Source organism: Convolutriloba macropyga, chromosome 3 (assembly GCF_964194025.1).
Source record: "Convolutriloba macropyga chromosome 3, txConMacr16.3, whole genome shotgun sequence".
Lineage (NCBI taxonomy): Eukaryota > Metazoa > Xenacoelomorpha > Acoela > Convolutidae > Convolutriloba > Convolutriloba macropyga.
The window spans coordinates 78,957,933-79,030,021 of record NC_134470.1 but is presented as its reverse complement, the minus strand read 5'-3'; the positions used below and the strand labels follow the sequence as shown (position 1 = coordinate 79,030,021).

Here is a 72,089-nt window from a genome sequence, read left to right as displayed (position 1 = left end):
CACAGGCTTCACACGATAGTTGTCAACAACAAATCATTGTCGGGCTATGATGATAAAGGATTCATATTAAGTGACCAAGTATCAACGTTGCCCTATGGACACAACTCATTGAGAGAGGACATGTTTTACAAAGCAATACTAGATGAGCCGGATTGGGGTTCGCTTGATGCAAGCCAAAACGAGCAGGAAAGCACGCAGCAGGTGCAGGATAGCACGCAGCAGGCGCAGGGTAGCACGCAGCAGGCGCAGGGTAGCTCGCAGCAGGCGCAGGATAGCACGCAGCAGGCGCAGGGTAGCACGCAGCAGGCGCAGGTTAGCTCGCAGCAGGTGTAGGATAGCACGCAGCAGGCGCAGGGTAGCACGCAGCAGGCGCAGGGTAGCACGCAGCAGGCGCAGGGTAGCACGCAGCATGCACAGCAAAGGCACAAACAGAACCAGCAGCAGAAAAATAAGCAGCCAAAGCAACAACCAACAACAACCATTCCACAAACAAGCACCATTCACAACTCAAGTTTCAACTCCCCAGACCCAGGTTTTTATCAACGTGATTATAGTGAAGATGAATTAGAAGAAAACTTGGTAGATTTTGACAAAATGTCAGAGTTATCGGACAGTGGGTCTTCTACAGACCCAGCTTGCGATGGTTTTATTTTGGACCAAGCAATTGAATCGGATAACGCAAGTATTTCAAGTGAGAATCAAGTCACTTTGCCAGCACCGAAAAGCAAAAAGAGAAAGCAGAACGCAAAAAAAGGAGCGGCGAAAAAACCAAGAGCTCGCATTATAGACTATTCATCAACTGATGAAGATTGAACTCAGTGATTTGTGTATGCATGTTCACAGACTAACTAAGTTTTTTACCATTAAAAAACCCGCGAACAGAACTATACAAAAGTAAGCACCAATTGAGATAAAATTTTTAGAGTTTTTGTTGAAGTGCTGAACGTCCGGTCCCTCTTGTATTGCACAAATTGTAATTCAAACCTGTAGCTAGTAACAACTCTCGCAGTAAAAAGTTCCTCTCAAGAATCCAGTAGCAGTTATTTCAAGTCTCAATCAAAAATCCTCCACCCCAAAACAAAACTCCCTCAACGTGCGCCGCGAACCACTAGCTCGATTGCTAGAAGCTGCTTGATCTCCACTTCAATATATTGCAAAGCCGATCTCAAAAGTTCGCGACCAGAACTTCTACGGCGAGCTCAACCTCCAGAGTTCACAGTCTTTCATTAGAATTTTGGATTTTTGATTTTGACTTGAAACAAACTGCCAACAGATTACCCCAAAAGGTACTTTGGCCTTTTCTCAGCTCATTTCAAAAGTTTGCATAGAGATTAATTTCAATTAAATAGAAAGGCTACAATTCAGTACAAACAAGACACATCGAAAATAAAAGATTTGTACATTGTTTAATGAAACGTATAAACCAAAAAAAGTTCGCGGGCTTGGCTTAATTGTTTATTTACTTTGTAATTTTTGTCGTTAAACTTTTTTGAGAAACCAGAAAAAGTTGTGTATGTGATTTACTGATCCTTTCAACAATGTTTGAGTCAAATAAACTGACTGATTCCGTTGTAATTTCTATTCAAAAGTTGGTTTAAAAATACACAGGACCCGAATTTTTTTCAAAAGCTCATACCCTTTATCCGGTTCATTGATATGATAAGTTAAAAAGCAGAAAAACAACCGGATAGAGCAGATAGTTCCTTCCCGTAATCAGGTCCTACAAAAAAAATTCTTACTTAGTTGTTGCGAAGGTAGATGAGAAGCTCTCCGTTATTGAACTGAATTACAACCCTGCCCTCTACCTGGAACTTTTCGGGAACTTCACACTTCCCACAGTGACATAGGTTGAGATCAGTAAAGCCTTTGTTCAGGCACTCTTTGATTGGTCGGAGAACAAATTCTAAATAAGTTGTAAAATTTTTTTTTCAGGTTAAACAGTCATTTTAGACAAGTTTCTTTTTTCTATGATTTGTATAGCAGGCGCGTAAAAGTCACTCAAAAAGTCAAAAACGGTCAAGCGAAAGATTTGCATAAAAAAGACATACACACATTCACAAAAATTCGACCGGCAACTTAATACAACAGATCCATTCTGTTATTGCCCCCCCCCCCCCCCCCACACTAAGCATGATGCGCATCCACTAAGCGGCGGGCACAAACAGAATTTCAAGATATTCTACTATGCATTTTTAACCTTTCTCTAGCAAAGTTATTGATTAAAACATTTTATACAACCAATATAGCCCCCCCCCCCAATTACAGAGCAAATTTAGAAAAGATGGATGGACGCTTTTGCTCGTGGAATCAGAAAACAGATGTAAAATCACGTAGATTTGTTGTGAATTAGACAAAACGAAGAAACTTACTTGGCTTGCTAGTTGATTTCACCATTAGAAATTGTTTAAATGTACTTTCTTCGTCTTACCCACTGCTTCGAATACTTAAACCATTCTTAATGGAAATTGCCAATTTTTGAACTATTCCAGCTGGTTAGTTGCGCACAAGGATAAAATTTGTTGAATCAATTTTAAAACTATCAGGCTGATTAGGAGAGTAATAAAGGAACAAATGAGGGCTTTTTGATTTCGGGGTTGAACTAGATAAAAAATAACTTTCATCCCAGACACTTGTTTTTTTAGCCAAAAATGTTTATAAGCTGGTTTCCCTGGGTCCCCCTAAACCCTTTATTGGATTCCCATAATCTTGAATTTTTGATCTGTCGGCAAATTTCTCTAAGATCTTGCCGCAAAAACCTAGTGTGGGGGGGGGGGACAAGAAATCGATAAATCGGAACATTTTTGGCTTAAAATCTGTTTAGGTTTTGCTAAAGTCGGATAAATGCACGCTTAAAATTTACAGCGGCGAACAATAGCGCTTCTAAGTGACTGAATTTACGTAGTAAAACAAGGTCTAGCTAAAGCGAATTTGTCTAGCGCTGCACAATATGGCGGGAAATTAGCAAAGTTTGCAAATCAATATGAACTAATTCAAATAGCCGAAAGAAATTAAGACGAATGAAATAATAAAATAGCACCATAAAATCTTCAAAAAATCTGACTAAAACCTCAAAAATAGGGGGGACATTTTACTGCATTTTAAAAAATCTCAAAATGTCCCACCCCGTTGTAGATGGCCACCTCAAAATGTCCCACCCCGTTGTAGATTGCCACGCTGCAGTAATTGTCCGTCCCCCCCCCCCCCCGTTGAGGTTCTAGTCAGAATTTTATACTACTACGGAGTCATAAAAAAAACGAATTTTAAAATAGAAACGAAATTTAAAATAAACCCATAAAGCCCAATTGTAATTGCCCGCTACATATATATTTCGTTCTTATAAGTCTTAGTTTCCATCTCTAATGGTTAATGGTATTGATTATAGCGCGTTCATCCTCTCATTTAGTAACAAGAGTATCAAATTGGAATTAAAATAGTTCGCAATTTAAAAAAATTTCTTACATCAATCAGTTTTTTTTCCTTTTTTCTCTGCTCTGTCAATCCCAATCGGGTTTATGGTAATCAATGGCGGCTAGTTTCCGGCAATCTGTTGGGTATTTTTTAATATATAAACCTATGTTTGTTTTTATCCAGATATCCCCAAACTCCAAGTGCATCCACACACCCAATTCTGGGTACAATCCGCACTGCTGTGGTTGGTGTCCAATACTACTCGGGTGTCGATGTATTTCCAAGGTCTCGTCTAATGTTTGCTAGAGAGCCTTCCAACAGATTTGACCCAAATGCCGTCAAAGTGACGTACGGAGGTAGGCAAATTGGACATATAAAAAAGGATCTGGCTCAAGTTCTGGCCCCATATATGGACGAAAGAAGGATCGAGCTTCGAGGTGTTGTGGTGTCCACAAATACCTCGTATGCGTATCCAGTTGACATTACGGTGTATGGAAGCATGGCAATTCGTTCCGAGTTGAGCAGAAGGCTTCAGCAGAAGAATTTCCAATGGAAACAAAGTAGTGGTCGACAGCGTGGAGCTAACAATGACAGCAGTCTATCTTACAAACCTATGCAAGTTTCAGCAGAGGAACAAATTGTAAATCAGAAGAAACTGAAAGGAGAATTGGAAAAGGTTTTTGAAGATGTTGCCCAGAAACTGGGAAGCGGTTTCAAGAAAGTAGAAGTCAGTCCGCATGTTATAACTCAATTGTATCCGCATCAAGTGCAAGCCTTATCATGGATGTGTGATCGTGAAAATAACAAGGAGCTTCCGCCTTTTTGGAAGGAGGCTTCGAAAAAGAAGTTCACGAATATTGTGACCGATGTCTCGAGATCAGTGAAGCCAGCGCCTTTGAGAGGTGGCATTTTAGCGGATGAAATGGGTCTGGGCAAAAGTCTGGAGGTCTTGTCGTTGATATTGACAAACAGCGGTGATACTTCGGATCTGGTCACGTTGGAGGTCAAAAGTGAAAATACGAAGAAGGTGACTGGTAGAATTGGGCGGAAAAATTGGAAAAAGAAAGCGAACAAAATAATTGAAGACGAGGACGAAGGAAACGTTTTATCAGACACAGAAAGCTCCATCTCCTGTGTTACCTTGAGTTCTGACGAGTATTCAGATTGTAGTAAAAACTCGGAGAATAAATCCAATACTACGAAATCAAAAGCCAAAACAAAGTCCTTAAGAAGGTCAACGAGGAAGAATTCTGTAAAAGTTTCAAAAACGTTATCGCCAATAGCAGAATCAAAGTGTCCAGGTCAAGTTGCGGACATCATAGACGAACGAAAAGATTTTGAAGATGAAGATGATGATGTACCATTGCGTATGATTAAAAATTCAAGAGCTGCAAAGCGAAAAGCGTTACAGAGATTATCCTCAGATGAAAACGTGAGCAATTGTGAAAACTTTGACGCAGTGAGTTTTGTCCGAAGTATTGACAGTAGCAATGATGAGAATCTGAAAATTGAGGTTGTTGACCTCTGTTCTGACGAAAATTCTGACGTATCTTGGAACAAAAATCACAATGATTCAGATACATGTGAATCGGAGAAGTCTAACGGAAGCAACCGCGAAAATATTAACGAACCGAAAAGAGGTAAAAAGATTAAATATCTAGAACCTATGGAAGACTTGGGAAGCTTACAGCCATGCTCATCAAAAACTGCCGATTTAATGCTATCTCAAACATCCGCCATGAGAAAATCTACCCGATCAAAAGTAAAAATGAAGGACAGTGAAGGACTTAAAACTGGTGTTGACTTGGACGCTAGGAGTAACCAAGAATCGGCTGACGTCTATGCTAGATTTAGAAAGTTTAGATTAGACTTGAAAGAATTTCGATCGTTGGATAAACCTCGTGCCACGTTGCTAGTATGCACTGTTTCTTTGCTTGCCAATTGGCTGGAACAATTTGAAACTCATTTAGACTTAATTAAATCTGGTTTGTCAATATTTTTGTATCATGGGACAGAAAGAAAAGATTTTAATCTGGATTACATAATGAGACACGATATTGTCTTGTCAACTTATAACATCCTGGCTATGGATTTCAAAAACCCGAAGAAGGGTGGGGCTAAAACCAAGAAAGCTGAAAAAGACGCAGGAACTGGGTTGGGCTTGTTAACTCGCAAGTTTCTTCGAATTGTGTTAGACGAGGGTCATTTAATTAGGAATCCAGCGACCAAAATGAGTCAGGCGCTCTTTTCAATTGAGGCGGAAAGACGATGGATTCTGTCTGGAACTCCTATACAGAATTCTCTGTCTGAAATGTGGGCTTTGATGAAGTTCTTGAGATTGGAGCCCTTTGATGACCCCGAGAAAGGGAGGTCTCTGTGGAAGCAACACATTGAAAAACCAGTTTTGAACGGGGATGATTTGATTGTGAAAAGTTTCAAAAGCTTGCTCATGACTTTAATCCTCAGAAGAACGAAAACTATGTGCATTGACGAAAAGCCAATTGTAAAGTTGCCTAAAAAGACTATCAAAATTCTAAAGGTCAAACTGTCAAACGAAGAATTAGAACTTTACAAATCAATGGAAAGTTCAGGAAGGGTTATTGTTGGGTCCTATTTTGAAGAGGGTCGACAAGTTACCCATTATGCTCATATTATTGCTATTATCACTCGATTGCGTCAGCTTGTATGTCACCCATCATTGTGCAAAAAGGCTTTTGATTTGGCCACGGAAGCCATTGGTGCGACTGATGACGAAGAAACTAGAAATAAACTCATCGAAACCTTAAAATTGATAATCAGTTCTGGAACGGATGAGGAATGCTGCGTATGTTTGGACTCCCTGAAAAGTCCAGTTATCACTCAATGTGCGCACGTGTTCTGCAGACCTTGTATTGAAAAGGTTCTTCACTCATCTCATATGGGAGATGTCGGAAATTGCCCGCTTTGCAGATCTCGAGTTGTAAAAGGGGATCTTATTGAAGCGCCTCGGGAAGCTGCCGTTCAAATCAATTCCTATGGCGATGATGAATGGCATTCGAGTGCCAAAGTTGACACTTTAATAAATTGTTTGAACGACATCCGCTCCAAATGTCCGACTACCAAAAGCATTGTCGTGTCACAGTTTACGTCATTTTTAACAGTTATTGAAAAACCTCTCAAAGAATCGGGCTTCAAATTTGTGAGGTTTGACGGTTCGTTGTCAGCAAAGAAACGAGATAATGTTTTGCACAAGTTCAAACATGATTCGGACACCACAGTTTTGTTGATGTCTTTGAGGGCTGGAAATCTTGGCTTGAATCTGACTTGTGCTTCCAATCTTTTCCTGATGGACCCAGCATGGAACCCGTCAGTTGAAGATCAATGTTTTGACAGGTGTCATCGCTTAGGCCAACAAAATGACGTCACAATACACAAACTTGTTTGTGCGGACACAATTGAGGATCAAATTCTTGCCATTCAGGAAAAGAAACGCAAGTTGGTTCAGGATGCGTTCTCATTCACGGATGCTGCCAAGGAGTCCAGAGAAAAGAGAATCGGAGATATCAAAACACTTTTTGGAATCAATAAATAAAATAGAGCAGAAAAAGGAATAACTGAACATAAAAGTCCAGCGGAATTGCAAATTTTGATGGCAATTTCAAATTAAATTTATTTTATTTGCAGATTTTGATGTTCGATGAAAGTGCGGAACAATAACCGCTTTTGGCAATTCATAGAAATTGTAAAAATATTTAATCTTTAATTTTAATTTGTTTCCTTTACATAGTGAGTGTAATGAAATATGTTATTTTGAATTCAGATCGGTGAGAAATTGTGTTTTATGCTGTGTAGTAATTGATGTAATTTTGAGCATTTTTTGTTTTTATTTTCATTATATTTCATGAAATTGGACTGTTGTGATTATTTCTGATGAAGTGACTATGGTACTTGTTTGTTTTAAGATTAATCTGTTTTGCCTAAAATATTAGTTAATATAGAAAAGCTGCTGCTAATATGTAAACGAAGTAATTAATATATTGGAAGTGATCAAGAACGACCATTTTCACGCAATTTTGTGGACAGATAGCTGGACTCATAAATTTAATGTGAGTGAACGTTTTTCAAAAAATTTTTTTAGATTTCCAAAATTTTCAATTAAAATATGGCTTGGTAAGATAATCTTAGTCGACTTTATTAACTCATTGACATGCCATTAGTTATCAGATTAAAGTCATAATCCAAGTTTGGAATCACAGCAACACTCGGATTAATGGCCCCTCGTCACGCTGATGATGACTTATTATGTGAATCGAAACCCACACAGTAATTTTTAAAAATTACTGGACAGAGTTCAAATATGTATTGGAAATGTATAGAAATGAATTGGGCATTACGGTAGCAAGGAATACTGGCATCCGCTGTGCTCCAAACTAGAAGCGATCCAATCCAACAAACAACCATTTTTATCCGGTGGGGGGTATGAGGGCGAGTCTAGGGAAAAAACCCTCGGAAAAAAAACCACATAATTTTAGATAGGAAATAAACCACCACGAAAATAAACCCCCACCGAGTTTTGATTTTGGTCGTAATAATTTGGTCGGTTGTGATAGTTTCATATCAAGTCCCACGGGCCGCTAAAGCATGGCCAAACGCGCTAAATGCGCAGCTCGTTAAAAGCCAAGTGGGGTTTATTTCTTATCTAAATTTAATGGGTGTTTTTTCCGAAACAGATGAGGGCAACGTGTTAGTGGAGAGCAGACAAGAACAGACTGTTTTTTTTTCAAGATCAAAAATCGCTACAAGCAGAACCTTGATTTTGCAAATGGTTGTTGCTTTTTTCGGATTCCAATATCCGACAATGCACAGTTATGAATTTTTTGTCTTCATTTCGATCTAAAACGACCACTTCGAAAAGGCATAAAATCGAAAAAAGGATTGCTTCACCCTTTAAAAAAAGAAACGGAAGATTGCCAAAAAAGCTACCAATGAATCTCATGGCGATGATCAGTACTGTATGAAAGAAAAACAAATTGAATAACGCTTGTATTCAAAAAATTGAATGCTTGCAGGTTATTTTGCTAGACGATTTAATGTTAATTAAATTGGCTGAAGGAACACAAATTAGCCCCCGAGAATACACAGCATTTACGCAAAATTTTGAACAAACGACAATAGAAAATTGTTTCTGACAAACTTAGAAATAAAGTTGCAGCGCAAAAATAAATATCTGTGACATTGGTACGTCTTTTAATAGTGCCAAGGTAGACCAAATTAGTTTTTAATTGCTCTCGAAGAACGTTTGAAGCAATTGTCGTTAAAGTGTTTGTCTTTTTGGATCTATTCTGTTTCGCAAAGCTTTGAGCATGAATCTTTTCTGACCCCCAGGCGCACGTGCTTTTTTCTTACATAGTAATGTGCTATATAACAGAACATAGATTGTAACTGGGGGTCATGAAAAACACTGGGGGGGGGGGCGAAACAGAGTAGATCCGTCTTCTCTTACGCAAAATTTTTGCTTGACCGTTTTGACTTTCCGAGTGACATTTACGCTCTTGACTTTTTCCATTTGCTCGATCTAAATTTCCCTCATTTACATATGTCAGCAGCAGAACTCAGTGGTGGCATTTGACCACTAATGTCAGATGAAAAGCTCCATATAGGTAATTTTTTACAACTTTTTTGTTATAGTGGTATATAATAACTCCGTATAACTTCATTTGAAGCCCCAATTTGTGATCTCAGTCACTTCCCCCACTGCAGAAGGCTGTAATAGATTCGAGCTCCCACTAGTAGTTACAGAGCAATTCTTAAGTTAGCTGGTTATATTTTTAAGTGTCTGTTTTTAAATGAACTTGGTGAAATTAAAAGTATCCAATTTCCCCTATGAATTATGCTATTGGCCATCCATTTCAGGCAGCTTGCTTTTGATTCTCAGATTTTGAGCGTCGCTATGCATTATTTCGTATTAGAACCACATCGGATCTATCCTCAATTTGACACAATAAGAATCTGACGAGGACGCAATAATGTTTTCTCTGATTTACAAACACTCCTCGCAGATAAGAAAAGGGTTTGAAAATACGAGAAAATTTGCTATTACAATTTTGCTTTTTTACACGAAATTTATTGTTTTGGAGTGTAATTCCCGATCTTTTCGTTGAACCTGCGTGATAATCAATCAATGTCTATCAGCTGTTTCCGGAAATGTTTAGCTCTTTACATCTCTTACCTGACGATTAAGTTTGTTATTTCAGCACAAGTGTCCAACAGAAAGCCAAAAATTTAACCAATTTTGCACCTCAGTTTTCCCCTCGAAATGAATTCCCCCCAAGATTTTTCTAGTGGGGGTGTACCCATTTTCTTCATGGCATCAAATTTTCTTAAAAAAACCGAGGAGGCTGGGTAATCGGTAATATGCGATCGCACACAAGGTTCCGACCCAGCTCATCCAAAAATTTGGCATAATTGTCTACCAAAATGAGGAACAGACAGAAAAACCCAAAAATTCAAGCAATTTTCAAAAAAAATTGATGTATGAACAAAAAGATAGCCTCCAAAGCAAATAACTCAGTGGATAAAACATGATGCATTAAATTGATGAGATATGCCAATATTAAGAAAACGAGTCAAGATGAACAACAATATCAAACAACAACAACAAACATTAATTACCTCAAAAACTTTGTCCGTTTTAAAAACAAAAATCATTTAAAAAAGTCGAAATAGCGTCAGATACAACTGAAACTAAACAAAATAACTTGTAAAAGATATGGGACAAGTCAATAATAAGGCTTGGTAACAATTAGACAATAAAAAGCAAAAACAGTAAATTTGAAAAACTCGCTTATTTAAAATTAATTTCCAAGTAATGAAAATCATTGGAAATCAAATAAAATATCGCATAGTTCTATAATTTCCATTGTTTCTATAGAAAGGAATTAAGAACTCGATATTCAATTTTTATGCGGTTTCAAAAAGAAAAAATAGACAACAAACAAAAAATCAGTTAAAACTTGGCAGAAAACGCCTTCGAAGCAAGAAAGCTATACTTTCGCCCTAAATTATGTTTGATTGCACTTTCCTTGAATGCCGATATTTTATTATGTGACCTCTCATTAATGAAACTCGGTAACAAGTAGACAAAAAGAAAAAGGCAAAATTAAGTAAAGCTTGTAGTTTTTTCGAAAAAAATTTTCCAAATAGATGAAAGCCATTAATTACAAAATGAAATTAAATAGGTTTGTTTTATTTTCCAAAGTAGGCCCTTGAGACCTGCAATTATCCAGAAAATGTCTACAAAAAGAACGTCAATTATGACTACAATCAAAAATTAATTTACTTCTGAAAAACCCGTGAAAAACCCGTGTCGAAGCCAGTCAAGTCATAACGAATTCTTTTTAAAATTAGATTTTGTGACACCAGTCACTTGAGACACTTTCCCTTGACACCAATTTTGTCAGGACCTGTAATCATTGATACTAGATAACAATAAAAAGAACAAAATAGACAATAAGAAGAACAAAATTCCGAAGTTAAAGAGTTTTTTTTATAAAACAATTGTTTTCCAAAGCCATGAAAGCCATCAGCTATCTACTAATACACAAATATGGACTCAGTTTTTTCCGTAAAAAGCCAATGAAACCTGCCCTTGTACAGGAAAGTTCTTACGACGACAAAGCAAGAAGCAAAAAGACAAAGCGAAAACGACAGTTAAGTACAAAATTTTAAAAATTCAGGTTAAATTCTTCAAGAAAGTGGTATCGAAGCCACTAAAACCATAATCTTTAAGGATTATAACAGTATTAATTGTGCTATATAATGTAATGTGATATATGAAGTGTCAATAACGTGATAATGTGACAAAACTAAAAAACAGGAATGGGTAAGTACCTAAAAATAAAAGAGAATGTAAAATCTAGTAGTATCAGAGCCAGAAAACCATAATTTAAGGCAATATAAAGATTGAATTTGAATTCAGTAGAAGGAAGAAGCATTCTTTTATTTCTGACGCTCAGCTACAAATTGAACACTTTAAGAGAAAAATGAAGGCAAAGTTCAATAAGCCATTAACTATTTAAAAATCAAATATTTTTAAAAGTCAAAACGACCATAAGCTTTCAAGTAATAAACTAGACACACTGATTTGAAGTTAATTAGGAAGTCAATGGGACTTATCAATAGCGAGCTTTGATTTGAAATGTTCTGTTAATTAATATAAAACAGATCGAACTTTTTTTTATAAAAAGACCGACTGATTACAATCCGAATTATTTTTGAATTGTAGCTGTCCAAAATTCGTCCGAAACTAGCTCCGCAAATGCTGTTCGACCGTAAAGTACACTCAATTATTGGAATGTTATAGATATAGATTTTTTAAGTTAAAAAATCAAAAATAAATGACGCGTTTTGATAATCAACGAGTAAATTTAGCAAAAAAAATGGCAAAGTTTCAAGTACGGAGCACTCGCAACGGATGTTGAATTAGAAATAGCTTGTTTTTAGTCTACAAAGTTTTGCTAGTCGTGTTTTGGTGTGTATTTGCTGCAAGGTTAATCAAAGTGGGCTAAAGGAACTTATTTCGTGCTTTTTTGATGAATTTTGAAATATTTAGCCAGAGTTTTTGACAAAAAAAAATTAAATAAAAACGGAAAATATTTTTTGTCTTTAAAAATAAAAGCAACAACACTTTCATATGAAATTTTAGCAAAATTGGTAAAATTTTTGTCGAAAATAGGGGAAAATTCCGGAAAATGTGAATAAAATCAACGGAATTCACTCTATTTTCTCAAAAGTTTAAACCTCGATAACTCCCTGTAAAAAAAAATCAACAAAATCTTTTTAATTCCATATTCTACGCTGGACAGGCTTTCTAATGATATCAATCTCAACTACCTACAATGAATATATCGATCGGCCAAAATTGTCTAAATAAAAAAAACCATTTGAGTATATAGTTCCTACCCCCTCAAGAGGGGTCGGAACAACCCGGGCCGAGGTGTCAACGCTAAAAATCGCAAAATTATGTAAGATTGGCGTTGAATTTTGGCGTAGATCTTACATATTTAGCGTTGAATTTTAGCGTAGATCTTACATATTTAGCGTTGAATTTAGCGTAGATCTTACATAAATTCAACGCATTCAACGCCAATCTTACATATTTTGCGTTGAAATTTGGCGTAGATCTTACATATTTAGCGTTGAATTTTATCGTAGATCTTACATATTTAGCGTTGAATTTAGCGTAGATCTTGCATAAATTCAACGCATTCAACGCCAATCTTACATAATTTTGCGTTGAATTTTGGCGTAGATCTTACATATTTAGCGTTGAATTTTATCGTAGATCTTACATATTTAGCGTTGAATTTTATCGTAGATCTTACATATTTAGCGTTGAATTTAGCGTAGATCTTGCATAAATTCAACGCATTCAACGCCAATCTTACATAATTTTGCGTTGAATTTTGGCGTAGATCTTACATATTTAGCGTTGAATTTTATCGTAGATCTTACATATTTAGCGTTGAATTTTATCGTAGATCTTACATATTTAGCGTTGAATTTAGCGTAGATCTTGCATAAATTCAACGCATTCAACGCCAATCTTACATAATTTTGCGTTGAATTTTGGCGTAGATCTTACATATTTAGCGTTGAATTTTATCGTAGATCTTACATATTTAGCGTTGAATTTAGCGTAGATCTTACATAAATTCAACGCATTCAACGCCAATCTTACATAATTTTCCGTTGAATTTTGGCGTAGATCTTACAAATTTAGCGTTGATTTTTAGCGTAGATCTTACGCATTTAGCGTTGAATTTAGCGTAGATCTTAAATAAATTCAACGCATTCAACGCCAATCTGACATAAATTCAACCAAGGAACGGTGGCGCAATGGTAGAAGAGGCGACAACTAAACAGGAGGTCAGTGGTTCGAGTCTCATACCCAGAGTTCTACGCGTTGATTTTTTGTAAGATCAACGCTAAATTCAACGCAAAAATATGTAAGATCTACGCTAAATTCAACGCTAAATATGTAAGATCTACGATAAAATTCAACGCAAAATTATGTAAGATTGGCGTTGAATGCGTTGAATTTATGCAAGATCTACGCTAAATTCAACGCTAAATATGTAAGATCTACGATAAAATTCAACGCTAAATATGTAAGATCAGCGGCAACTAGCGTTGACAAGTTGGAAAATTCACTGCCATTTCTTACATAATTTTGCGCTGAATGCGTTGAATTTTTGTCTTTAAATTCAACGCATTCAACGCAAAATTATGTAAGAAAATTGCGGTGAATTTTCCGACTTGTCAACGCTAGTTGCCGCTGATCTTACATAATTTTGGCCAAATTCCTCGGCCCGGGAAATGTTTAATAAAATAAAATACACAAAATGTACATACGAAGTATGCAATTTTGTCAAAATGTAAAAAAAATAAATATTAATCAACAATTTTTCCTGGGAGAAACAAAAATTTTGAAAACATCTCATTAACCGATTCCGCTTAAGAGCTCTTCAATGATACCACCTTTTTAAATTTCTGTGAAGGAGATATCAATTGCCAAAAAACGCCAGAGCAGCAGAATGTTCCTGACCAGCAATTAAATTTTACCTGCGTTGGAACAATGTAGTTAGTTCAACTCTTATGGTTAAAATCTATCAATTCTGTAATTCAATGTTTGTCATTATGTCAGCATAAACAAATACAAAGGTTAACAAAAATAAATATTTTACAATTTAAAAATCTCATTTCAAGCTGCTATGATTTCTTGCTTAACCTGAGTTTTTCGTACCTATCAGAGATCATATTTATTAAATGTCTCAAGAGATATTTAAACATTTTCAGTTATTAGGTTTTAAAAGTATCTACTTACTTTAATTACCTCAAAACGCGATAAATTGAGAAAACTGAAGTTTTTTTTACAAATTTAAACAACCTCAATATCTCCTCGAGCAACCTAAACAATGAACATATCTTTCAAGCAATCGACTAAGTTTCGCAAGAGCTTTCCTGTGATACCAAATTTGTATATTTTCACGGACATCGATCTGCCGAAATTCATCTGCGTAACAAATGTAGGTCTTGTATAATGTTTCAACCATTATTTCATGAAGATTTGGGGAAAAAGTCATTCAGTTTCAAACTACCGCATTGATGATCAATTTCTTTTCTTGGAGTTTTTCAAACGTTAGATGCAGTCAACTTAATGAGACATTCTGCGACAAAAGAAAATCATCTAAAGTGGTAAATTTATCTTTCAAAATGGTAAATAAGGTTTTGCTTACGTTACGTTGTGAACTAGATTCTGTTAAACTATTAAATTAGCTAGCAGAAATAGCTCCACCTTGAAAAGTAAGTATATTTATTTCAACTGAAAGGTGAAAAATGCTTCAAAATATTGCAAGTAGCTAAAAAATTGACAAAGTTTTGTTGCAACACCTCTAGAGGGCCTCGCAGTGATAGTACGAAATAAATATCACCTATCGAAAAAGCTAGTCATATTTTTGTATACTTGACAAAATTGACGTTCGTTGTACGTAGACAGTAATGTTAACTTTCTCGAGATTTCGAAAATTTGATTGTCTCATTACTGCTCACAGGCTGAAAGTATAGAAATCAAGAGAACGCAAGCGTTAGAGTAGTATTTTGGACAAATGAACACACTCAATTGGATAGGCCAAATAATCTGATTGTGTGCGGTTGCTTATGGTGTGCGGTGCCTATGGTGTGCGGTCGTTTTTACAGAAACCATCTTTGTCAAATGCATATTTTCAGAAGATTCAAGTTGATTCCGTTATCGCAATATGATCTTCGATACTGGGTTATCTTTTGATAAGGTTTACGCAAACTTTTTTTGATCAATAATTAATTTCATCACAAAAAAACTTGTCCAAATTAGGTCACTGGACTCCAGGTGCTGGTCAGCAGGCGTCTGGTTCTTAGATCTGATATTCAGTGTCAGCAATTGACTTAAACTATATCTCTTTGAGCAAACTTGATCAAATGGCATTGGCTTAAGACTACTCGACAGTGTAAGCAATTGACGGAATTCCGGTTACTTGGTCGACAAGTCGAAAACGATCAGGTTTTATTGCTTCTAAGTGAGGCTGGTTGGCTTTTACGGGTGTTAACGGACGCGCGTTCTTGGCGTTTTAGACAAGGCGAAAAGTTTGATTCAAAATTTAATAGGTGAGGCGACATGTACCGAGGATGTTACAGTCTGATCTTAAATTTTCGGTGCCAGATTGGTGTGGAGCACTGGCCGGATTGAACTTCCGTTTAATGCTTTTATGCGCAACTTAGGCAGAGATGTTGAGCTTGTTCCAATTTCACTTCACTCACGGAGCTCTTTTTCTGCTACAACAAAGTAACAAAGTTAGTACCGTTATCCCACCCAACAATGCTAGTCATTTTGCGAAGGGATTAACTCCAACTGCCCAAGCCGCATTACACAAGAACATTGCTAATATGGTCTACTGAAGATTTCAATTCATAAGATTGACATCAGATCAGAGCGTTGACATCAGAAAGCAACAAATTACTATCAGAGTTTTCGGAACGACGAAAGATTTAAATAGCAGAGTATTTGTTCAATTTTTATTTTTTGGATATCATTTGCGCGAAAATTGGTTCATATTCCGCCACCGTTACGTTCAGAGAATTTAAAAAAAACGAAATCTAAAACCGCCCTAAACGCTAAATTATCTGTTTATATTTAATTACCATTAGGTTTAACGTTTTTTTCAGCCACTTATACGGCCAAAGTCAATGGAACTTTCAAGTTCGTTACAAAGCTTTAACCAACAATTACCACTTGACCAAAAAAAGATAGACAAGTTTGTATCCGTTTGGATTCGTAAAATTTTGCACAAGCAAAAAAAAGCGTTGAAGCAGAGCTTCATTAGTAATGAAAAACATTGAAATGAACTTGTATTCTGTATAGTAGAACGTATTTTAGAGCAGTTACTTTCTTTAGACATATCGCGCAACTCTTTTACTCCGTATCAGTGGCTAGGCTGAATAGTCCCGTCAATGAAAATTAATACTTTTCGCTTACCCATTGAAGCATTGAACTTTTTTTGAATTTTATCTATTGACGATCTGTAGGGGCTACCATATGACGTGCTGTAGATGCATTCTATTATGAAAAATATATCTTGTAACTCGATAACGATAACCATGTTACAGTCATCTTCAACTACGAGGTGAACTATTGAAAACTGTATTTTAAAGTCACCAAAATTTGTTATTTTTCCGCTTTTTCACGTTTTATATAACCTTTTATTCAGGTTATTAAAATGGTAATTTTATAGAATTACGTGTTTTACCATATTCAAGTTTAGTATTTTGCCATGTTCAGATTCAATATTTTGCCATATTACAAAATTTCTTGCAGATTTTTTAAATGGCTCAAAATTCTTTTAGTACCAGGAATTGTAATCCTACGTTGTGGTTTCTTGTTTTTTCAGTTTTGTGTGGTCAAAATTTTTATATTGGCGATAAAAACGTTGTTAAAAGTTTTCCAATGAAAAACACTTGAAATTTGAAATATTCTTGTTATTGGAAAACTTTGGTTAATTTTTTTTAGTCGAGAGGTATCATCAGAGTATAAGTTTTCAAATTTTTTGACTTCCAGTTCTTATATCATAGCCTTGATTAATAGTGCTATAAATATTCATTCACTATCTAATTTTGAGCGTCAATCGTTTTGTTATAATTTAGAAAAATTCTTATGACAACATTTACTCTACAGCAACACTTAAACGTAAAAGTCAATTGTGACATTTCATGAAGTCAAAAAATAAAAAAAGAAATCCTGTTAACAGCTATTTGCTTTGAGAAAAAGCTTGTTTAGGTCTGATTAAAAAATTTGTGCCAACAAAACCGGAGCTTGATTGGAATTTGATTATAACAAGAACAATCTGGGCATTTATTTTTGGAAATTAATTTGCATCTGAATTAGTTGTAATAAAACCTTGAACACTCTTAAACGTGAATAAATACAAGACAAAATTTTTTTTTTGATATTTTTTCTTGTTTCAGTTAATTGATATTTCAGGCTTGCTTTCCACTGCTATTAGTCGATTCTTGTCAAATCAAAACGCAAAATAGAGTTGTTTCAGTGAGACAGTTTTTAAACTCGAGAAAATTCAGTATCGATCAAATAATCTTTTTTTTAGTCTCATAACTTCAGTTCAAATTTTATCGTTATTCTTTGGGCTATTGGGGCTCAAGAATCTAAGCAAAAAAATTGATGCCTGAACCAAGGTATTCATATTCATTCTTTAATGACAAAATTCACAGACTTGTGTTTCGCTCATTTCCAAAGCTTTTTAAAATGTGATGAGGTGGAATACAAAAACTCACTTTGCTTGAGTTTTTTGAAACATTATTGCTATCTAACCTCCGTTCTTAGAGCTCATTCACCAAAGTTTGTGGCACCGAGAAGTACAAATAGCCTAAAGTATAAAAAGATCAATATTCGCAAATCCAGCCCTGAAAAAGTTGTAGGTAGAAAAAGTGTTCAAAATTTTTAAGAAAATGACATAAATCAAGGAAGGGTTAATTCCTTTTCCGAATGAAAGTTAAAAAAAATAAAAGATTTTACAAAAAAACTCAACAGTCTCAACAGTGGTGGATCTTATCAAAATCAGTAAGCAGTGCTTTTCAAGCAGTATAAGTTTTGAATACTTTTCATTGGAAAAATTGTAGAAATTTTGCAAACGTTTACTTTTCGTGATATAAATCAATATTTTTTCTGCGGACAAAACTAGCCCTTGTTTGGCCGAACACAATTCTCTCAGCTGGTGTCGTACACTAATCCTTAAGTGAACTAATTTGGCACATTAAATTCCCATTACTTTTGATTGGAGTGTATTGTTTCGCCTGGCAAGTGCGCAAGTCAATTTTGATAATTGAGGATCACTAAAAAATGATAGTACACTCATTATCAATATGGAAAATGAGAGGCAAGTAAAGATTGAAGTGTGCAACTGGTTGCGAACTGCAAAACATAAGAAAATGATTTCGTAACACAATTCATGTAAACAGACATTGGCTCACGAAGCGGGATAATTAAAACTAGACTTGAAAGTGAATAAGCTAGTCAAATCAGATGAACAAATTATGATTAAAAAATTGACCTCCAAATAATTAAGTGAAATTTTATGTGTTTTTACTGCAATAAAAATGGCAACTAAAAACAACGCTAGGGTAATCTATCACGTTTCCCTTTTTCAGCAATTTTTGGGGACTGCACTTGAAAGCTTAAATAGCAACCACATTGATAACATATTAATAATCATTCACTATTTAAATAGTCAATAGATTTATATGTACTGATTATGTACCGCTAGTGATATTATTACGTTAATCAGATGTTTTGCGTAGCATTTCTTAACTAATTGTTCTTAGCTTCTTCATCCACAAGATAAAAATCAGGAATAAAAATTTGATTCGCCGGGCGTTCTCGCGGGTCTGGTGCTGAAACGATTCCAATGTTGGGTGATGGAAATCGATTTGGAATCGGTTCAAGACGGGCTGCTGTCTCTGAAAATAATTGTTTGATGCCAATCGGAGTTTGGTTTCACCCAACATTGCAGGCTCTTCTCCTAAGGGGTCCTGGCGGACATGAACTCATTGATTTACAAGAGGAATCATCTTTATCGAAACCGTAAAATATTGGGATGAGACGTTGTCTTTTCCACTTTTTGTTGACTTCACCTCTTGAAGTGCATCCTTCGATGGAAAAGTTGAGGGTAATACCAATTCGTTGTTTTTAATCGGTGGAACGTAAATAAGAGTTTCGATCGGTTTTTGTGGCTTGTTCATCGACTGATTGGGCAATTGAGCAAAAATGTGCGACACTTTCGCATTCAAACGCGCATTGTGCGTGATGTATTTGATTTTTTTTGATGTCTCTCATTTTGTCGCTTTTGCGATTATTCAATTTCTATCACTTTTTTGTTTTCGGACGTAATCATTTATTTGTGAGTCAATTTAAGCCTCAGCTGATTTCCCCGGAAACCTGGGCCAGGATCTTTTAAAATATTGTCGGAGATTGGTTTCCTGTTTTGTGGGTCTCCCAAAATTTGCGATGTCACCGTTCCATACAGTAACAATGAGTTTTCCCAGTTCAAGAAATCCGGACGTGTTCTGGTTCATTTTGATGACAACTGACCCCAGGGTCAAAACGGCATATGAACCATCAAATTTTTTCATTGAGCGGCACTGCGAGTGGTATTTTCAAGCAAGCTTGAACCGGATCGCTTTCTCTCTGAAAGAAACTGCTATTCACAGTAGTCTCGTATGCAGAAAAACGGGTTCGCCTTCCAAATTCTTCTGCTCCCGATTACGAGCATCGTTCGAAGCGGTACACATTCTGCGTTTTACTCTGCTGCTGCGATGTTTAGTCCTCTTCAGGAATGAGTTTGTGATACCTCTGACTGTGGAGGTACGTATATGAGCCACGAATACGCTTTAGAATATCTAAATTGGATTCGAGGTGCGAATCCAAGGTATTACTAAATTGTTGGATTACCAATTTTAGTTTTGTTCTGCAATAGAGCTACGAATGTAGTCTTAATCTGACGACGTGGAAATCCTTCTGAAATCCAGATACGATTATTCTGACTGCAAAACTAAGAGGATTGAGAACAACTGAATTATGTGAGATAAGCTAAGCGAATGAAATATTAACAACATGGGAGATGTGAACAAACTTGAGATGTGACTTATTAGTCGGCGGAGTCGGCGGCAAACTTAACTTAATGACATTTGACTTTTACAGGAACAAGGGCAAAGTTAATATGATTTGTTACAAGTCAACTGAATATGAACTAAATATGGTATAATCGTACCACATATCCTCGGCTTCAACAAATTTTAAACTGCACAAGTATAAAATTTAGGATATTAATAATATATGTACTGGTTATTATAAATAGTAGATAAATGGGAACAATAACAAGCACACAGATAAGCGCAGTGTAGGTGAGGAACTTATGCCAGGTAAATGAATTCAATGTAAACTCGTTACATTTACGTTCAACCGTATACATAAAACACAAATTAATGCACAATTGAGGTGCCAAACCAATAAGTTTAATGATTAAGAAGTACTGCACTGAAAACGAAATTTAATTTAACGTCTGCAAAGTAAATACTTTCACAAATAAATGCTGACAACTAACAGAAAAGTTTGCACAATAGTAGCACAAATCTAGATCTAGATTAAATAACTGACAATTGAATGAACAATTGAAACTAAAATTGAATGAATGCAATGAATTATTCAGTTTTTATTGACAGTTTTATGTAGAGTTTTAAATTTGATTCTCAGCGTCGAAGACGCTCAGATTAATTTCCCTTGCAAAATCATCATAATCGTAGTCTTCTGGGGACCATACACCAACTTGTGGAGGTGCAGGAGGGCTGACAACGGGCAGCTCAAAAGACGCTTCAGTAGCAGGTGGCTGAAGCGCCTCTTCTTGAATTACCGTCTCGATGACGGGTTTGGTAGCTTTGCGTCTTTTTGGCGCGAGAGCAGAGTCGTCGCTAACCGAACATACTGAACTTTCAAAGCCATAATAGTCTGGCGCTTTGCGGTTTCTTTTCGATTCCGACGTGGAAGGCGAGTCGGTTGACGAGCTGACCGATGACGCAGCAAACGATGAGGCATTGGATGTGTTTAACGTGGTCGTCTTGCATATTGGCTATGAAAACATCACGAATGATTGATTCCTCATGACTTCCTAAGTCGAAGTTCAAAGATAGTTCCCGGAAACAACCGTAGAACTTTTCTACAGGTTCTCCTTTCAAGTGTTACCTAGTTAGGAATGTATATCGATCGAAGGTGATATTTCGTTGTTTTTTAAATACCTGATCTTTACTCTCCCAAAGATCCTTTGTTTTTACACGATCAATCTTGATATTTGGTTCTTGGGAAGCAAATATTTGTCGTCCTTCCATCCCTAGGCTAAGATAAGTCAGAGAGACAGCTTTGCTGTTGCACAACTTCCAAGGTTTGTCGCCGCACAATATACCTGCAAGCTGTATCTTCTGACAACGATTTAACCACGCACTCTTGAGTTGCTCTTTCCAATTTTTTCGATCTCTCTCGCTCTGAGACGTGCTGTTCTCAACATTATCCTCGTAAGTAGGTTCTGGAGGGAAAGTGACTTTGTTCGGGGTATCTTCGCGGACGGTGTCGATCGAAACACCCTCTTTTGCCAAGATGGCCAAGTTCGACATTATCTGCCAGCGATCCCATCTCAAAGGTGGTTCTAGTGTTGGTTTCTCCCAAAAGGGTTCAATTCCAAGGAGTGCACGTTCTTTGTCTGCTGACTGCGCCATGTGATACCTCTGACTGTGGAGGTATGTATATGAGCCACGAATACGCTTTACATTATCTGAATTGGATTCGAGGCGCAAATCCCAGGTATTACTAAATTGTTGGATTACCACTTTTGGTTTTGTTCTGCAATAGAGCTACGAATGTAGTCTTAATCTGATGACGTGGAAATCCTTCTGAAATCCAGATGCGAATATTCTGACTGCAAAACTAAGAGGATTGAGAACAACTGAATTATGTGAGATAAGTTAAGCAAATGAAATATTAACAAAATGGGAGATGTGAACAAACTGAAAAGTTGACTTATTAGTTGGCGGAGTCGGCAGCAAACTTAACTTAAGTGAAATATGACTTTTACAAAGACAAGGGCAAAGTTAATTTGATTTGGAACAAGTCAACTGAATATGAACTAAATATGGTATAACCGTACCACAGAGTTCTTTGCGCGTAACAGCAGTTTCTTCACCTAAATAATATTTTACAAATTTGTCAAACACAAGGTCATTAAATTTAGGACGAGTACTCGTTTAGCTGGCGGAGAGTTGGCGCGACGACCAAAATGTGATTCGAAGGGCAAAATCCGTGCGCCTGTTTTTATGTTGAAAGAATATGTAATTTCATGCACTAATTTAGATCTTGCAAGACGTTGTTTTATCGTGTTCATAAGTCGTTATACTCAGGAGATTGCTCTGTGATTGTTCGCAGCTGTCTCTATATCGTCAATATTGTTGTTTTTGCTTTTTGTTACATGGTTTCTGACACGACATCCTGCTTGATCTAAACTAATGGATCTTGGAACCCCAAGAATCTGTATTTAGTTATCGAAATTTTCTTTAATTTTGCATCCAATGTCAATATCAAAAATTTCATTGGTTGGTTAATTAGAAAATTGATTTACTCATGTAAGGATGTAAACTTATAGTTCCTTTTCTTTGTTAATAGAGCCGGTAAAACCTAATTGTGTTTTGTGATATCATTTTGCACGTGATTGATTAGGTTAAAACTGCTTAAGGGGTATAAAAGAAGTTACGTGTTTACCAATGGCCGTACAAGGTTTGCATTCTTTTGCGCGCAAAAGTTGTTCGCGTCTCATTTTTGGTTACCAACAAGGTTGTGCTATACACACCATGACCGAATTCCATTGATGACTGGCATGCAAATCTTTTAGAAGCTCATCTTTTAGGTGTTTGGCGGATTTCCGCCCTTTCATTTTTCATCAATTCACGCGCACTCATTTCGCACGCTTTGCATTGAGTGATGTAGCATGTGAATTTAAGGTGCGAAAAATTTACAGTTATCAAACTAGCGTACGCGCTAGGTGCAAAATATATTGAAATCAATGAAATTATTTGTTGTCAAAGTTGTAGTTGTAATTCGCTGAGTGCATAGGTCATTATTGCAAAAGCAATTTAAGTGAGCGGTCGAAACGGGTAAATGATTATGTAACGTGTTTGCTGCTGAAACATTATTAGATAGAAAAGCGACAGTAAAATCCTCATCATAAGCACAGATATTTTCAGCTGGTTGATAGGGATAACTGGAAATGTGATCAATACGTCCATTTTTTACAAAGGGTAAATAACTGATTGTAAACTGAAAGTGTAAAAGACATGGTGTCAAATTCAATCTGCCTTTGACATCTATTAAACTTGAGTGGAATATTTCTCGAATTCTTTTCGGGCTCTGGCGGTGCGGAAGATGCAGTGATTGTTTCTTCGTATATAAGTTCGGTGGGGAAATTGAACTCATACTGCTTGGGGGCCAGGTTTAGTATCCAGAACAAAAATGTCTCTTGCATGAAGAGCAAATTTCAATTGATTTCGCAACTTTTCCCACTTGAGAGGAGGATGGAATGCCAAATTTTAGCACAACAGTTCCATTGCCAAGAGAGTAATTTTGTGAGATTCATCGGATTGCGCTATGTCGCAGAAAAATCTTTAAGTGAACTGACTTCCGGCATCAAGTTTTCTTCTATTTGTAGTTTGTTTCGCATGGTTAGTGCGCAAGTCAACTTGATATTTGAGGATTCTGAGCCGATTGCACTAAAAACATAGTAGACTCATTATCAGTTTTGAAATTGAGAGGCAAGTAAAGATTAAGTGGTGCAACTGATCGCGAAGAGCAAAAGATAAGAGAATGAATTATTAACCGCTAACGTATGTGAACTTACATTAGTTCATGAAGCGGGATAATTACTACTACACATAAAAGTAAACACCCTAGTGAAAACAGATGAACAAATTATGATTATTATATTTCACCTCAAATTAAATGAGTGCAGTTTATGTAAAATTACTATTCTGCAAATGGTTAATTAATAAAAAAGCTAGGTTTATGTATCACGTCTTGGATGTAAAATCAGAGAGAAGCTCCAAAACAATGCAAAATATGCGCCTACTATAAATATCTTGCGCTTTAAAAAGGCAGGAAAGGTTGGATCCTTTTATACAGCAAAAAATTGAAAAAATATCAATTAACACAAATTTTTTCTGACTGATTTCAACTCCTGGTAATTTTTCGCAGTTTTGGGATTGAATGTTATCAATTGCAGCTGGCGATTGCATGGGATTTAAATTTTACATTTACAGAGTAAATTGGCAAATTTTTTTTTTGACAAATTGGAAAGAAAATTTTCGTTTTTTCTCGTATTAACCTTTACTATCAAAGAGCCCGTTGGGTGATTACCTGGACAATATTAAGAAGGAGTATCATAATCTTAGCTGTGAAAAATCTTTTTCAGAAAATGGCTTTTCATTTCATAATATATCGCTTTGAAGTTACGTTGCCTATGTATCGATCAAATTTTTTCGCTAAATCAGTTGACACTCTTCCTCTTAAAACATACTGAACTAAGCCAAAGTCTTTTGCTGGTGACCTAAAAGACACTTACTCTCAATTTTTTAATAACAAAAGCGCATTTTATACAAAGTCGAGAAAATTGATTTAAATTGTGTTCCAAAATGCAAATTTTTAGGTTTTTTTTGTGAAATTACTTAGGGCAACAAAATTTGATTACTCGACTACAAATTAATTGAACATGATCTTGTCTGCTTTTGACCCCAAAAAATACACGCGGCTTTTTTCTATTTTTGATAGGCCAATAATTTTTTTTGCCCCGCTAACGCTCGTTTTATCGTAAAGTTAGTTTGTTAAAAAACAGGTACAAACGTTTTAGTTCTGGATATTATAAATTGTCAAGCAGCAATTATTATATGAGCAAAAATAAATGAATAATTAGTTATTATACATCCTTGAACGTGGGTTATTTCTCTGAATATACAGCTTTTGCGCTTTTTTTTATAAAATGTTAAGCACGATGCGTTGGAATTTGATCTATGGACGCACTTTACCTATTCTCCTCATTATAATTTAAACTGCTGCTTTCAAATCGGTTGAAGAATTGTTTTTGTTTATTTGTTTATTTGTTTATCAGTCATGTGTGGTAAGTGTGGGCTCTTGATGACATTTTTCTCCAAAATGTCACAAAACGCGGCTCTGTGTATTGTAAATTTCTGTTTTCAGAACCTTTTCAAAAAATAGTCGTTGATGAATTATTCATGTCACCGGAATTTAATATTGGGAAATTTCAGGTGTTTTTTTGCTTTTGTGTTCATAGACAAACGTATCCAAAACAGAGGTCCAAAATGTGGCAAAACGTGTCCTATATCCTGAAAATACTACCAATTTTTTTGCAATAAAGATACAAGTACCACTCTATTTAGAGCTTATTTTTCTGACGAATAAACTAATAAGCACATTTTAAATTTGTGGTGGTTTGAAATTTCTGCTAATTGATACTTTTGAGTTTTAAAGCTGCTGCGATGGCAACAAATAAATTTTTAATTACTCGATACAAATATCATTTCAGGCGCAAACATCATTTTTATTGATTTGCAGAGGAATAAAACAGCAACTAAAGCAATCTTTATTTATTTGCTAAAAATTTCTTCACGGCCGTCACAATCAGGTGCAAAAAAGCAATCAAAAATAAACCATGGCAAACTTTGGTACTATAAGGAAAGTGTTGGCAATTTTGGGCATTTTCGGCCAGTTGGGTTACTACCTGTTTTCCATGTTCTTCTACTGGCCAGTGTTGTGGTACCTGGAATTTGGTCTGTTGGAGTATGTGGGGGGACTGTACTCCTGGTGCAGCAAGGCCAAGGCAGCCGACTCGTGGTCATGTGATGACGTCAAAGAGGAGAATGTGTAAGCTGTTTCATCATAACTTAACATTAATCAAAGAACTGCAAATTTAAACGAGGCAAGGTCTGAAGCATAGGCATTTTTGCCTGGGTATATTCATAGGCAAAAATGATCTGTATTACTAATTCGACCCTGGCAACGTGACGTTTTGTTTAGTTCGTTATGGTCTTAGTTTTTGATAATAGTCTCTGAGTTCTCTTGCATCAGCAATTTGAGGTGGACATTCTTCATGTACAAGGTGGCATAAAAGACAGACACATGACCACAAGTCGTCAAAATAAACAGGGAAGTATAAGTTATAGTAATTTTGATCGGAGTGTGACTGGGTGACGCCTAGTTATAGAATAGATCCATATGTTTACCAATCCGACCCTGGTAACGTGACGTTTTGTTCTGTTCGTGGTCATCTTAGTTTTTGGCAACAGTCACGCAGAGTTCTCTTGCCTCAGCGATTCGAGCTTGACACTTTTATTAAACTTAGCAGCGAGAAAGACAAATTCATGGTTACCAGCCGTTAAAACAAATGGGGGATTTTAAATCATTGCAATTAAACTGCAACTGTGCTCGACGTAAAATTGGACTGGTTTTTTTATGACGTACAGAACCGGGTTTTGATGATGTTAGTTTTCGTCAGTAGCATAGCTAGAATTTTGTTTTGTTTAGTAATCTAACACGTTGATATGTAAAAAAAATTAGCACGAGCGACTGAGGGCATAAACGTTATATGTTTATTCGTTATTTGTTTAGTTATAATCATTGTAGTTTTTTGATAGCAGTCAATCAAAGTGTTTTTGAATCAGCGATTTGAGGTGTACATTCCTCAAATACATACTAGCATGAAACACAGAAACATGGTTACAAGTCATTAGAATTTTTAATTTGTAATTGCTTCAAGTCAAGATTTCATTACCAGTTCTCAGCAGCTAGATCTTGACTTATTAGGCTATGTTTGGTTCTATGATAAAAAAAGTAACTTAATTACGCTCCTATTTAAAAAATCTTGCAATAATTGTGATTGGAGTGTGACTGGTTGAAGCCTAGTTATAGGATAGAACCATATTTTTTAACAATACCACCCTGGTAACGTGACGTTTTGTTTAGTTCGTGATCATCTTAGATTTTGACAATAGTAGCGCAGGGCTCCCAGTGATTTGAGGCCGCCCTTTCTCTTATACACAGAAGCAAGAATGACAGACAATGATTACCAGCCGTTAAAGAAAACTGGAATTTTGAATAATCGCAATTAAACTGCAACTGTGTATGATGTAATTTTGGACTGGTTTGCTTTCGACGGAAATCTAATAACTTAGAGTTTAATAAGGGTCAGTACTGCCAAATAACCAAATCGGTGCCAAAAATTGTTTGCAAAAGAAGTTTGGACAAATATACCCAGTAAGCATGATGCGTAATATTATAAAATTTCCTACAAAATACGGTTTTAATAGTTCCTGATTGTCAGAGTTTTTAAAACTGGTAATGCAGTGTCTACAAAAATTTTACAAAACAACCTAAGTTGAGATTTCAGACCAAACTCCAGCTTATCAACGCTCTCGGACACTTTTTGTATAGCAAAAGGACATAATTTTGGAATAGATGTTTATGTTGCTAGAAAACCAAGGTTCTTGGACTCATCTTGGAGGAAGCAGCAACAATGTTTTTCCTAAGAATTTAACCAGCCGAATATTAGTTTAATCCAATTAGTCAAAAATTGATCACCATAATATTGGCGAAAGAGACTACACCAAAAAATAAAACATCTTAGAAGAATTATACCCCTGGGTTGATACTTCTCTTAATTATTACACCTTGCTCAATGCTACACAGCATGCCAAAGTAATATAAATCTAAAAGTTAAATTGTTTGATTTTTTTTACAATTTCAAGAATTTGCAAAACTTAGTACTTGTTCTCTTTTTACAATTTGATTTTCAATTGTTTACGGCTTGAAAAAAAAACAAAAGGTGGTTTACAAAATTCGCATATTTTTTACTTATGTTCTCAGATTAAACAATTAATTTTCTGATCGTGTCATTGATCCTGTAATTGTCTTTCCCTTTTTCAAATATTTGATGTCGTCTTCCCTGCTCTTGGGTAAAAACATTTCAGAAAAAATGTTAATCAGTTTTTCTATTGGCTTACAGAAGTGCTCACATCCCGGTAATATTCAAAATAAATATTTAGTTGCAAGTTCTCATTTATCTCCAAAATCGACTAAATAAGTTGCGAATAAAACCAAAGTTTTCCTTGTCATCATTTGTATCTTTTTCTTCAAAAAAAGAGACTTTGTTGGAACCTTCCACGTAAAAATTTGGAAAATAATCTAAATCGGATATTACTTCAAGTCAAGATTGCGTTACAAATTCTCAGCGGATTTGTTATGGAAAAAATTCAATTAATTGAACTGTTGTTAAAAAATTCTTGCGATCAATTGTGATTGGAGAGTGAATGGCTGAAGCCTAGCTATACTGATTTTTTAAGGCCCATTTTATCGTAGTTATTAATTTGTTTGATATTAAAAGTACAACATGTATAAATTGTATTCAAACTATGCTTGCTCTCTCAACTTGACGTTAATCAACTCAACTCTAATTAATCAACGCCAAATTGATTAAAGAGAAGTTTGGCTAACGATTGACGGAACAAAAGTTAGAGAATAAGTTTTATGCACAAAGATAATTTTAAACTTATATATGCCCAGCTGGTATGATGGCGCAGAATGTGTGGCCCTTTATCAAAGTAGTTGTGTCTAATTATACCCCCCCCAAAAAAAACAGCATTCTATATTCGTAACATTTAAAGGTAGCTAATGTTCTAAGACTGTTCGATAGAAAGGGCATATAGCTTCTGCTAAATAAAAAACCAATCGGCGAGGCAAAATAGAAGCTTGGATATGGATGTTGTTTGTAAAACGAAGCATATTATTTTTCAGGAAAAGTTGGGACCAGGAATGGGCATCGTATGGGGCAGCCAAGGCATTCGTGGCCCTGGCTCACCTGGTCGCATTGATTGCACTTGTCCTCTTCTACATCCACATCTGTGTCAAAGTTAGTAGTACACTTGCAAAGACTCTATTTTCTGCAATTCATATGTGCAAAAATAAAGCAATCACTAGGTTTTTTACAGTTGCTTTTTTATAGAAGGTTTAACAGCTAGAAGAGTTAACTACTGAAGATGATGTTAACTAATGAAGATGATGTTAACTACTGAAGATGATGTTAACTACTGAAGATGATGTTAACTACTGAAGATGATGTTAACTACTGAAGATGATGTTAACTACTGAAGATGATGTTAACTACTGAAGATGATGTTAACGACTGAAGATGATGTTAACTACTGAAGATGATGTTAACCACTGAAAATGATGTTAACTACTGAAGATGATGTTAACTACTGAAGATGATGTTAACTACTGAAGATGATGTTAACTACTGAAGATGATGTTAACCACTGAAAACGATGTTAACTACTGAAGATGATGTTAACTACTGAAGATGATGTTAACTACTGAAGATGATGTTAACTACTGAAGATGATGTTAACTACTGAAGATGATGTTAACTACTGAAGATGATGTTAACTACTGAAGATGATGTTAACTACTGAAGATGATGTTAACTACTGAAGATGATGTTAACTACTGAAGATGATGTTAACGACTGAAGATGATATTAACTACTGAAGATGATGTTTACTACTGAAGATGATGCTAACTACTGAAGACGATGTTAACTACTGAAGTTGATGTTAACTACTGAAGATGATGTTAACTACTGAAGATGATGTTAACTACTGAAGATGATGTTAACTACTGAAGATGATGTTAACTACTGAAGATGATGTTAATTACTGAAGATGATGTTAACTACTGAAGATGATGTTAACTACTGAAGATGATGTTAACCACTGAAAATGATGTTAACTACTGAAGATGATGTTAACTACTGAAGATGATGTTAACTACTGAAGATGATGTTAGTGCAAATAAACTGGAGGAAACCATCTCCCGAATAAAAAAAACAACAGAAGTATTGTGCAACGTTTCATTCTTATTCACAAACATTTCTGTTACCTCGTTTTGTTATTTCGTTACTTCGAAGCGTAGCAGCGTACTACAGCAAATCTTTTTGTTTGTTTGTTTGTTTTTTTCCCTTTGCTTTAAATTAGTTTCTATATCTGATTACGATAGCCGCAGCAGAACTAACTGTTAACATACAACTCTTAATTTGCAGTTTTCTATTCTTTTTGCTTGCTGTAACCACAGCATAAAGAAATGAGACTCATATAAAAAAAACAATTACAGTACAAACCCAATATCTCGTGATATCCGCAGTCAACGGAGTTCCTGCTCCTACCTTTTTTTGTAGGCCTACATCCATTTCAAAGATTTCCGCAAATGTCTATTTTCGATTAAATATCATACAGACATTTTCGATTAAATTTTTGCTTCAAAATTATATCACAAAAAACTTTTTACGCATAACGTAAGTAGGGTGAATTTGTTCAAAAACATCAGAACCGTAATATGGAAGAAACAATTATATTGCAAAATTTTAGATGAATATAAAAATAGATAAATTAGATTTTTTAAAACAGCAAAAAATCTACCTTTGGCATTTTGCGTTATTGAAACGTGGCTTCAAGACAGCCATGATACTGAATGCGTCTCAACTAATGAATACCGGAAGATAATAACCTCTAATTCGTAAAACTCAAAGTGAGGAGGTGCTGACGTTCTTGTGAAGAAGGGAGAACAGACAAAACTAGTGTCATAATTCAGCAGCAAATACTATCAATAGCTAACAATTAAAAATGTAGAACAAAATAAACGTCGTGAACTGAATTTGAACGGTTTTCTACCTGAAAACAAAACAACTTACAGTGGATTTTACTGAAACAATCCAAAACTACCTGGAAGACTGGAAGACTTAACATTCAAACTCAATTTTAGGCCTATTGTTTGTTGCAACTTAAACACTCACCACAGCATAAACAGCAAAATAAATGCCAGTCTTAAAAGATATTTTTAGTTAGGGTAAGTTATCAAGTCTGTCGTGTGGTGGTTATACTAGGCAAACAGGCAATTCAAAAGACACGATAGATGTTGTTTACAAGTCCTCAAATGAAAGACTTCAATAATAAAAACTTCATTAACTGATCACTACACTGTTCATATTGATCTCAAACATATTTCTGCATTATCGGAAAACTAACATTTTAAATTTTTTTGTAGAAAAATGGGCCGCACTTGAAACTTTTGTGGGAAAATTGTAATCTACTGTTGGAAAAAGTAATTTTCAGATTGCAATATATTAAACTGCAAAATATGAAACATTTTAGAAAACTGATAGATGGATTGTGAAATTGCATTTGTAAACTTACTGAAATTCCCAGTGGAGAAATACGAAACAAGGCACTGCTGAAAAAAGCGGTTTCATCAAAACTATATACAAATCCCAATTGCGAGAAAAAACGAAAGTTAAGCAAAGTCAGTGATGTAATAAAGAAAAAGATAAAAACTCAAAAACAGGAGTTCTACCAAAATATTTTAATAACGAATTAAATAGCAGACAAACTAAACTCCGCTGGGAAAAAAATGAATACGAATTGAAATTTTAATAGCATTTTTTGATGGCAACTGATGAAGAAGCAATTAGACTTAAATTTGAGTTTTGAATAACAATTACAGCAATCAAAATGATGAACCTAATATTTTCGTACTTAAGAAAATAAAGTATGCCATAGTTCCAACACTTGCAATTCTAGTTAACAAAAGTTTTGAAGAAAGAATTACCACGAAGTGCTAAAAGAGAGCTATTGTGTTGCGCATTCGTAGGGCCCGAAGTTTGATAAGGCGGAAAATTAGGGGCCTATTTGTCTTTTACCAGCAATAGCTAAAGTTCTTTAAGTGTTAATCCACAAACGTATGACATCTTTTTTGAAAAATATGACTACTCAAAAAAAGCCTGTTTGGTTTTTGGTGAAGAAATAAAACTCTCGATGCGCTCGCAATTTTCTTAGAAAGCGCGAGAGAGTGTTAGGAAAAAAATGCCAAACAGGCAACGACAGTGTTTTTATACCTAAGGAAATAATTTGACATTTTCAAACACAGCATTTAACTAGAGAAACTGGCAATTGTAGGAGTGAGAGGTCGCATGCAAGAGCTGGAGTTTTTGAAATCTTTTAGACTGACTGACAGCAATGCTTAAAGTCTGGCTTAATACGATCCAGTATTCTAAAAGTAGAGTTGCGTGTAGGAAAACTTTAAACATATTTCGGAAAAGTAGTGGCTAATTGATGAGAATAGAAAGTTAAAATTCTGCGCTATTGTGCATTCCACCTTGTTTCCACCTTGTTTTAAAACATAAGTTGAAAAACGGCTTTTATCTGAAAGAAAAACGATATATAGTTGTTAACCTTATTTTTTCTGAACTTGAAAATTTATTTGAGTTTTTGTTTTTCCTTCATTGAAAGGCATTTGCACACAAGCTTCTAAAACTGAACATCAACGTCAACCAACTGAGTTTGCCTAAAAATTGGTGCCTTTCTGGGGTAATTAGCGTGCCTTTCTGGTGCCTTTCTGCAATTAGCGCAAAAACTAAATTTAATGAACAGGTTAAAGGGTATAAACATTTATAATAACAAGGGTTAAGGCACTTTTTTATATTCTGAACTTTACTTAAAACCTTCTCTTGGCCTAAAATTAAGGTATTAATTCTCTTGGCCTAAAATTAGTCTAAAGCCCGGAAATTACCTAATTCAGTTGCCCTAAGCGCCGACTTGATTTAGGCCAACTATTAAAATGTTATGACCTTTAATGCTACGTTCAGCTCTTGTCAGCGCTTTTCAGAGCTATTCTCGCAAAATTAAGCGCTGAATTTTTGCTGAAATACATCTGCAAATTTGCATAACAAGAATAAGTTATGTGCTTGACGAAGACGCAGTTTTCGTGCAACCCCAATTTTGTAGCCCCCATTTTTTGGATCGATAACCAATTCTTTTCTTAAAGATATAAATAATATTTTTTGAGATTGGCTCGAGTGTATTTAGAACAAGATAGTCGCCATAGTGTCTGTGGTGTGTGCCATAGTCCAGTGGCTTTTCACACTCTTCGCAGCCGCCATCTGCTCTGGTACCATGGGCACAATCGGAGAACAGGACACGGACCCCGCCTACGGCATCATCCTCGGCTGGCTATCCTGGATCATCTGCTTTGGATCCTTTGCCCTGGCACTCGGAATCCTGATTTGCATAATCAAGGACAACGGGGGAGGTGCCCAGGGTGGCCAGAACAAACCACCTGAACAGGAGCATGAATAAACTGTTTGATCAAACTTGTTGCTTCAGGGATCATGACCAAATACTTGCATAGTTACAACTGTGTTAAGTTTTAAGCATATGATCAATTAAAGATTACAGCATTTGCCAACAAATAATATGCCAAGATCAATCCAGAAATTGATTGATAAATTTAAGTCTCAATTTTCGAAACTTTTTGGTTGACCTGTACTCTTATGAGTGCCAGAAGCTTTTAGGACCAAAACCCTCGTTAGTCTTGGTACCCATCGCACTTCGCATGATTGAAGATAGCAAAATTCAGCTATCATAACCTGTTACGGTTGGCTAGCTTAGTGATCTCGAAAAATTGATCTGTTTGTCTAACAATGATCACCAATACCCGAACCTACAATGCATTAAAAAAAGAACACTGATTTCGCAGCCCGGATTGATAAACATTTATGATTTATATACCCGGCAGCATACATTTTTAGACATCAATGGTAATTATTGGACAATAATTATTAAATTCAAAAAATGATTTCTTTTGAAAACGCATAAATTTAAGAGCTCGGGCCGAAATTTCAACGTCAAAAAAATGCAAAATTATGTAAGATTGGCGGTGGATGCATTGAATGTATGTATGATCTACGCTTAACGCGTTGAAAAGAGAATATCACTGTTTCTAAGCGCACACGTTACAAAATTTTGGTGTTTCTAAGCGTAGATTATACATGATTTCAACACTTAAGTTTTGGCGTTGATATTATATAATTGAGCGTTTAATTTAAACCTGATCTTACAGGAATTAAAAGCTTAACTCTTAGCTTTGATCTTATATATTTATTAGAGTTTAGTTCAGAGCTGATTTTAAATCAATTAAATGCTTTAATCTTACCGTTGATCTTACATAAATTAAATGCTTAACTCTTAGAGTTGATCTTGGATATTTTAGAGTTTAATTTAGCGTTGATCTTACACAATTTCAAGGCATTCACTGCACAATTATGTAAGAAATTTTTGGCCGTTTGTCCGTTTTGTCAACGTTAGTTACTGTTTAATTTACTTCAATTTGTCAAAATTCCTCGGCCAGGTGTCAACCAAACAACTGCTCTTATTACTTGCTCTTGAAATTGGGGTCACGCTAATGTGAACAATTAACTTTTCAGAATAAACGGTTTGATTGAAAACTGAAGTGATTAACTGAAAAATTATATTACTTTTCTTTTTTTATTGGTGGAGCGTTCTAATTTTTACAGCCAACCGCTATGTTATAACAGCAACTGTTATTTTGGAATCATAAAACTTCCGGCTCATCAGAGTTGGGATCGCTCCTTGGGCAAACACCGGCCGAAGTATTTCTTTTTATTTTTCCAAAACTATTGTATTCGTTTGAGTTGGAGAAATAAACTGATAGGACAATATGCTCTTTGAAAACATTAGGTACCCGGGTTGAAGCGTCTTTGATTTCATACAAATCTATTCTGTTTCGCCCCCAGTGTTTTTATGACGCCCAGTTACAAATTATATGTTGTTATATAGCACGTTACTATGTAAGAAAATAGCACGTGCGCCTAGCGGTCATAAAAAAATTATGCTCACTAAGCTGGGGGGGGGCAAACAGAATAGATCCCAAAGATCATACATGATGTCATGCCGTCCATTTTTGATTTCTTATTACGATCCTAGTATATGAAAACAGAGAAAATTTACATGATACTTGTATGGTTACAAAGAAATTACATATGATCTTAGTATGATTACCAAGAATCATACATCTTTTTTCTTTCAATTTACGTTTTCTTTTTTATACATTGGGTATCTTTTATGTGATTCACCGGCATCACTTTGTGATCCGCCAAAAGATACTGATATGCATTATTTGTTTCAAAGTTGTGTGCTGAATGAAAGAATAAGTCTGTCTATATGACTAAAGTTTTTCATATTTTCTGCAGGTAGATTATACCTATTAAAGCTCATATATTAGAATTATACAAATTTTTCATATGCATCTACCATTAAAATTATTGTTTTAGCGCACTCAAGAAGTCAAATACGTACTGCATATACAATATATGAAGCTAAGTGCGCTCTGACTATATTATACTGGAAAGTTTGGCATCAATCAATATTTTATGTATCATATATGCCGATGTATTATTTCAAAGAATTTTTTTTTATTTTTACCAAAATTAAAAATTATAAAATTTTCCGGCTTTCAATTTTTTGTTTGATTCCTGTATGTTTTCAAGAAATCTTATAAGATCATTTTATGACTACTAAGAAATCATACAAAATATATATGGCTTAGTAAGATTGCTAAGAATCATATATGACCTAGTATGATAAATACGAATCATGTATGACCTCGTATGAAATCAAAGACAGTTATATAATCGTTGGCCCGTTGTATATATAGTTAAGTTATAGATTTAATTCATTCAGTGAATTCTAAATTGTTGATGTCAAGGTGACTTGGAGTTGCCATGGCAACCAGGCTCGACAGACTTTAATTACCGCACAGAAATGTCTTCACCAATGTGAATTCGGTTATATTGTAGCTGTTTTTTAATTCTCTACGAAACTCCCCAATTTCTCAATTTGACGCCTTCACATCGTAATATAACCACGAATGGCCAATAATTGGATTGTTTATTTAAAGATAGCTTCAAAATGACAGTCGTCGTTTTCTTCAACCAGTTAGCTGGACATGGAGGCGGAATATTAAACAATCAATCTCAACTGTCACCAACGCCTCCCAATAACAAAAAAAAGCAAAAAAGTATTGAATATCCAACGCTATTAATCCAGCATCTAATATCTATTTTCGCTTTTGCAAAAACTGCTTTGGTAACAAAACCATTAAACTGCTGTTTTTGTTTGGAAAAAATTTTTTGGCCTTATTGTTTGAACAACAAACACTTTGTTTAATTAAATTCGCACCATTTAACCGTCTTTTTAATTATTTTCCCCCCAAAAAGTACTTTCTATTTCCGTTTTAGGCAATTATATTATCTAAGCAGGTGAGAAAGAAGAAAAAATGAGGAAAAACAGCTTTTGTAACTGGTTGCGTTTCCACAATAAATCTTAACCGCGTGAACAAAATTAACGGGATAAACAGCGCACGCTTTATTGAGTTTTTCTCCCTTCGTGTTTGCTTTTAACCAAAAATATCTCGTGAACTTGAGAAGCCTGCTGTTCCTTTTTTTTTCACGAAAACCGTCCTTTCTTTTATAACAAAAGCTACCAAAGCACCAATTGTGCGTATCGATATTGGTTTTCCATCGTTTTTGTTCAAGTATTTAAGAAATTATATTTTCCATTCCTAAATATTCCAGTTTGTGCTAGGAAAATTCGCCGACAGAGTGTTTAGCCGACAAGGAAAAATGATAAATTTTTAGCCGAAGCTTAATTCTGATTGATCGGCAAACGTGATTGGTCAAAATATCAATTGTTCGTCCAGCAAATAAAATAATAAAATTAGTATGCGGTCGGGTTGTCGGATTAAATTTGCATTTTTTGGTTGTCAGCTAAACCCCCTGTCGGCCAAATCGGCGGTCCAGTTGCTCCCTTTTTTCACAGCATATGCTACATCACAGCACCAAATAAATAAAAAAATGTGTATTTTCTTGTATTGACCTAGAAACCAGCATACGCTATTTTATTTTTAAAGAACAGTTTGGTTTATTTTAGGTGACCTTACTAGCAAAAAATTCAAGTCATTGTTTCCAAAAAATTTTTCGGAATCGGAAGCGCTGCAAATCCATTCATTTTGAAGACATTCACTTATAAAATTTGTTGTTCGCATATTTGAAAAACAAGTTAAGCGGCTTGTGAAGGAAGATTTGTTGCTTCTTAAATTCATTACTGTTGATTGCCTTCGAATTTAATTTATTCTTTACTAAAAGGTGAGTAAAAAATAAAATATGCACAACTTAATTCTATTATGCTTTTTTGGGTGGTGTAATAGCTCGGTGACACCGCATTTTTTTCTCAAATAGCCTTGAAATCACTTAAATTTGAAATTTGTGGACAATAATAGTTGTTTTCAAGGCCATTTTAAACAAAGTTGACGTATTGTGTTAATGAACGTGTGCGTATGCTGATTTTTACATATGTTTCAGTTTCATAAAGTTTCAGTTTATGTGTTGTTATATAGCACATTACTATGTAAAAAAAGCACAAGCGAGTGGGTTATAGAGATGCCCAAGTTCAAGAGTTTGGAGTTTGAGACCAATTTGTGTAATGGCTAGTCAACAAGGTGTGTAAGTAAGAGAGTAAGAGATGCTGGTTTGAATCCAGAACTGGTCCATTTTCGTAGTAGTTGCACCAAACTGAACCCCTCGCGCAAAATGAAGACTGATGACCAGAGACTTGTCCAAAGTACCGCTCAAAAACCGTCATTGAAAATCAAATATAATGAAAATCATAGAAACTTTCGCACGAGAAAATATTATATATTATATTAATACTAGTCGTTCGTATCTTTCGTATCCTGGTCGAATATATATTTTAACAAATAGAGTTTTTTATAATATAACAAACTTTACATAGATCCCCAGGTTGAGGTCCAGACCCAAATTGAGTTATGATCAGACCCAGTCGAGCGCACACCCGTGTGTTCTCAGACCGAAATTACAGGGTCTTTTCGGAAGTTCGAGCGCACAACGGTCTGGACCATGGTCTGGAGATGGTCTGATCAGAGGTCATTCTGGTCTGAAAAGTCTGATCATTACCGGATTCGAGCGCACTTGGGTCTGATCAGATGCGACTTCGAGCGCAATTGGGTCTGATCATAACCTCTTCGAGCGCACTTTTGTCTGATCAGAGGCGACTTCGAGCGCAATTGGGTCTGATCATAACCTCTTCGAGCGCACTTTTGTCTGATCAGAGGCGACTTCGAGCGCAATTGGGTCTGATCCTAACCTCTTCGAGCGCACTTTTGTCTGATCAGAGGCGACTTCCAGCGCAATTGGGTCTGATTATAACATCATCGAGCGCACTTGGGTCTGATCAGAAATGCTTTTGAACGCAATTGGGTCTGATTAGGGACCATTTCGAGCGCATTTTCATTTTTTTTGTTTTTTTAATGAGAGATGTTGGCGCAGCCATAAAGCAGCGTTCTGATCAGAGATTCATCTAAAGTCCGATAGCTCTAATCAGAAAACAGGAGTCCAGCCGATAACAAAGGCCGGTCCCCTTCAGAAAAAACTTTAATCAACTGGAGACCACAATGTTTCTTATGGAAAGCTGTCTAAACTCATCAATTGAGTCTGAAATATACACTAAAAGGTACACTAAATAAAATTTGTTCTCAACAGTTGGGTTTCGTTTTCTTTAGCAATACTCTTATAAATGATTTTTCCTTAGATGAATTAAATACTGCAAACATCAGTTTTTTTGAAATGAATATATTATAGCAAAATTAGAAGATTTTTTCATAAGTAAAACCTTTCTCTGATCAGACTATTTCGAGCGCACTTGGGTCTGATAGGGGCAATTTCTAGCGCAATTGGGTCTGATCATAGGCGGATTCGAGCGCAATTGGGTCTGATCATAACCTCTTCGAGCGCACTTGGGTCTGATCAGAGGCGACTTCGAGCGCAATTGGGTCTGATCATAATCTTTTCGAGCGCACTTGGGTCTGATCAGAGGCGACTTCGAGCGCAGTTGGGTCTGATCAGAGGCGAATTCGAGCGCACTTGGGTCTGATCATAACCTCTTCGAGCGCACTTTTGTCTGATCAGAGGCGACTTCGAGCGCAATTGGATCTGATCATAATCTTTTCGAGCGCACTTGGGTCTGATCAGAGGCGACTTCGAGCGCAATTGGGTCTGATCAGAGGCGAATTCGAGCACACTTGGGTCTGATCAGAGGTCTAATATTTTTATTCAAATTCATCGCAAATCTTTTATTTTATAGCTAATTTTGCAGTAAAATCTCAACCAACGCGTGTGTAAGTTTTGTGTGTGCGTTTATGGGGTAACCGGTTTGTCTGTGTCCGTTTGTCTGTGTCTGTCTGTTTCTGTGTGTATGTGTGTGTGAGTGTCTGTGTGTGAGAGAGTGTGTTGTGGGTGGGGGTCAAGCGATGGGGTTAGGGTTGAGTAGAAGGCTGATGAGAGGAGAGTGGACAATTTAAGTGTTGTGGTTAAAGGACGGGAGTGCTGACGATTGCGATTTTGAGTGTTTTTAATCAGTGTGGTCAGCTGGGGAGATGGTCTCGACTGAGTCTGATCAGAGGCTACTTGGGTCTGAAATTGGGTCTGATCATAGTCTGATTAAGGTCTGGGCAATGGTCTGAATTTGAGTTTGGACAGTGGTCTGGAGATGGTCTGATCAGAACTCTTTCGGTCTGGAAAGTCTGATCAGAACTCATTCAGTCTAGAAAGTCTGATCAGAGATAATTTTGGTCTGGAAAGTCTGATCAGAGATAATTTTGGTCTGGAAAGTCTGATCAGAGATAATTTTGGTCTGGAAAGTCTGATCAGAAGAAAATTTGGGTCTGGACCTCAACCTGGGTCTTTTATACATGAATTTGTACAGTCAAACAAGATAACGTACAAAATCAGATGGCTTTTTATGATTACACTGCCAATCTCAGCAATGCAAATTTGAGTTACAGACAAGATTGTTTGGATAATTACGATCCAAAGACATCAATAAAGAAAACTTGTTTAATAATTAGGAAAAAACGTTTTGGCGAACTATTAATTTCTATCATCAAAAACGCTGGCACAATTTATATGTTCTAAAAACAGTATCAGAAATGAGCAAAGAACAGCCTAAGAGCCACTAAATATCACAAACAGTAAACGATGAGAAAACAATTTTCAAATCTATCAAATGCGGCGATTTGTCCTGATTTGTCACTGGGTAGACAATATCCCTAACTCCTTGCTCATAAATAATCAAAAGAGGTCAGTCAGCAAGGATGATTAAATTTGCTGAGTTTAAATTTCGCCATTTTACGAGACTCAAGTAGATCACCTGATGAACCTAAAAAATTGTTTGCTCGCCAAAATTTTGAGTTTTTCCTCAGTTGAAGAGAGTTTTATGTAAAATCAATTTATTTCCGTTGGGTTTTCACATAACCAGTTGATTTTATTTGAGATTCAAGTTGATGAATTGCACGTATATTCAAAATCATTTTTTAAAAAGTCTGGAAATTAATTTAAACATTTTTTATTGTTAAATATTTTTTTCAGAGATAAGTTCCGTTTTATGAAATGAATGCCTTATTACAGACAAGTTTTACAGAGGCAAGATTTGAAGTATCAGATTAGTTTTTTGATAATCAGTCACAAAACCTCAAACTTTGTGGATCATAAGAATCAGAAACTGTTATTTCCTCGTTTTCTGAGAAAATTTCTAATTACGGTGCTCTTCATATGTTTTCAATTGTAGAACTTAATATATGTTTCGCGAGCTTGTTGCGCTGAGTTTATGGTTGAACATTTTTTTTTTCATAAATGTGAAATAGATTTTTCAATTGTCGCATAATTTATCGTAAAAGTCAATTTCCAAAGGACTCGTTGAATTATCTATATTTTTCAGTCCCGGTTGTTCGTCTTGTCAATTAATCAGAAGTTAGTATCAGCAGATTTCTAAACATTAGAGGTATTTTTCATTATAGTAAATAAGACAAGGTATGCCGTCTGACTGTATGTTTCAAGAGCATCCTTATTATACCACACTTATTTTTTCAAGGTTGCCTAGAAATTTTACGACTTGGTTTGGAAAAAAAAAATAGTCAACCTGGTTTGTATATTCTTTCCTTAGTTGTGAAATGTTGGAGGAGAGTAGCATAAGACTTACTCATGGTCTATCAGCTGACTTTTATAGCTAATTCATTAAACAATATGAAGAATAATCTTAAATATCGTGCTGTAGCTGATGCTTTTTTTAAATGGAGCCAATTGAATGCTTCTGGACTCATAAAGAACAATTATTTTTCTGGTTTATACATAAGCAGAACTATTTTCAAATACTTTAATTCCAGAAGTTATTAAATTGATTTTTAGCACAAAATGCACCTACTTCTTAGCAACACGTGAAAGTATACGGGTTAAGACGAAACATTTTATAAAATTCAATTCACCGTCTTCGATTTTATTGAGAATTAGAGATATTTTACAGAACTCTGGCTTTGAGTTTGATGTTCGTAGATACATAAACATGAAAGCATGATGTTTTTTGGTACCACATAAAAGCAAAATCTAATTTCTCTTAGTCTATGTTTATTTTCCAATTGGCTGTACACCTGTGACCTCACCAGGTGTGAACAAATAATCTCTTGTTGTTTTGAAGGTAACGACTCCAAAACAATCCTCTAATCTTTCTAATCTTAGTGGTTCTAAGGTGCGCATACAGGTCCCAATTCAATGTGTTTTTTGATGCTCGGTGCCAGACACAGTATTTTTCAAGCCGCACGTGAACAAGTTTTCAACTTGAAAAGCCACCCTATATTATTTGTAGTGCTTTAAAAGCTACCAAATTTTAACTCCAATTTTTTGTTTTCTTCACTTGAAATTATTCGATTTTCTGTAAGTATTTTCCATATTTTCGTCCCATTCAATAATTGAATCTTTGATGACATATGGCTTAAGAGCGCTTACGAAAATTGTGCGAACTAATTCAAAGATCAAGTCCATATTGCGAGCCATCCAAAAAAAGCTAAAATCTTTTTTCTTTTCTATAAAAAAATTGTTTTGAACATGGCTACATATAGCTAACAGTTGAATTCGAAAAGTTATCGAAAAGAAAAGAGATGTACTTAATTTTTCCTTGAGAGATTCCATTCAATTTAGAAACAGATGCGCTGTTCTTTTTTGAGAAAATTTAAATGGAAAAATGATGGATCAAATAGTTCAACTCAAAATCTGATTCATTAGAAGTTTCTCTTATCATTTTTTTTCTATCTTGTTACCTTGAATCTTAATTCATTGCTGTTCAACAAAAACAAGATCATTTAAGATTTTATAAGAAAACAAAATTTATTAAACTTTTAGTTGTTCGGATAAAAAATTGTGTCAACTAAAATATCTTTGCTAATAAAGATAGATAATTTTTGATAAATTATTACAATTTTGATTCACTTCTTATCCAGCAGGTCAACAGTTTATGAATTAAAGGACTCAATTAAAAATTGAATTTAAATTTACTGCTTCTTAACTGACTTGAAAATCATTACTTGGTTAACAGTGATACTTTAAACTAGTTGATTGATTAGATTTTGATTGCATATTACGCATTCGGCTCTGAAAAGTAAAAATTTTCTTTCAAACTTATTAACGCTAGTAGATGTACATTGAAACAAGGTATTTTTTTCTTCTTATTTTCACCCCTAATCAAATCAGTTAACCAAACCCCCACCCCCACGTAATTTAATAGCATCTCTTCTCACAACTGTATCATTTAACCCCGCAAACCTGTCACGCCAAAAACTCTTTCCGTACAAATACTCAATACCAATCGTTATTTGAACCAAGAACCATTACGTGGAAGAACGTTCACTTTTATCGACTAAATTTACTGGCAAAAGTCAGTGCGTGGAAAATAGTAAAAGTATGGCAAACTATCTAACATATCTCAAACTTGCAGATATATTTCACTCTTGTCCGCAATGACCATTACGATGCCCATGTCCGAAAACGCAAACTTCAATGAATTTTGAGTTTTGTAGAATCAAAACTATTTTGAGGATGTAATTAGCTTAAAATTATATTGCCCAAATTGTATTAGTAATTACTTGACACCAAATTCAAAAAATTAATTTTTTATTGTGAACAATGCTATGGGTATTTCGAAAACAACTAATTGTTTTCTTAATCCTAGCAAGATGGCTCGGTAACTCCGTGTACAGCACAGCGTGTTCCAACATACCTCTCCACTCTCATGGTTGCAAAACGACCGATAGTTTTTGTCAGGAAACCGTTGGGAGTATCCGAAAGCAACTTATTTGCACAGGAGAAAACAGACAATAACAAAAACTTTTTAACAAAATCTAGAAACCAAAAAGAGTACATTTTAAAAGCAAAAAACATAGACAAACCTTGAGAACAAACACACACGCCCTTTTCTTTTTCAAAAACTATCTTTTTGCCAAGTTACCTTTACTCATGGTTCACCACCGTTCTTATAAATTTTTTTGTTTTTTTCTGAATTAATCAGTGTGGATTTTTTGAGGGAAATCAATCGACAATTACAATTTTGGCACTAAACTTCAAAATGAAATTTGTTGATTTTTTTTGAAAGGTTTTGTCATTTTTGATATTTCATGAGCATAATGAATTTTTTTTCTAAAAAAGCTTGCAAATGTGTTACTACAGGAACTTAAACAAAAAATTTTGGATCTAAACATAATTGAAAGAGCAAATATAACAAAAAGAGTATTGTTTCGGACTTTTTTCTTGATTTCTTAGAGTTTTTGCACTCTAAGTCTATATGTGTCTAACAATTGTAGAAACTAATTCTGACAGACTAATTGTCTATTTCTCTCCTGAACACACTTTACAAATACACCCACGCACATTTTTGCACCCGCAGAAGCGCGTACAAAAACAACCTTAGACACAAAAATACACACGCCGTCATTAAAGAACCGTTTTTTAGTTTTTTTTTTTCGTTTTTGTAATTAATCTTTAAGTTTCATCAGTGTTCAGTTAAGTTTTGTTTGCTTTATCTGGAAAATTAGGAGTCAAGTCTTTCTGGCAATTGTTTTTGTAGTTGTAACATTGACAGTGAAAAATGAAATTAAAATTTTAAAAAATTTTCCAAAAATTAGATATTAATTTTGACAAGTTTTTTTTTGAGAAAATTGTTATAGGTCATGGGCGTTATGGACATTTTTATCAATTTCAAAACCTAATAAACATTTTCCTAGCAAAATATTGTAGGCACAAGTTTAGTTCCAAACATTTTTAAAATCGCAATGTCTAGCAAAAATTAATTGTTGCTTTTTTTTAGAGTTTTTACAGCTAAAGTTTTTACAGTTAAAGTCTTTTCACAGTTTTTGCCTTATGCCTGTTCTTGTGTCTAACAAAAAAGGAACGTTGAAAATTTTTCTTTAAAGCTAGTATTAGGTATCATTGATGAAAATGTGTCATCAGTATATTTTATGTTTTAGCTTTTTTTGAGAGTTTTTCTTTAAGAAGAAGTAAAAAATTATAAAAATTTTTATGTAACAGAAAGAGAAAGGAACCTTTTCGTCTTTCAACGATACTATTTGCTTTTTATAAGAGCTTTCAAAATCAAAAATAAATTCATTTTTAGATTTCAGAAACGCCCACATTATACAAAATGTCAATGGATCAGCAATTCCGAAAAACAGAGAAATAAAAAAAATAATTGTCTACTTTTTTGAAAAAAAAATTAGCGTGCCAAAAAAAACTTAAGATTTTTAACCTGCCAATCAATAAACCCTCCCAATAAGAAACTGTTCTATAGTGCATTCTCAGACAATATATGGACTAGAAATAAAAAAGATAAGAAAATTTCTAAAGTTACTGTTCAATATTATAACTTGTTGCTTTTGGTGTTCATTACATGAAACTGGTTTGCCTACGTCTCCGCTGTTTTTAGAAAATTCAAATTGTTAGTTTTGATGAATTAAGAGGATTTTGGAGAACAAACATTATTGTTCTGGAGATCTGCCGATTTGGAAAAAATCTGTTAGTTAGATTGAAAAATTTGCTTAAGCACGAGTTTCAATCAGGAGGGAACAGAGAGATTTAATTTATTTTAAAAAAGCTAAGTAAAAAAATGAGTCCATAATAATTTTGGTCAAATTTTTCAAAACGTTAATTGTTAGACTTGAAGCAGTGAATAATTTACAGTGACAATCAAAACTATACTTAGTCTATTGAATATTACTTCAAAGTTCTTCTTTTTTCATCTCAAGTTTCAACGCGATCTGTCACCCCTTACGATTGATTTTTTTTTACATTTTTAAGGGTTCCCTCGAAAACTTAAGTGGTCTCGTTTTTTGAATTTTTTTGTGGTTAAAAAACACTGAAACCAAAAAAAATAATGTTTTTTTGCACAATAATGCGTAAACAAAAATTGAATATTCGACAAAGGAAAAAAAGCCAGCCTCCAATGTATTATCCTCAAAATTATTAGAAAAAGTTGCAACAATTAATATCGATGAGGACACTCTTTAAATTAACCACCAATAATGTTTGCTCCCATTGTGGTAATAAAAAGAATATGTCCGTGGGAAAGGGGTACATTAAAGCAAATTTCAACTATCTTGGCCCAATCAAACTGTTTCGAAACATGCATACAACTGTAATATTAAAACATTGGTCGTGAGTGAGGCCAACAAAATTAAGTATGTTGTCTTTCCTATGTTATCTAAATTTTACAAAAACTCATAACTCGTCACTTAGACTACAGTGAAAGAAACTTTAATGACAATTAATTGCAGAAAAATACCTCTCATTACTTATAATTGATTTTGAAAACAATTTTTGTGAAGATTCTTTTGCTAAAAATTGTGGACCTTTTTACACATTTTTTTCAAAATGCCTGAGGAAGTTTACAATAATAATAATAATTGTTCTCAGAGTTCAAAAGATATATCCAAAGTTCGTATATTAACATCGAAACAGAAAAAAGTCAGCCTGTGATGCCACTAAAAGGCCATGAAGGCATATTTTCGATTGTCTCAATCGGAGTAGAAATGACTGCGGTGGATGCGGATGAAGAACAACAATGATGACAGCTGCCGAATAATACAGAGTTTGGAAGTATCGACTAAGTTTGGAAAATACGGTAAAAAGCATTTTACCATCTGCCTGATTTTAAGCCTTACACACAAATCGTCAGATTTACTTTTGAGTCGGCAAGGTATCCGAGATCTCACTCAAGTTTTCAACAAATTCAGAATCTCATCTTAGCAAATTAAGTACTTTGGGCCTGAAATTGAGTTTGTGTTCTTTTTTTTCTAGTTGTTTTCGTAATATCACAGAAGTGTAGCTCTGATCCTTTGTTAAAGAGCAAGTTTTTCCTGACTGATCAAAATTATGTATTAAAAAATCCTGTTGAAGGTCAAATTCCATTGATAGTCAAAATACTTAAAAATTTTTATTATTCCGTATTATAGGGAACACAAAAATGTTATCATTTGGTACAAACACAGCTAGTTTTTTGAAGCTAAAATTTTAGTGAGTCAGGTTATCAAGATTCCTATTTTGATGCAACATTCTGTTTTGCCATGTTCTCAATAACTAGTTTTTCTAGCAATTTGCTACCCCTTTTTGTGTTAATGCAAACTATCTTTGTTTTTACCAATGTTCAAGGTGAGGCGATTCTTTTTGAACCAAATTGAAAATTTATCAAGATTTTTTTTGGCACGGACAGTTTTTGTTTTTGTGATCTTCTTGGTGTATAAAACAGTGCAATTCGCTTACAAATTAGTTCAAGTTCCCGTTGTACCCAAACCAGTGTAGTTTATACGGTTAACAAATAACAAAGGTACAGAGTCCGAACCTTGAGAAACAACAATTCTAATATTCTTTTCCTGCGTCTTCTTTCCCAATCTGTAGAGTTTGTAGCACTCTATTATTGAGAAAAATTTGTTGTAGGTTTAAAATCAGCCAATTTCCACCCTAATTTGAATATTATTTTGAAAAAAAAATGATATTCGTCTTTTTTTTTCGCTTTTTTAAGGTCAAAGAACGTGCATGATGTTTCCATGTTTTTATTGCCTGTTCGATCTCAACCCTTCAACAAGTGTTACGAATCAATTCTACTTCGTTGGTCTCTGAACCCGAAATGATTTTTGATCAACCTATTTTCTTCGTTCAGGAAGAAGCCCATTCGGCTGTATCATAAGTTCTTTGAATTTTTCCCAATATCTTGTGGGATAGATTTTGATCGGTAACTAGCTGGCTCAGTTTTGTGTCCGTCCTTGAAAACTGGAATTATTTTTTCTATTTTTAAGCCTTTGTACCATACCATCATGCATTAGTTTAGAAATTTGTTCCAATAGAGGAAATACTTTAGAGGCAATGTTTTTTGGTCGATAGTTTTTAAAATTAAAGAGAGTATTTCTTTTTTAATTGGCTGAGAATTTTGTTCATATCAGATGTTGTTGCTTTACAGAAAATTCTGCTACGTCGAAATTTGTTGTTGAGGTAGATTAAGCGACATAGTCAAAATTGAATGCCAATTTTTCAACTATTTCAGAGAAAAACTAAAAAACATCCCTTATCATTCAGGTTTGCTTGTGAAAGACACGTTTTTTTTCTTTTAACCCACATGACAGCTTTCTAGCTACCTCTAACAAGGTTGTCTTACTGCCGCTGCTGGCAGTTTTTGTTTTTCATTTCGATGACACGGTCTCATTTTTATCCTTATTTACTCTCTTTTAGCGCTTACCATACCTCTATTTGGTTCTATCAAATTTTTCCATGAAAATTGTTTTAGGTAACTTTTGAAAGAAGCATTTTTCAAATTGAGTTTTGAAATCAACTGTTACATTTATTAGCTGAAAACTTTTTTTCAGGCACAATCTGATAATTTTTCCTAATTAGAAATTCCTGTAACTCTTTAAAAAGTAATTTTTTTACTGTTTATGCCAACTGCTAATACTTTTCCAATTTAATAATCGACATTTGTTGTTAGTATTTCAATGCTTTTCGGGTTCCGCGATTCTGACCAAATGCATGAACTTTAACATTCTTTCTTATATCCACGGCATCTGTTTCCGATATCTACAACTCAACGCAGTAGTGATCACTAACCGCATTTGTTTGACGTTTTGTAGGGAACAGAATTTTGTAAAATGCGTTTTGTCTGCCGAGTGGCTGTTTAAGGTCAGCCATTGGAAGTCCATTTGTTTGCATTTTGAAGTTAGATGCTTCAATTTGTTTCCTTTATTGAGGACGTTTTCATTAAAATAGCCATATTAAAGTTACCGCTTTATTTCTGGATTCACACCAATTACATCACAAAAATTTCCCAATATATGAAAAGTTTTCTTTATAGAGTCGCTTGGGTATAAAAATGCAGCTTATTATGGCCACAAAATTTCTATGGTTGATAAATTTGGAGATAACCTGGACATTATTTTGTCTCCCATTTTCCAGATCTCTTGCTTTAGCGTAATACTTTACATAAATACTAACAAAACCGTCTCTTTCATTCTCTTCAGAGCTTATGTTGGTTACTATAGCTCATGGAAGCGAATGATTTGTGTTTGGTGCTCACAAAGTTTTTGAATTGATTATAGTTTTTGGACAGAGATCTAATAATTTGAAGTAGAAAACAAGTACTAAACCGATATTTTTCCACAGAAAAAAAATTAAATTGTGTTTACATCAAAACATAGCTAGGTTTCTCTTATTGAAATTTAATCTTTTTTGTCGTCGCACATTGATAAAACACAAAAGTACAAACCATTTTTTTTCATTAAAATAATAAATTATTGAAAAAAAGATCGAATCGAAATAAAAATACATCGACAGTTTAGACATAACTATCAATTTGCATCTGAACCTGCAAAATTCACCGAGCCAAAAACTGTGTTTTTCTGTCAGTTCAAGTATTTTTGTCGCTGTTCTCTGCCTACCAATATATAATTGTTGCCGACAACAAAAACCCAAATAACCCAAATTTACAAATGTGTTTCTTCTGGCGCGTATCAAACAGTTTTAATGTTTTGCGAATAAAATTGTGTTAGATGATATGGTTTGTTGAAGTACTCAGAATTTGGTATCAATTGTAGACCCTGCCAGTTTTTTTTTTAAAGAGAAAACTTTGATTCCACCTGCTTCTCAAAAATCTATGATTGGAGATTTTGTTAGATAGGATTTTCTAATGAAAATCTTATCTAACAAAACTTGTGTGTCACTTTGTTCGGCCTTTTTGTTCTGACCGCTGAACGCAACTATAATCACATTTGTTTGGAAAAATTATTCATATTCGGGTTGTTTAATTGCCGTGTAGAAACTACTTACCCGTAAATTAAGCACATTCCACATTGGGCGCCAAAAGACGAGGATGTGCCATTAACATTCTTTGTAACTAGTTTTTTGGTACCGTAGACGCTCGTAATATAGAGACCTGAAAATTTTGGTCTCTCAGTTTCCACTGAAACATTTTTCCTGTATGAAGTTTTATGAGTAGAGTTTTCCATAAATACCGGGAACTTTTTTCAGATTTTTGCTCCCTATTTATTAAAACATTTTTTTGCATAAAGGTTCATGCAAAGATTTTCTGAAATGTTCTTTGTTCAGACCTTTTCTTTTGTGAAAGTTCTATGACCACAGCTTTTCATCGAAGCCACAATAAGCTGTAACTTTATGTTTTATGTAGTCAAACCCCTCTGCTTTTGTCACTACAGAAAATTTTCAGAGAATTTCTTAAATTTTAGAGAGGAAAGAATTGAAAAGACAGAAAATGGGCAACAAAGGTACAATTCGGAAGGTGTTGAGCATCGTGGCAATAATTGGACAGTTGGGGTTCTTTCTGTTCTCATTCTTCTTCTACTGGCCAGCCATGTGGTATTTTGACGGGGGAATATTCGAGACAGTGGGGGGCATTTACCAGTACTGCACAAAGGTCAAAGTGGTGGATGAGTGGACGTGTCATGACGTGGATGAAGATGTGGCGTAAGTACAATAGTTGAGGCCTCAAACAGTGAACAAAAAAGAAAATGGGCGGTTCCCGGGTCAAGGTTTTGTCACAAAAGTAATGTAAGATTAGCGGTGAACAGCGGTGATAATTTTTTTTACCGCAAAGCGCCCGCATCTTTTAGTTGAATACAATGAAAGCGGTGAAAGCGTTGAATACAATGAAAGCGGTGAATTTTTGTAAAATTTGCAGTTTTTAGCGGTGAAAAAAATTTTTCACCGCATTCACCGGATTTCTTACAAAAAAGAAACGGGCGTACAGGGAGTTCGAACCATTCACCTGCTGAATGTCATCCACTTTTAATTCCGTTGCTCCATCTGTCACTTACTTCAATGATGTTTCCTGTGAATTTAAAATAAAAGTTGAAATTAGCGGTGAATAATTGTCAGGTGAAATTTTTTTCACCGCATTCTTGTGATAGCGTTGAAGAATTTTTTTCACCGCATCCTGCTGAGAGCGTTGAAAGATTTTTTTCACCGCATTCTTGTGGTCGCAGTGAATTTTTTTTTCACCGCTTAAGCGGTAAAAAAATTCACCGCTTAAACATTTTTTTTTGTCACCGCATTCATCGCATTGAGTGCAAATCTTTCATTTTTATTAAAATTCACCGCAAATCTTACATCTTTTAGCAATTTTTAGCGGTGAAACCTCGACCCGGGTTGCAATTGCGTATGTGTCTGTATTTTTGTGTGTATGTGTGTGGTTGTGTATGTGAGTGTGTTTGTGTGTGTGTGTGTATGGTTGTGCTTGTGTGTGTGTGTTTGTGTGTCTGTGTGTGTGTGTGTGCGTGTTTGTGCGCGTGTGTGTGTGTGCGTGTGTGCGTGCGCGCGTGGCGTGTGTGTGTTTGCGTGTGCGCGTGGTGTTTGTGTGTGCGTGCGTGCGTGGGAAGGGGGTTTGGGGTTCTATATGTGCGTGTATGTTCATGATCAAGCATTCTCATCAAATCCCAATGCAATATCAATCGACCAGAATGATCGCACGCATGTTGATAGGAAGAACCAGAGGAGAGCCCTGTTGGAGACCGAATGATTAATTTGTTAGAACTTACAAGCTTCTTGCAAAAGGTGATTAACTTGTAAGAATTTGCAAGTTTCTTGCAAAAGATGGCTAATTTGTAAGAACTTGCAAGTCCAAGGGTTAACTTGTAAGAATTTGAAAGTTGCATTGTAAACTTGTAAGAGGTTGCAAGTCGAACGCCTAACTTGTAAGTTTCTTTCAAGTTTGTTCCGGTTGAGTTCGACTCTTATAGTTTAGTTCAATTTAACACTCAGTCATTTATCGTAGAAAGCGCGTGAGAGTCAGTTGCTCAATTTGGAAAATATATTTCAATGCAATCTAAGTCGATAAAACATTTACCTCTCAATTTTATCAACTCAAGAGCTCCTTTTGCAATTCAATTGATGAACAGAAAGTGTTAATTGCTTTTTTGAAAGTGTTCCTACAGTTTTATACCATTTATTACCAATTTTTATTTTCTAATTTTAATTCGCACTTTTACAGATTTTATATTTTGCGACAATATAGGCAGAAAAGTTATCTGGTAACAAATTTTATACGAAGAACTTATGTAAGAAATTATGTAAGTCAAATGTTTAGTTGTAAGAACTTTGCGAGTCGAATGATTAACTTGTAAGAACTTGTAAGTTGAATGATTAACTTGCAAGAACTTGCAAGTTTCTGAAGAAAATATACAAGGCAATGCATCGCCTTGTAAGTTTCTGCCAGAAACTTGCAAGTTCTTACAAGTTAACCATTCGGCCTCGAACCGGGAGGGGAGGGGGGGCGAATATTTGTAATGATTGCAGTGGTCGGATTTATTTTTAAATTTATCGGAATTTTGAAAGTAAACATGTGTCTGAATTTCGGTTAGATTTTTGGAGTAGGGCTCTTTTTGTTTAGTGATTCATGGGATCACTCGTGGGGTGCATATATAGCCATGAGGGCTTTTGTATCTCTGGCTCACCTGGTCGGGTTAATCACCATCATCCTTTTCTACGTGCATCTCTGCGTCAAGGTTTGTTCCTAAAATTCTTAAATTTAAGCAGTGCACTTTGCCATTTCTAGGCAACCATTTTAGGAAACTTCCACAATTAACTCTAGGCAACAACGATGTTTCTGTTTTCTTTTCCAGATATTTTGACTGATCTCAAACATCAGTTTTTTTGTTTTGATATTTAAGAGTTTTTTCGAGGACTTCCTCAACACTGCCTTTGAGATCAGGTAAAGTCTGCAAAATAATTAAAAGAAACGTTAATAGAATCTGAAAATAAATAATTCGCTTAAATAAAGCAAATTAAAAAAATAAAAAATACACTTGTCAACATTTAAAGTGAGACGAGCCAAAAATCATCAAAGTAACAAATTTCGATCACTCGAAAAAAATAACCAAAACGAAATGTTTATCAATTGAAGGCATTTTCCGCTTTTCAAACTCTATTTTTTCTTTTCATTGTTCTGTTTCAGCGTTTCATCTGTTACGCCTCTATTCTTCTTTCACCCCAATTTCAATCATTTATATGATTGATACTGTTAACAATTTGATTCATTAAACTGTTTATTTGCTGTGTTTATGACCATAGTTAGGATAGCCTCGTTAATAGACAACTAAATTGTATTTCTAAAAAATAACAATCGTACTATCTTGATTCGACCATGCCTCAGCGACTTAAGAGACTTGATATAAACCTATCGCAACCGAACATGGGATTAACTTATCAACTTAACTGCCACAAATAAAGCTTCTAATGCCGACTGTTAATTGACAGGGTGAAATGATACACTGTTAAGATATGTGGGTTAAACAAATCGGGGTGAACAGAAATAGAACCGTAGAAAAAAAAAGGATTAAAATCCCATATAACAAACAACATTGGCTTTGGCGATATAACAAACAAAATGTTGTAGCAGTTTGTCGATTTAATTTTTTTCATACGTTTTTTGATAGGTTTTCCTTTTTTGAAAAAAAATATTGTAGAAATTGGAATTGTTGACTTGCTTTGTTTATTTGCAGAACAAGATTGTGGGTTTTGTGAACGCAATGTGCGCAGCTGTGCAATGGTTATTCATTTTGATCGCAGTTGCCATAGCAACCGGAACATTTGACGAAATCGGAGCAGTAGACGCAGACCCCGCCTACGCTTTAATCCTTGCATGGTTGTCCTGGATCGGATGTTTCGGAATCATCGCCCTCTCTGTCGCTATTCTTTTCGTAATTATCAAAGATGACTGAAAACTGAGCGAATGATTCATGTTATTTTTATATGATTTTTGAGATCTTTTCCGTTTGTACCCCCCCCCCCCGCGCCCACAATCATGGTAATCATATAATAAGGGGGGATAAATGTTTGTGGGCGGAGGACTATAATGAGAAAGACCCATTTCGACTTTGCCCAAAATAGATGGAAGGGCTTCCTGCAAAAATATTGGGGGGGGGGGGGGTGAACTATCTCTAAAATAAGGGTTTGGGAGGTGAGGCGTTCTTTGGGTCTTTGGGGAGGGGGCGAGTAAAATCAGATCTAAACTCTTTTTTAATGTCTGTCTTAGTTTCTTGATGTTCTCTTCTTTCTGTTACCAACCAAATTTGATGATTTTTATTGTTGTTCTGATTGTCTGACTTTTTCGTAGATTTTAGATGATAAAATTGCTGTAAATTTGATCTTTTCCTTTTGCCGTTTGTACCCCCCCCCTCCCAGTTACGCACCCCCAGTTACAGAGCACGTGCCATAACACAGTAAATCACTTTGTAGAAATATAACAATTGAACATGCGCTCGAGAGTGCAAATAATATGCACCCATTAAGCTTGGGCGGAGGGCTTTTTTTTGGGGGGGGGGGGGGGGGGTGGCAAACAGGAAATATCCGATGATACAATTGCTCTGTGCAATAGCAAAAGCACTTGAGTGATACGATAGAATCGTCTTCTACTTTTATTTTGTAATAAAATTCTGTAAAAAGTCCGCATATCAATTAAATGTTTCTTGATCGAAACTCTAACTCTTCTTATCTTCCTGAACCTGAATCGTTTCCATTTGTCCTCGTCCCCCTCCCCCCCCCCCCAGTACGTTATGCACCCCAAGTACTTACGGAGCACGTGTAATTGCATAGTAAACTATTATGTAAAAATCTGACACGTGTGCTTGGAGGTTGCAAGTAAAATCGTCCAAGTAAGCTTGGGGGGGGGGGGGGGGGGGGGGGCGAATGAAAATTTTAAAATTATCGTTTTAAAGACATTTGTGGCCTCCGATTCAAACTGCAACTAGAACGTGAAGACTTAAGAACAAGTATCTTAAAATTTTAGTTGTGATCAAAGACGTCGAGCACTTCTTTTGACCTCAGACATAGTTGATTATTGACATATTCTCCTCGAAACACCACAGAGCCGGTAACCGAATGACAGTTGATGTATGACTAAAAGAGGCTAAATTAGGCCAAAATAATCACTATATATCACTATATATCACTATCATCTTAATATATCACTATTAGGCCTATATATCACTTACCTAAAATAGGCCAAATTGGGAATGAAAAAAGCAATTTTTTTAAAAGTATTTTTAAATCAACTGTACAATGATGAAATCTTTGTTCATAACCTATCATTGATATTAATATCAGTTTTCATCAGTCCAGTTCGAATCAGCTGTCTCTACTTTTTAGAAAAATCAGTGAGGTATTTCTTCTGTTCTCACTCCCAAAATTTCTCCGCCACTGGTTTCGGACCCATCTCTTCGAAGTAATATTCGCCAACCCCCATTTTTACTTATTATATAAAAAATATATCTTAATAAGCTTATGAAAGAGGCATTGATTTGTACCGGTTTTGAGGTGATGTCTTAAGAAAACAAATGATATGAGCCTAGAATTCACGATACTCACTTTTTTATAGCAAGCAAAAAAATAGTCAACCATTTCGAGAAAAACCATTTCCCACACAAAAAAGTCTAACTTAAAAGATGAAGATAACAATTTAGGTTTGCCATTCTCATAATTGTTATACCCAAGTACGACAGATTGTTCCAATCGAGTCGTGAATGCTTATAGTCCAAATCAGTTTCGGCAGTTGCGCCACAAATGGCAATTCACTGATTACAATTAGATTTTCTAATTGTCAGCTTAGTGAATCGCGGTGCGATTGGCACTATTCTATTCAACTGAGTCCAATTGAAAAGCGGATTATTAGATTTAAATTAGAACTGATTTTCATCAGTGCAAATGAGAGAGTGATTAAAATAAGTACAATTTAGGAAAGAAAGTTTTGTTCATAACATAATCACAAGACAGGAAGGAACTGCAAGATTTGTTTATAAGTTGAACAGACAATTTCCTGCACAAACAGCATGAACAGACAGGAAGTGATGAAGATTTAAATGAACTGAAACTAATCTCAATAACACAAGCACTTGCCCTTCAAATGGGTAAAACTGAACTAAAAACGGCTATGGATATATGATGATTTATCCATACCGTATGACATTTCCCCTTGTTGGGAAAAAGAAAATAATATATAAAATCAGAAAATTTATAAGTATTCACCGGTTACATAAATAATAAAATATTAAAAATTATTTAAAATTTAAAGAGTTCATAAAGTTTCAATGAGTTTTTAATCGGATTCTGAGTTTTCTTCATTTTCTGCTTGCAAGACCGTTATTTCTCTTGGTAGATGTGGGTTTGGGTCTTCTGTCCACCTTTCGTTAGGGTTTCGTGGCGAAACCTGTCCAATAAAGTCAGTATTAGAGTCAGGGATTTCCGTTGAGTATCCTTCTGTATTTCTAATTTTCTCCATTAACGACTGTGATTACTTCTTTTGTTTAAGAGTCCTTTTGCTCTTTCTCACGGACGACGTATCAGAGTCAGATGTGTCGCTTATAGTTAGCTGTCGTTTGCTTGTTTTTCTTAAAATTTGAGTGGTTATTTGCGGAATGGTCATTTGTACCGCGGATGGCCCTGCTTCTTTTGGATTAGGTGGTGGCGGCGCAATTGGAACAGATGGGCTGAAATTTAGTATTTGAGTAAGGTCAGGTCTATTGGTGAAAGCTTCGTCATGTTTGGGATTTCATTTCAGAATTCTCATTTTTAGAGAGTGTGCCACGTTACTAGCTGAAGAGATATAAGATCTTCCTGAAGATACCACACTAATGTCATCAGCCTGTTTTCTTTCTCTCTTGATCTTTTTGTCCCCGGTGTTTTTTCTTATTAGGTCTGTTCTATGTTTGTTGATTTTCTGCTCGACCGTTTTTTCGGATATCTTATTTGGTCTTCTCTCTCTATGTACTGTGTAAGTTCTGTATCGCGTTCTGCTTTGGTGCCAAACTTCGCGATATCCGAATTTTGGACCCGAACCTCTTGACGATTTGGCTCCTTGACAACGCTCGTCGTTGGGCTGATTTTGCACACCGTGCTTCCGGGAGCAAGCACTTCACACAGTCCATCAAGGTTCTTCTTTTGTCGCTGGCTTTGGTTTAGTTTTCTGGCTAATTTTACTTGGATGCTTCTTTCCGAACACGGAATTGGCCTCGAAACTCCTTCTGATTTGATCAATCGTTGCTCTTCATCTTTCATTTTCTGTTCTTTTCTTGTGCGGGCATTTGCGGCTCAGATGACTTTCTCGATCTCAGTGTCCGAACATAGGGCTGTATCTGCCCATTGTTCCTCCGTTAAATACGCACAGCCTGGTATCATGTCTTCATCTAAATAATGTTTAAATATTTTATTGTAATTTAAATTTTTGTTATTAGATTTAGTGGTAATATTAGAAAAAGGTGTATTACATTTTCTACCAAAATGTGCTTCGAATGGTGTGATGTCTATTGTTTTTTGTTTTGAAATTCTCAGTCGTTGTATATTTGCATATAGTGAATGTTCTAAGCTAAAATTTTTGTTTAGTTGTCATTTTATGCAAGATAATTGTCGTTTAATTGTTTGAATAAGGCGTTCTACTAGACCAATTGCTCTATGGTCGTTTGCTGGTGCAAATATAGGTGTAATGTTATTTTCTGTGCAGAATGTTTCAAACTTTTTTCCTGTAAAACATCTTGATTGATCTAATCTAATTGCTCTAGGTACTCGGTGATTATATATATATTTATATATATATATATATATATATATATATATATATATATTTATTAAGAAATTTGATTATAATTGTACCGGAGGCGTTATTTACAATTTCTGCTGTGGAATATTTTGAGTATCTGTCTACACTTGTAATGAATTACTGTTATATACCTTTTTCATTAATTATTGGTCCACCAAAATCGTTTTGCATTTCGTCATTCGGTTCGACGCATTTTGGTAAAGGTGCCGATTTGCGGTGCGGAATCACTGATTTAAGATTCTTACCTATATCCGTGCAAGCTTTGCACTCGCTGGCTTTTGCCAATATATCCCGATGGATGTATGGCCACCAAATGTTCTGCGCAAGTGAAAGCATGGCAAAGCTCACGGGATGTGCCGAATGTATGTCCTCAAGTACTGCGTCCTTTATAGCTTTCGGGGTTGGTATTCGCTCGTCAAGACAGACACAGCCATGCTTTACACTAAGGTCTCGCCAGTAGGAGGAAATGTAGGGACCTATTTCTCGAACCTGCCGGGGTTGTCTCGTATTACGCAGTCTCTCACCTCCTTGAGATTCGCGTCTTTCCCAGTGAGTATAGCCAAGAGTTTTCTGTTAAATATTTTATATAGCGTTTCGGTGAAGTACATGTATATCTGCTTCCTCAATTAAACCGCTTGAAGGGGTCTCGGTATTAGATGGTGTACGAGTGCCGGGTGGAGAAGAAGTTGTATCAGAGAATGTTACTCTCGCTTTCGTTGGGGTAGATTTCGATCGAGTAGCTTTAGTTTTTGGCATTTTGTTGATATGATTGACTGAATTACTTGCGTGAAGTGTTTTGACAGAATTATTCAAGGTTAATGGGGATCTATTTTGGGCAAAAAAACGAACGATTCTTTTGCGAGTGGTTTTGATACTTTGGAATTCGTTTTTTTCGCGCCTAACTTAGCAATTTCAGGTGGATTATTTGACTTAATACAATTAATGGGCTTTATTGGGTATAATTGTTCAGAGTTTTCACATTCTTCACTGTCTGACATTTGCACCTCTCTTGCAGTAATTTTGTTAATAGAATGTGAATTATTCACTTTACAGTTATTTAGTACAAATTATGATTTACTAACTTTAAGGGGTATTTGCGATGCGAATGGAGAATTTAAATGCGGATTAATTGTTGAATTTGAAAGTGTTAATTGCGACACGAATGGTAGTTTCTTTTGAGAAGGTAGTAATTGTGATGCGAGTGGTTTAGTACTAATTTGTTAATTAGTATTTAGTGGTGTAGGCATTTGCGGAGCGAATGACTGTTTTGATTGAAATGTTGGCGAATGTAACTTTATTATGCTATTAAATTTTTTTAATGCGTTCTGTTTAATTTTAATTACATTTTTCATTGAATTGCGAATTTTAGATATTGTAGCTACTACAAAGTATTCGTCATATGTGGATATCTTTTTAGCTCTTGCAAACGGGTTTCTAGACTTGTAGTCGACTAAACCCATTTTTGCTCCCGGCATGTGTTCAATTGTAAAGTTGTACGGAAGTAATCTATCTATCCATCTAGAGAGTCGACTATTGTATGATTTATTCGATCTGTGCTCTTTTAGAATAGACAATAGTGCTCGATGGTCCGTTACTACCGTAACATTTTTTCCATATAGGTAGTACTTGAAATAGTCAATGGACCAGACTATTCCCAATAGTTCTATTTCATTAACACTGTAACGTTCTTCTGTTGAGTTGAGGAACCGTGAGGCAAATGCTATCGGTTTCCAACCTTCGGGTGTATTTTCCTCAAGTGCTGCACCCAATCCAAAACGTGAGGCGTAACATTTAACTCGAACATCGAATTTTGGATTGTAATGGCTATTTTCTGTGCTGTTGGCAATTTTTTCTTTTATTAAATTAAAATGTTTGGTGTGTTCCTTCGTCCAAACAAACTTATAGATTTTTTTAGAAGTGGTCTAAGTGGATGGCATAATTGTGCTAAGTGTGGTATGAACTTACCTATATAATGTACTGACCCGAGAAAGGGTCGAAGGCGTTTGAGTGTTGTTGGTGGTGGTATTGTTAGTATTGCTGCAGTTTTGCTTTCAAATGGTGATATTCCAGTTTGTGTAAATTTATATCGCAATCATTCTATTTCTGTTTTTGCAAAATGGCCTTTTTGGGAGATTTACCCTGAAATTGTCTTCATCTAACTATTTTAGGCATTTTGTAACATATGCCAAATGATCTGTTTCAGTTCCGGTACTAACTATTATGATGTCGTTTAAAAAGCAATAAGTGTTTTGTAAGCCTACTAAAGTGTAGTCCATTGCTTTCCGAAACTCTGCCGGCATGTCAGTAAGACCGTAGAATCCAGTTTTGACTCTATAAGTGCCGGTGGATTCCCCACAGATAATGTTGAAGATACAGTGTTTTGCAGTGTCATGGTGTAGTTTCAATTGACTATATGCATATTTTAGATCTAACGTGGTGAAATATGCCTTTTGGCCATTTTGAGTTTTAGTAAGGTGTTGTGATATTGTATGGATTAACATTTCAATGTTTGGCATTTGATATTTTTTTGTGTATTGCTTTCTTTAGTACTTTAGAGTCTAATGCCAGTTTCATAGATTGATCTTTCTTTACTGTAATTACGATAGGAGATATGAAATGTTGGTCGGAGCAACTATATAATTTTTTTCAATTTGACCTTCATTCTGTAAAAGTTCTAATTCTGCCGTGACTCTAGGTTGTAGATTTATTGGGACGCGCCGACCTTTTTGATGCTTTGCTGTGAACTTTTGATGAAATTTTGATTTCGCTACATTTGTTTTGGACAGACCAATTCTTGATACTAAGTGAGGAAATTGCGCCGCGATTGTCTCTTTAATTTTGCATTCGGAATTATTAATGTTATTAACACATTTACCTTTCTCCGATTGGTGTTGTTGTACTACTGCGAGGCCAAGGCTTGGGAAGAGGTCTCTTCCAATAATGATCTTGTGACCGTCTTCCGCCACTGTCAAAATGGCTTCTCTATCAGTCCAGTTATTGCATGCAACTGTTGTCTCCAGATGTCCCAGAAATTGAATCGGCTCGTTTGAAAATGTTTTGAGATCCCGCTTTCCTTTCTTGATGATCCATTTCGCAGATTGTGTAGTTCGAATTATTTGGTTTGCTAGTGTTTTCGTTATGAGACTAACCGCGCTCCCGGAGTCAAACATAGCGTTTGCTTTTACTTCTCCGAATTGTACTTTGACGTTTAGAGGTTCGAGCTGATTTGCCGAATCGGATGACATTGCCGCCACGTAGTTGTCAGAGTCACTGTCATAATTTGAATCCTATACTTGATCGTATAATTGCTGATAACTAGTTATGTAGTTAACAGATTATTCGTCGTCACTTTTTTCGGGAGACTTATCAATCTGATTGACGTTTGTTTGAGGAGTTTTATTTGTTTGTCCCTGTGATCGTTTTGCCTTTCGACATTTTCTCGCAAAGTGACCAATTATTTCGCAAATTTTACAATTTATTCCATTTGCGGGACAAATCTGTCGATGATTGTGACTCCATCTGAGGCCGCAATTCACACAGATGCTGCTGTATCGGTAGTTTTGGGGCACGGTTGGGTATCGCGTGAAATATTTTTTAAGTTATTGGGTATTCGCGTTGCGATTGCGTGTCTGGTAGTTGTTGATTACATTTGCTGAGTTTGTAGCTGACATTGAATTCTGATTAATCTTTTGCTGGTTTTGTGCTCCCATCTCCATCTGAATTGCTATTTCAAGCGCTTTCGATGGTTCAACTCTTTCTTTTAACAAATCCTTTTGGGTTTCATGATCTATCATTTTTAGTATAAAGGTGTCTCGAATTAGACTCGTTTCCTCACTTCCGAGACTACAGTTTTCGGCTTTTTTGATTAAACGACCGTAGATTCAACGACAGATTCACCTTTCGACCTTTCAAACTTTGGTTAAACGACAGATTCACCTTTCTGTTGTTTACATGAGTAGAAAACAAAGCGGTCGTAGGTTATATTCCTTACTTTTGTAAAAAAAAAAATCCTCCATTGCTTGCCATAGTTCTTTAAATGGTTGTTTTTCTATTTGGAAGTGAGGATGTTTGCTTTTAAAGATACGTCGTCCCTCCGTCCCAATACTCAAATACAACAAAGAGATCGATTTTTGTTCACAGATCCCCCAAGGTTTATCTCCGCATAAGATACCTGTTTCTTCGATTTTTGTGCAGCGATTTTTCCAATTTACCTTGAGTTGTTGGTTTCGGATTTTTCCGACGCTTGTGTATGATTTCCACTGCTTCCTCGTAAGCTGGCTCGGGTGGGTACGTTACCGCTGCTGGTGGATCGTTTAGTAGGTTTTCGAGTTGAATTCCCTCTTTTGCTAGCAAGGATAGCTTCCACTGTTGAGTCCATTTGTCCCACGTCAATGAGGGAGTGGCAGTAGGCTTCTTCCAAAATGCATCTACATGAAGAAGCGTCTTCTTTGATTCAGCTGCTGACTGCGCCATGTTATACCCAAGTACGGCATATTGTTCCAATCGAGTCGCGAATGCTTATAGTCCAAATCAGTTTCGGCAGGTGCGCCACAAATGGCAATCCACTGATTACAATTACATTTTCTAATTGTCAGCTTGGTGAATCGCGGTGCGATCGGCACTATTCTATTCAACTGAGTCCAATTGAAAAGCGGATTATTAGATTTAAATTAGAACTGATTTTCATCAGTGCAAATGAGAGAGTGATTAAAATAAGTACAATTTAGGAAAGAAAATTTTGTTCATAACATAATCACAAGACAGGAAGGAACTGCAAGATTTGTTTCTAAGTTGAACAGACAATTTCCTGCACAAACAGCATGAACAGACAGGAAGTGATGAAGATTTGAATGAACTGAATCTAATCTAAATAACACAAGCACTTGCCCTTCAAATGGGTAAAACTGAACTAAGTACGGTTATGGATATATGATGATTTATCCATATCGTATGACAATAATATTAACAAATGCGGAAAATTTTTCCTACCGAAATCTCAACTAGAAAATTAATGGCAAAGATCATAAAAAAAAGTTTAATCAAAACATGAAAAATATTTATCGTATGCGAAATCACAAAAACATCATGTGACTAATTATCTTGGAACAACAGATTGTGTGTCTTTCTTGACAAACCTTCAATGCTATCGTAACTTTTTAGGAGCTACCAGAAAAATTTATCACTAACGAGAGAATCATCCAGCTTTCATTTTCAAAGTCACGAAACAGCTCATTTAAAATGAAAATAAGAAAAATTTGTTTGAGTTGGCATTGTGCAGATTAATTTTTTTGATAAACTCGCCGCTTCGCTCTAAGTTTGTTCATTTTATATTACCGTTTGTGTACTGATTGGAAATCATCTTAATTACCGTAATTACGGCTAGAAACGCAAATATCAGAGAATCTATACTTTAAAAGAATCTATCTTGATGCACCTCGTGTTGATTAATTTCTTAATACTAAAATTTCTGCTTCGTTCTAGGCGTTTGATTTTAACTTTCAGAGAAAAAAGTCCAAAACAGGTTTTAACGATGTCAATTTACAAAAAAATTGATAAATATCATTGCTATTATTTTTAAAGTTTTCGCTTGGGTTAACATATAACTGAATCTTTCTCTACAAAACTCAAATCTGAGATGTGCATATGTATATTGCTATACAGATAACGTTAGAACATGACAAGGAGAGCAAATGACTGCTTTGATTTTGAATTGAAAATTGGTAATTATTAGAATTTGAGTTGGTTAGTTAGTTGAATTAAGTTGTTAATAGGAAAACTAAGAGTGTCTGCGATTTAAAATTTAAGTTAGAAACTTGAAAAACCCATGCAAAATTTAGCCTTAGTAGGTGATGGGAACAAATTTTTGAGATCTGCAGCTGAGGTAATTTCAAATTTAAAACAGTTAAATACATTGAGGATGGGAAACAAGTACCAGAAATGTCGTTTGCAGCGGCCAAGTTTATTTTACTTTAAATTCTCTAGGTGAACTAACTTTGTTTCTTGGGGCTGCTCAAGAATTTCAGCGAAAAAGAAAAATCATTGCCTGGGTTTTGAGCTTTAGGCCGGCCTGGTTCTTCACTTAATTAGACTAACTAATACTCATGTCAGAACAATTCATTACTCGTTCGTATTAAACGACTTTATCTTTGACTTTTGAATTATTTTGATTGAGGTTAAGAATATCCTAAGTGATAACCTGATCCAATCTCGTACTGAAGTTTGTAAAGCTTAAGTCAGTGTTATTAATATTGCTATTTTCGTATAAGAAAACTCAATTAATTTGAATTCTTTTTCAGCTTTCAGAACCTCGCAACTTCAACTTGACAAAGACTCAAGATGATCAAGAATTCAAATTTAGTCAACTTGAAAACCAAATGATCTCCAAAATAAGTTTCCTCAGGTTCTAAATCTGATAGCAGTTCAATACCTAGATAAAAAAGTTAAAGTAAGTCATATGTAAACACCATCTTTTACATAATCATATCTTGTTCCTGATTGTGTTTACCAAGTAAAATGATTTAGGTCAATATTTACACTTTGAATGTCAAGTAACTGCGCATTTTGGTTTTGTTGACAAACGCACGGATGATTATTACGTAGCACTAGATTCCCTAAAATATGGCATTCGCTCGTAAATAAATATGCAAGAGTTCACATAATTTATTTAAAAGGAGATTTAGCTATAAATGCGAAATATATGAAAAAATTGCTTTTTTGCACCAGTTATGTGCCCACTTGTGGGTCTGATACGAAAGCGTTCGCGGTGTCCATGAGTGCTTAGAGGGCACTCCAGCCAAGTGCTAAAAAGATTGGTCGCTCACGTTTTCCCTTCTATTAATCACCGGGGGTGGACAAATTTGGGATCCCAATTTTTAAAGTTTTCAGTTTCAGTCATTTTTGTGTTTTCACAAACTAAATGTCATTTTTTTCAATTTCAAAGAATGATTTTTAATGTTTCGTGGCTATTAGTTGTGATTTGAATTGACGCAAACATTGCCGGCCCTGTTTTTGATCTCGGAAACACCAAAACAGAATACGATAGCAAAATTCTCAACTGGCCGTTTCAGCTTTGCATGTATGATTCAGACTTTTGCTGTTCGCACAACACCCTCGTTGTAAGTAAAGATTTCAATAATTCGGGACAATTTCTCCCGGAAGATTTGTACTTACGGTGTTTCACAGAGTCATCTGGTAGCCATACCAACTCTCAACTCTTTTTTTCGGGTTTCGCACATGTTTTTCTGGCCACTTTGACCTCTGGTTCCATTGCGGGAAATAACTACAAGTTCATCTCATCCAGATCATGTCGGCAAATGCTTGAGCCGTTTCAATAAATGTCTCAGATCTTTGTGACGCTCACCGAATAGCATGAATGAAGCAATGCTGTTTTCTTGTCCTAGCCATAGTGATTAGGTTTGAGTGCGGTTAAGTCTTCAAGATAGTCAATTACTACTTTCCGGGGTCTTGCGTGGAAAATTTAAAATAAGTTCACACGACACCTTGTTGGTACCTTGTTGGTGATGCTTCGGTTGTCCAAGACCGCAATTATGACATTCTCGCAACTTTGAACCAGTCTCTCCCAGATTCCAAAAAATGTGGGTCTCTGGGAGGGTTTAACTTCCCAACAATCTGTTTCTGTGCTAAGTCACTTTCAATGTTCCTTTTATCTTGGCTTTCAGTATCCCATTCGTCAAAGAATGACTTCAGTTCCTTGGCTGCTCCAGTTCGTGTCGTTGTGGCTGACGATAGTACTTGGTTACCAACGTCGTGCAATCAATCTTTTAACTGTAGCCAGACATGACTATGAGTCCAATGACTGTGAAACTTTGATGTGTACTGCTCTTGTTGTTGAAAGACAAAAACAGTGAAAAAACACCATCTCTTTAGTGAACGTCTTAAGAACGTGACTTTGACGGGTCCAACGTAAGCGACTCCAGTATAGGTGAATGGTAAGGCAAGTTCATCAAGTTGTTCTCGGGGTAAGTCGTCCATCGGCGGGTGGATTGAGTCGACGTTCCAGTGTATGCATTTGATACATCTTGGCTTGATTTTTCTTGATGCGCTTCTAACTCCAAGAATCCAGAACTTTTGTTGATGAATGTTCCTCAATTATTCTTTGCATTCGTGTAGGTTGTCGCGATATGCTCTATCTCCAACAGAAGCTGTACAAGAGGATGCTTTGCTGTCAAAAATCTTAGATTGGGGTTGAAATCAAGATTCGCATGCTTCAGTCAACATTTCACTCGTTTAGTTCTATCCTCTTTTTTGAGTGGTTACAATTGGGCAATGTTCATGGCTTTTGAGAATTCTTTGTTATTTGTTATCGACTTCGAAACATTGGGGAAGCTTCCAGTTTGAACAAATCGAAACAAAACTTGTTCTGCTTGGTCTCATCTGCTTGGAGAGGTCCTTTTGTTTTTCTTAAATTTTATGATGTACATAATGAAGGTTCTGATCCGATTGAAGTCGTTCTATTGTCTAGAGTCGAGTGGTTGGTCTAGTCTGTTTTTGGGGCTACAGTACTTGTTGCTTGTTCAGCTTCAACTTTTTTTAAGAACACGGATTTGTCCATTCGTCCTCATACTTCTGGAGCCATGCAGGCAAATTTAACCACGCGGACTCTTTGAGTCCTTCAATGAACAGTACTCTGGTGCCGATGTCTGCCGGGTTTTAGATTCCATTAGCATAGGGGTGTTTTTCACCAATTGGTGTGGATGACGGTAAAGAGGCTTGATTTCCACTATCTGTGGTTTGCAGATAATGTTGTAGCATTCCCCGATGATAATTTTCACTCTTGCTTAAAGCGGCCGACCAATCCTTAACAACATGTGACTTCATTATTTGTATACGCTCTTTGTGAGTTGAATCTAAGTTCGAAGAAGGTGCTCGAATTGGTTCAAAAAACTTGCTTGTGGGAGCTTTCTAAATTTTGTGTTCTCAAATTCTTGTATTATTTTCCTGCGTTGCTATGAAACGATTTATTTTTTTTCTTTTATGTGTAAATTTGCAAAATGTGCTCCTGGTAGTTGATTAGGTAGCTGCAATAATGTTCAAATTCTCTATGTTTTGGCATTTGTTCAACTATCATTTGACTTGCTTCTCCTATTATTCCAACTTTCTCTCAATATCGGCGTCGAAATTCTGCGAGTACTTTTAAGAGTTGCAGCTGATGGTGTCTGTTTTTTCCAAATCATCGTATGTCTCCTTGTTTGATATATCGACATGCTCTTTCTGCTGACAATGCTTTCTCCTGGGATAGCTGGTTTTCTACATCGCCGATCTATTTGTCAAATGTTTTGAGCGATTCGGCTTGCTCGCTTCATAATTTCTTGAATTTGCCGACATATTTCAATCAGTCGTTGTTCAATGTCTATTGGGGCTCTTTCCAGCTATCGTACCGTTTTTCTCTGATCCCCAACAAAATTTAAGAGTCGCTGCTGTTTTTTTGTAGTCTGGGTTGACAGACCAAATGATGCGGCTGGTCAAGAAACTCAGCCTAACCTAAATAAAAACACCGATTCTCAAGCTGTACGCTTGTCTGGTTCGTCACTGGCTTTCAATTGAATAACAACCTCGTTGAAAGTTTTTGTCGCTCGGTTGTATCAATTGACTGTAACGATCGTTTTGATTGAAGTTAAGGATATTCTTAGTGATAATATATATTCAACTTCGCGCTGAAATTTTTAAGGCTTCAGGCAAATGCTAGTATTATTGCTCACTTCTTCTCAAAAAAACTCATTTAGCTTAGAGCTCAGAAGATCTTAAGATCTAACAAAACTTAGCATATAAGACTAGAGTTGAGGAAAACCAAACTTCAGTCTAATCTCTTAATTGAAGTAATTAATCATTTAAATACCATTCATAACATCATTGTTACTTGGTTATGGTTTGCTGATCAAATAAAGTGATTTGGTCCAATAGTTACATAGTAAAGGTGAAACTTTTCGCTTTTTTGACATAAGAAAGCCTGATACATACGTAAAACTAAATGTCTCAAGTGTATGGTATTTGACCATGCATGAACCCGTAAGCGATTATAAATTAACAATTTAAGAAATATAGCAATAAACGACAAAAATATGAAAATTATTTTTTGCACAATATAAGTTCTAATAGCCGCACACGTGGGTTTGATGCTTTCGTTTAAAGTGTTTCTTTGAAGCGTTCGTTTGAAGCCTTTGTTGGGTCCATGCATACCCTATAATTTGCCATAACCATTTGCTGTACACTCGGGTTGCTCAGGGTTTCCGTTCCCAAATTCGAGGAGGTGTACCAAAATTTGTAGTCTATTTCGTTTTGAACTTTTTTTTGAGTTTTTGTAAAATTTTCAAATTTTAGAGTTTTGATTTCATTTGTGTTGGACTGATGGCTCATGCTTCTAATCAAAAGTAGCGCCAACACTGCTTTCATTTTTCCGATAAAGTCCTATTATCTTTGCAATTGTAGATGTTCCACTGAATTCAAATATTCTCCACAAGGAAACTGTCTAACTGGCTACAGCGAGAATTAAGGCAAGGAATCATCCTTAAGCTTGGAGAGAAACCTTGTTTCTAAAACCTTCATGAAACTCAATGTTTTTTTCATTATTATTAAATTTACTATTATTAACTCTATTATTTTTTATTTTTACAACTACTATTATTAGTATTGGTATTTTAATTATCAATAATTTTAACATAAGTTCCCACACAAAAATGACTAACTGCCGCACAAAACAAATGACATATATGAGTCATCCAAATTTTGATTTAGTAAATTTTTGTCAATTGGAGACCTAATTTGCTTCCAAAAACCTATCAAAGATAATTAATGTGGAAAACAAACTTCGATTTGAAATGTTTGATGGGGTAACGCTACAACACTTTGAAGTTCATTCATTAATTGCGAACGGCTGAAACAAATTTGCTTTTATTTTGATGCTGTCTGCTCTGAATGAATTGCAATAAAGAATTTTGCAGTAATTTTTGATTTCAGGCAATATAATAAAAAAAACCACCTTTGCGCCAGTTGAATTAACTTTTTCGAATTCAAGCAATTTAATTAAAAACGATCGCCTTTGCAGAAAATTATTGAGCCTGCTGATAGTGATTGCAGGAAAACCACTTTTTAATTTCGATTGCGTGGAAAACTCTGTTAGCTGGATTTAGTAGCGGAGAGGTGTAAACTTCAGGGATCCTTCTTCTTTTCACAAAATTTGGCTTTGGTGGATTGTTTTTGATTTTTTGCTTGTGGAGTTTGATCACATTTTAGACTTTTATTCCTCATTGCAGTTAAATTTGTATTTTAATATTGTGGCGCCGACAATGCTTTCAATTTTTCGCTAAAGACCTGTTATTTTTGCAAATCTAGAAGTTTCTTTATAAATTCAAGTATTCCCCACAAGGAAACCCTCTAATTGGTTTAAGCGAGAGTCAATGCAAGTAATCATCTTGAAGCATGGAGAAAAACCTTGTTTCTAAGACCTTTATGAAATTTGTAGTTTTTTACATTTTTTTTAATATTACTATTATTAATTTTATTATTTTTTTATTATTAATATTACTATTTTTATATTTGGTATTTTAATTATATATAGTATTAATATGAGTTCCCTCAGAAAAATGACTGACTGTGGCACAAAAAAATGACATATATTAATCATCCAAATTATGATTTGGTAATTTTTTGTCATATGGAGACCTAATTTTTCCCCAAAAACCTATCAAAGATGTGTAATATGGAAAACAAACTTCGATTTGAAATTTTGAGTTTTAAGAGTTGCAGCTGCTGGTGTCTGTGTTTTCCAAATCATCGTATGTTTCCTTGTTAGATATATCGATATGCTCTTTCTGCTGACAATGCTTTCTCCTGGGATAGGTGGTTTTCTACATCGCCGATCTATTTGTCAAATGTTTTTGAGCGATTCGGCTTGCTCGCTTCATAATTTCTTGAATTTGCCGACATATTTCAATCAGTCGTTATTCATTGTCTATTGGGGCTCTTTCCAGCTATCGTACCGTTTTTCTCTGGTCCCCAACAAAAATTAAGAGTCGCTGCTGTTTTTTTTGTAGTCTGGGTTGACAGACCAAATGTTGCGGCTGGTCAAGAAACTCAGCCTAACCTAAATAAAAACACCGATTCTCAAGCTGTACGCTTGTCTGGTTCGTCACTGGCTTTCAATTGAATAACAATCTCGTTGAAAGTTTTTGTCGCTCGGTTGTATCAATTGACTGTAACGATCGTTTTGATTGAAGTTAAGGATATTCTTAGTGATAATATATATTCAACTTCGCGCTGAAATTTTTAAGGCTTCAGACAAATGCTAGTATTAATGCTAACTTCTTCTCAAAAAAACTCATTTAGCTTAGAGCTCAGAAGATCTTAAGATCTAACAAAACTTAGCATATAAGACTAGAGTTGAGGAAAACCAAACTTCAGTCTAATCTGGTAATTGAATTAATTAATCATTTAAATATCATTCATAACATCATTGTTACTTGGTTATGATTTGCTGATCAAATAAAGTGATTTGGTCCAATAGTTACATAGTAAAGGTGAAACTACTGCACTTTTTGCTTTTTTTGACATAAGAAAGCCTGATACGTACGTAAAACTAAATGTCTCAAGTGTATGGTATTTGACCATGAATGAACCCGTAAGCGATTATAAACTAACAATTTAAGAAATATAGCAATAAACGACAAAAATATGAAAATTATTTTTTGCACAATATAAGTTCTAATAGCCGCACATATGGGTTTGATGCTTTCGTTTAAAGTATTTCTTTGAAGCGTTCGTTTGAAGCCTTTGTTGGGTCCATGCATACCCTATAATTTGCCATAACCATTTGCTGTACACTCGGGTTGCTCAGGGTTTCCGTTCCCAAATTCGAGGAGGTGTACCAAAATTTGTAGTCTATTTCGTTTTGAACTTTTTTTTGAGTTTTTGTGAAATTTTCAAATTTTAGAGTTTTGATTTCATTTGTGTTGGACTGATGGCCCATGCTTCTAATCAAAAGTAGCGCCAACACTGCTTTATTTTTCCGATAAAGTCCTATTATCTTTGCAATTGTAGATGTTCCTCTGAATTCAAGTATTCTCCACAAGGAAACTCTCTAACTCGCTACAGCGAGAATTAAGGCAGGGAATCATCCTTAAGCTTGGAGAGAAACCTTGTTTCTAAAACCTTTACAAAACTTAATGTTTTTTTCATTATTATTAAATTTACTATTATTAACTCTATTATTTTTTATTTTTACAACTACTATTATTAGTATTGGTATTTTAATTATCAATAATTTTAATATAAGTTCCCACACAAAAATGACTGACTGCCGCAAAAAACAAATGATTTATATGAATCATCCAAATTTTGATTTAGTAAATTTTTATCAATTGGAGACCTAATTTGTTTCCAAAAACCTATAAAAGATAATTAATGTGGAAAACAAACTTCGAATTGAAATGTTTGATTGGGTAACGCTACAATACCTTGAAGTTGATTCATTAATTGCGAACGGCTGAAACAAATTTGCTTTTTTTTGATGCTGTCTGCTCTGAAAGAATTGCAATAACAAAATTTGCAGTAATTTTTGATTTCAGGCAATATAATAAAAAAAAACAACCTTTGCGTCAGTTGAATTAACTTTTTCGAATTCAAGCAATTTAAATAAAAACGATCGCCTTTGCACAAAACTATTGAGTCTGCTGATAGTGATTGCAGGAAAACTACTTTTTAATTTCGATTGCGTGGAAAACTCTGTTAGCTGGATTTAGTAGCGGAGAGGTGTAAACTTCAAGGATCCTTCTTCTTTTCACAAAATATGGCTTTGGTGGATTGTTTTTGATTTTTTCCTTGTGGAGTTTGATCACATTTCAGACTTTTATTCCTCATAGCAGTTAAATTTGTATTTTAATATTGTGGCGCCAACAATGCCTTCAATTTTCCGCTAAAGACCTGTTATTTTTGCAAATCTAGAAGTTTCTTTATAAATTCAAGTATTCCCCACAAGGAAACCCTCTAATTGGTTTAAGCGAGAGTCAATGCAAGTAATCATCTTGAAGCATGGAGAAAAACCTTGTTTCTAAGACCTTTATGAAATGTGTAGTTTTTTACATTATTATTAATATTACTATTATTAATTTTATTATTTTTTTTATTAATATTACTATTTTTATATTTGGTATTTTAATTATTTATAGTATTAATATGAGTTCCCTCAGAAAAATGACAGACTGTGGCACAAAAAATGACATATATTAATCATCCAAATTTTGATTTGTAATTTTTTGTCATATGGAGACCTAATTTTTCTCCAAAATCCTATCAAAGATGTGTAATATGGAAAACAAACTTCGATTTGAAATGTTGAGTTTTAAGAGTTGTATCTGCTGGTGTCTGTTTTCTTCCAAATCATCGTATGATTCCTTGTTAGATATATCGATATGCTCTTTCGGATGACAATGTTTTCTCCAGGGATTCGTCTGACATATTTCAATCAGTCGTTATTCAATGTCTATTGGGGCTCTTTCCAGCTATCGTACCGGTTTCTCTGGTCCCCAACAAAATTTAAGAGTCGCTGCTGTTTTTTTGTAGTCTGGGTTGACAGACCAAATGTTGCGGCTGGTCAAGCAACTCAGCCTAACCTAAAAAAACACCGATTCTCAAGCTGTACGCTTGTCTGGTTCGTCACTGGCTTTCAATTGAATAACAATCTCGTTGAATGTTTTTGTCGCTCGGTTTTACCAATTGACTGTAACGATCGTTTTGATTGAAGTTAGGGATGTTCTGAGTGATAATATATATTCAACTTCGCGCTGAAAATTTTAAGGCTTCAGGCAAATGCTAGTATTATTGCTCACTTCTTCTCAAAAAAACTCAATTAGCTTAGAGCTCAGAAGATCTTAATATCTAACAAAACTTAGCATATAAGACTAAAGTTGAGGAAAAACCAAACTTCAGTGTAATCTGGTAGTTGAAGTAATTAATCATTTAAATATCATTCATAACATCATTGCTACTTGTTTAGGGTTTGCTGATCAAATAAAGTGATTTAGTCCAATATTTACATAGTAAAGGTGAAACTACTGCTTTTTTTTTGCTTTTTTTGACATAAGAAAGCCTGATACGTACTTAAATATAAA

General features: G+C 35.3%; 3 protein-coding genes across 6 annotated transcripts in view; all 3 read left to right on the top strand.

Annotated features, from left to right (window-relative positions):
• Positions 1 to 7,441, top strand: part of LOC142336491 (helicase-like transcription factor) — a 27,232-nt gene extending 19,791 nt beyond the window's left edge. For both annotated transcript variants that reach the window (XM_075385373.1, XM_075385374.1), the window contains exon 3: positions 3,592 to 7,441. In XM_075385373.1, the coding sequence (XP_075241488.1) occupies positions 3,592 to 6,979 (3,388 nt within the window). In that variant the 3' untranslated portion in view covers positions 6,980 to 7,441. The remainder of the gene's footprint in view (positions 1 to 3,591) is intronic.
• Positions 7,442 to 25,620: 18,179 nt separating this feature from the next.
• On the top strand, positions 25,621 to 33,444 carry LOC142337306 (uncharacterized). The gene is made up of 3 exons (XM_075386502.1): positions 25,621 to 25,957; positions 28,883 to 28,997; positions 33,004 to 33,444. Exons 1-3 carry the CDS (start codon positions 25,746 to 25,748, stop codon positions 33,271 to 33,273), a joined length of 597 nt encoding a protein of 198 aa, XP_075242617.1. The 5' UTR covers positions 25,621 to 25,745; the 3' UTR covers positions 33,274 to 33,444.
• Positions 33,445 to 36,413: 2,969 nt separating this feature from the next.
• On the top strand, positions 36,414 to 53,185 carry LOC142337305 (uncharacterized). Of its 3 annotated transcripts, XM_075386499.1 has the most exons (5): positions 36,414 to 36,529; positions 36,925 to 37,139; positions 49,610 to 49,847; positions 51,769 to 51,883; positions 52,880 to 53,185. In XM_075386499.1, the coding sequence occupies exons 3-5, from the start codon at positions 49,636 to 49,638 to the stop codon at positions 53,096 to 53,098; spliced, it is 546 nt and encodes a 181-aa protein (XP_075242614.1). In that variant the 5' UTR covers positions 36,414 to 36,529; positions 36,925 to 37,139; positions 49,610 to 49,635; the 3' UTR covers positions 53,099 to 53,185. The 3 variants fall into 3 exon arrangements, with proteins under 3 accessions (XP_075242614.1, XP_075242613.1, XP_075242616.1); XM_075386498.1 differs by lacking the exon at positions 36,414 to 36,529 and having other exon boundaries at positions 36,833 to 37,139; XM_075386501.1 differs by lacking the exons at positions 36,414 to 36,529; positions 36,925 to 37,139 and adding an exon at positions 42,403 to 42,548.
• The last annotated feature ends 18,904 nt before the right edge of the window (positions 53,186 to 72,089 follow it).

Bases quoted from the DNA above. Each gene is read 5' to 3' on its own strand.
- LOC142337305 (XM_075386499.1), top strand. From the start codon at position 49,636: ATGGGCAACAAAGGTACAATTCGGAAGGTGTTGAGCATCGTGGCAATA. The intron at 49,848-51,768 runs GTAAGTACAATA...CTTTTTGTTTAG, and splicing joins GACGTGGATGAAGATGTGGC to TGATTCATGGGATCACTCGT. The intron at 51,884-52,879 runs GTTTGTTCCTAA...GTTTATTTGCAG, and splicing joins ACGTGCATCTCTGCGTCAAG to AACAAGATTGTGGGTTTTGT.
- LOC142337306 (XM_075386502.1), top strand. From the start codon at position 25,746: ATGGCAAACTTTGGTACTATAAGGAAAGTGTTGGCAATTTTGGGCATT. The intron at 25,958-28,882 runs GTAAGCTGTTTC...ATTATTTTTCAG, and splicing joins GACGTCAAAGAGGAGAATGT to GAAAAGTTGGGACCAGGAAT. The intron at 28,998-33,003 runs GTTAGTAGTACA...GAGTGTATTTAG, and splicing joins ACATCCACATCTGTGTCAAA to AACAAGATAGTCGCCATAGT.